Source organism: Wolffia australiana, chromosome 5, assembly GCF_029677425.1.
Source record: "Wolffia australiana isolate 7733 chromosome 5, ASM2967742v1".
In the NCBI taxonomy this organism is placed as follows: Eukaryota; Viridiplantae; Streptophyta; class Magnoliopsida; order Alismatales; family Araceae; genus Wolffia; species Wolffia australiana.
The window spans coordinates 10,054,391-10,126,479 of record NC_135839.1 but is presented as its reverse complement, the minus strand read 5'-3'; the positions used below and the strand labels follow the sequence as shown (position 1 = coordinate 10,126,479).

The 72,089-nt window shown below is 40.1% G+C and overlaps 3 protein-coding genes and 1 long non-coding RNA gene across 7 annotated transcripts; all 4 read left to right on the top strand.

The window, feature by feature from the left end:
- The first annotated feature begins 13,485 nt into the window (after window positions 1-13,485).
- LOC144703046 (floral homeotic protein AGAMOUS-like) lies at window positions 13,486-20,541 on the top strand. 2 transcript variants are annotated; one of them, XM_078575123.1, is made up of 9 exons: window positions 13,486-13,632; window positions 13,833-14,122; window positions 17,184-17,256; window positions 17,973-18,034; window positions 18,121-18,220; window positions 18,295-18,336; window positions 18,418-18,468; window positions 18,590-18,735; window positions 20,297-20,541. In XM_078575123.1, exons 2-9 carry the CDS (start codon window positions 13,941-13,943, stop codon window positions 20,310-20,312), a joined length of 672 nt encoding a protein of 223 aa, XP_078431249.1. In that variant the 5' UTR covers window positions 13,486-13,632; window positions 13,833-13,940; the 3' UTR covers window positions 20,313-20,541. The 2 variants fall into 2 exon arrangements, with proteins under 2 accessions (XP_078431249.1, XP_078431251.1); XM_078575125.1 differs by lacking the exons at window positions 13,486-13,632; window positions 13,833-14,122 and adding an exon at window positions 15,486-15,946.
- Window positions 20,542-20,724: 183 nt separating this feature from the next.
- TPS1 (trehalose-6-phosphate synthase) lies at window positions 20,725-39,554 on the top strand. 2 transcript variants are annotated; one of them, XM_078575122.1, is made up of 18 exons: window positions 20,725-20,968; window positions 21,091-21,476; window positions 21,558-21,652; window positions 21,738-22,126; window positions 22,214-22,328; window positions 22,542-22,623; window positions 23,068-23,217; window positions 36,603-36,691; window positions 37,001-37,049; window positions 37,249-37,349; window positions 37,484-37,671; window positions 37,753-37,870; window positions 37,956-38,135; window positions 38,212-38,334; window positions 38,435-38,522; window positions 38,605-38,735; window positions 38,836-38,934; window positions 39,000-39,554. In XM_078575122.1, the coding sequence occupies exons 2-18, from the start codon at window positions 21,119-21,121 to the stop codon at window positions 39,390-39,392; spliced, it is 2,748 nt and encodes a 915-aa protein (XP_078431248.1). In that variant the 5' UTR covers window positions 20,725-20,968; window positions 21,091-21,118; the 3' UTR covers window positions 39,393-39,554. The 2 variants fall into 2 exon arrangements, with proteins under 2 accessions (XP_078431248.1, XP_078431247.1); XM_078575121.1 differs by having other exon boundaries at window positions 20,726-20,968; window positions 22,542-22,643; window positions 23,067-23,217.
- Window positions 23,227-28,729, top strand: LOC144703047 (uncharacterized). The gene is made up of 2 exons (XR_013581467.1): window positions 23,227-24,067; window positions 24,130-28,729. It is a non-coding gene; the product is annotated as an uncharacterized LOC144703047 (long non-coding RNA).
- A 15,462-nt stretch (window positions 39,555-55,016) lies between the features above and the next one.
- Window positions 55,017-59,418, top strand: LOC144703043 (subtilase family protein). 2 transcript variants are annotated; one of them, XM_078575119.1, is made up of 10 exons: window positions 55,017-55,289; window positions 55,357-55,451; window positions 55,550-55,647; window positions 55,741-55,914; window positions 56,056-56,167; window positions 56,789-57,353; window positions 57,464-57,561; window positions 58,007-58,367; window positions 58,516-58,729; window positions 58,799-59,418. In XM_078575119.1, exons 1-10 carry the CDS (start codon window positions 55,200-55,202, stop codon window positions 59,326-59,328), a joined length of 2,337 nt encoding a protein of 778 aa, XP_078431245.1. In that variant the 5' UTR covers window positions 55,017-55,199; the 3' UTR covers window positions 59,329-59,418. The 2 variants fall into 2 exon arrangements, with proteins under 2 accessions (XP_078431245.1, XP_078431246.1); XM_078575120.1 differs by lacking the exon at window positions 55,017-55,289 and having other exon boundaries at window positions 55,363-55,469.
- The last annotated feature ends 12,671 nt before the right edge of the window (window positions 59,419-72,089 follow it).

The following is a 72,089-nucleotide window of genomic DNA, read 5'->3' as shown; positions in this document are numbered from 1 at the left end:
GTTGGCATGGAATTCTGTATTTAAGCTTTTATCCAATAATATTCTGACACTTAAGATGTCACTTTTAAAAGAATGATTGCATTTAGTGTAATTTAAATAGTCAAGTTTTACCGCTTGATAAAATGCATTTTTAGTACCTTATATGATTGCAATTACATGTTTGCCTGCATTAATTTACTCGTATTTGCATGTAATCAAGCTTAAAATGATTATATCTATTTTTAGAATGAATTTCTCAATTTTCTGAATTTGTTTGGGATTTTTCTAACCACATATTCTAAATGAATATAATTTTTGAGACAGAATATGATTTTTCTGGAATTTTTTGACATATTAAAGTTGGAAAGATATGATTTTTATGAGTCGAAATATATATTCATATGTATTTTTTGGGCATTTATTTTAATTAATATGAATTTTGAAATATGTTTAAAGCTCTTTAATATTGCGCCGCCACGTGCTGCTGTTTGATTCGTCGAACGACGACAAATTAGAAATAATTTAAATGATTGGCAACAGCCAGTAATTAACTGAGTTAAAGATTGGCGTCAACCAATCATTTTATGACGCAATCATCGCTTCGTGATTTGCAAAGCGATGGTTACAATTATTGCTAACAAATGAGATTTTGAATTTTTGACGTAGGACACGACGTGGACGAATGAAAAAAAGGACAGATTTTTTGGTAATAAATGTTGCAAAGACCGAGGCAAATAGGACAAAGTTTATTTTTTACCCTCTCTCTCCTCTGATTCTGATGGAGGCCATGCTGTACGCGCGCTTCCACCGAATATTAAGAAAACAAGCCATATCCCGCTGATGCACCGCCACATCAACCTCAAATCTTCTCTTTTTTATTTGTTTTTCTTTTGTCTTTTTCTTTCTTTTGTATATTCTTTCTCCTAGGTGCACGTGGCACAGAGAATGACAAGCGCCACATGGAATATGAAAAGCAAAGAATTTGGAGCGCTTTGAGTTCTTAACATGCACGGAAAACTACTACGATGATGAGGAGAGAAAAAATTTCAAGGGCTAAGATTTCTTTAACTTCAAACGGCCATAACTTTTGATCTACAACACCGATTGAGCTGAAATCTTCAGCTTTGCTTCATCTTCTCTTCCTCTAGCTATCCATACCCTCTGATCTATAACTAGTATCATGGATCATTTTACAATTCATCTTGAACTTGCTTCCTACTTGTGTAGGCTGATTGAAAGATAGTGAATTTTGAGATCCATCAAGAGTGTTCTTGGTATCCTGGGTGTGTGGGGAGAAGCATTGTAGAAGAGGGGGAGCTTACCGGCACCTGTAAATCACTGCGATCCTGGCAGAACGTAAGGATCTAAGCTAAGTGTCTTCACCATATGTTGTCTCTTTCTCGACACCGTAGTTAACATAATTAAGGTTTATCATCGTATCTTCACTCACATTTTATTCTATTCTATTGTCTTTCTATTCTCGCCATCATACCACTCCACATCAAACCACTATCCTCGATCATACCGTTCTTCATCATTGTGTCCATCACATTCACTTACTCTTTTCTTTAAGTTAAAATAACATATAACTTACGTATTTCATAATCAATATCACGAGCTCGCATCCTGAAATCTTGTCTTGATCTATCCCCTCGTTGATCATCACTAGCATAAGAAATTAATTCCTTAATTATCATTCCCTGTGGAGATGATCCATACTCATCACTAACTAATCAGTCTTATGTACGGTTAAATATATTTTTATTGAATAATCTCAATTATCAATGACAAATATAAACCCCTAAAATTGACATTATCACCCATCTGCCACGTCCTGGACACATATCATTGCATTATTTCTGACATTAATTGTTGATTTTAATCCTTTCTTTACGTGTACCAACATGGAAAAGAAGAGAAAAAGTAGGCACGATAGGTGCATTATGATACCCAAAACTGTAATGCCAAATATGACATCATTTTGTGGTGATTACTTAGTTAATCACTGGTTGCAACACCTGATTGGCCATCATCATACTGAATCAGAATGTGACCCACGGATAAACTGAAAAAAAAAGAATAAAATGAAATTTATGCCATGAAATATGTGGATAAATCCAATAAAATATAATAAACCTTTCATTTTTTTCTTGACTTAAAAATTCATTTTTTTAGTTCAAAAATACAAAAACTTCCTATTCTGATGCTAAGAATAAAACTATTTATTCTAACCATTGATAATATGGATATATCATCATTATTCCAATGATAAACATGCAATATCCATGATCTAACTATAATAAGTAGCATGTTATTTGAGATTGTCAAAATTGAATCATCCCTAGAATATATGTTGGTAATAATGGTGAATTAATGATATGTGATTGAAATATCTTTACATTCCTCTACATTTCAATTTACATAGATACTAAAATGTAGCACTTGATCATGGTTGAATCATCATTCAGTTTTGTTAGAAGAGTCATTGGGAAGAAAACCCAAGCAGAGGGTAATGCCCCAAGATTCTCCAATTATTGGTGTGAATTTGTCTCTTTTATTCCCAATCAATGGCTCCGCTTTTGCCACATGCACTCGCAAGATTAAAAAATATGTATGATAATAAATTAGATAACCATGGGACGTGTGACATGGTGAAACATCATTGTGGGTCGCATTACATGTTGATATGTGTAGCCCAATAACAAAATGTGGCCTGGGCATGAAAATAAAGCAACATACAACCAGTGATTAAATCAAATAAAATATCAAGTGAGTAAGGATTGATACATAGATATAACCTATAAAATCAATGAATTCTTGGTGAAATTAAATTATAAATATTGAAAGTTTATTTTATATTTTTTGGGGTCTTTAGATAGCAGCATACTAGTGAAAATAAAGTTTTAAATTAAAGAAGCATTATTTTTTTTATAATGATATCTACTAATTCAATATATTATAAAGCGTCAACTTAACATGTCAACAGGCGTTTCTGTTTTGTCCAAAAATGGTGTTACATGTGTGTACCAAATTTAATTACCTCAACTTCTGAGTTACTAATTTTGATAAGGTGGTAACATAATAATAAAATAAGGTCTTGTGGTCTTTTTATTCTCATTCTCCCCACATTTATTCAACCCATTATTTCATCATGACTAGTAATGCCATAATGTCATTGTTTAAATGATTTGTACAGCCAATCATTGCAGATAACGATGATTGGTAGCCATTTAACAAATGAAATAGTAACACGTAGCAGGGCATGATTTTTAAAACCAGAAAACCTTAATTACTCTATAAAAATGGGATATGATCCAGAAAATATATGAAACATATTTTACTTTGATAAAAATTATTAGAAACTTATTTTGATTAAATTTTTTCCCTTTTAAAATATGATGTTGAAAAATTCATTTTAATACTTATAAATAAATAAAATTCATAAATTATTTACACTATAAATTTTAATAAATTAGACTTCACAATAAGCATAATTGAATCATCTTAATCCAAATCCACATTCAAATGTCGTGATATTAACCTAGTAATTTCCATTTTATCAGATAGCACCAGGTGAAAGGTATAGTGGCAAATGTGTGTAGTGTGCATGACATAAGTAGTGTGAATTATCTTTAAATCCACAAATTATGACATAGATGACTGCGGGTACCCAACATGGAGCAGTTGAATGGAGTGAGTGACATAATCTTTCCACCATCGATAACGACCAGTATTGAGGTGAGTATGCATTGGTAATTGGCAGACTTTTTTATGTTGGCATGAAAAATGGTAAAAAACCTTGGGCATCTTTGACAAAAGTACCTAATGAAAAGTGACAAAGGGATGAGTCTGAAAAGGACTTAATATTTAAGTAACCTTGTCTTTACTTTCCTAATCAATTTGTGATTAATTAGTCTATCAGATAATAAAGGCAATTATTTTTCAAACCCCAAAAAGATTATTGGGTCAGTATGCTTGTTAACTACACTAACACACAAACCTAGAGGGTTACACACAAATGGTCATTTTAGATGTCACAAGGTATATTAAAAGTATAAAGGTTTTTATAAAAGAATACCATAGTATAAATAGGGGAATGCATTGAAAAAAATTCACCTGGGAAATATTTTAGGGCCCTAAAATTGTTCTCCCTTCTTCCCTTGGCTCCTATCCATTCCTTATGCGATCAAAATAGTGCAACAACGATATTGGAATGATTGCGGGGTTTATCAAGATGAAGAAGGAGATTGGGTCTGCCAGGGATAACACAGGTACAATTATATACTAGACACATAAAAAACTCAATCTTTCTTACACGGGGAACTAAAAAATCACAGATCCAATCTGTGCTTAGGTGATTTTATTGTCATTTCAAAAGGATCTTTACAATTCTCTTGCTCCTCTTATGTCATGTGCATTTATTTAGTTTCATCTTAGTCAAGTACGTATAATCCAACACAATGATCTCCATTACGTAGCTGTACTTTGTATAATGAATTAGGGTTTGACGATTACCATACTATAAGTCATTCGGTATTCTCATGCAAACAAATGATTATACATTTACAAATGGTGATCCAAAAGGTTCCAAAAAAGAGTTCACTCACTACTTAAATCTAATATACCACGAGGTACACATTGGCACTCCATTGGATAAAACTCACGCCATCGATTTGGTTAAATAGATCATTTACGAATGAATCTGTATGTTGATATAATTAATAATATGGGTTGAACAATAAGTGTTATTAGTCCATCAAAGTTATTAACCAGACTGATACATGTGCTTAGAGGGTCACACACATAAGATTGATGGATGTAGGTGGATAAACCAGAAGTTAGAAGGAATTTATAGAAATTATCTAAATAAGTCCAGGAAAGCAAGATCTAGATGCCCCGTTTCTTTCATTGTACTCAATTCACTCACGCCATTGAGTAAAACTTAATGGTGATAAGACCAATCAGATCTTAAAAAAGAGTTAAAAAAGAAGAAGAGGAGATACATTGTCACATTGATCGTAAGGATAGGTTTTGAGACTAGACAAGTGAGCGGCTTGAAGAAACTATCCCAAGGAATAAGTCAAAGTAATAATTAGTTTCCATAAGGTAATGTGATTATTTGTTTGGAAAATTTTAATGGCAAATTAATGTACATATTTCCCCCTATTTGAAATTAATTTGACTCAATCACTCAAAGCCACTAGAAGCAAACAATACTTACGTGGCAATTTTTCATAAATATTATGGGCTGTCTAAATGAAAATGGGATAGAACTCCTAAATATGGACTTATTCACCCATAGGGAGGAGTGTCATGAAATTGAATTTCAATTTTTATACTAAGCAAAAAAAATTATTTTGGACACGAGACTATTCTTTCGAGCTCCTTAGCACAAGGACCCAATATGTCACCTTTGTCGTTCATTCCTCCTCGATGCCTTATACACTCACAGTAGCCTATGCCTCGCATAGATACCTTGAGAGGGAGGCCTTATGGGAGGAACTTGTCTAGCATATATACACCCATTCGCGTCTTGTTGATCTCTTGTAGTTTATAGCTAGGGATTTCAACTTCATACGAGCAGCCAATAAACGCCAAGGAGGACGAGTGCCCAGGTCGAGATACATGCAAGTGTTCAATGACGTTCTTCATCAGGCTTCACTAGTGGAACCCTCCACTATAGGCGAGAAATGGACGTGGTGCAATGAGTGTCAAGCAGACGTGCGTACGTATGAGCGACTCAATCGTTGCTTTACTAATGGTACTACACTAGTGCACTACACTATCAAGATTGAGCTCTTACTGGGAAATTACTAAGACCACTCACCGATCTTCATTCTCCCAGACACGAACACTCGAGTCCGTCGTCCCATATTCGAATTCCAAGCTATGTGGTTAGGGCATAAAGACTTTCATAGTTTTGTGCAGAGCTAGTGGCATAGAATGATCTCCGCATCGCCTATGAAGAATTTCAGTTATAGACTACGGAACCTTAAGTTTCACCTGAAATGGTAGAATCGACATGTATTCGCAGACGTATGTGCACTACTTGAAGCACTCAAAATGGAGCTAGCTGCTATTGAGAGACAACTACAAAATGGTTGGACTAACAAAGTGAGGGAGCGATAGCTTAGGCCATGTGAGAAGCTTGAGGATGCGATCTGACGACATGAGATTTTCTACCTCCAGAAATCGCATATCCAATGGCTGTGAAAAGGTGATAGAAACACATGTTTCTTCCGCACTTTGATTTGCCACAGAGTCCATCCTAATTATACGACCCTGTTACTGATGTATAGTCAGGACCCCGCCCAACTAGCGGCTGCTGGCGTTGAATATTATAGCTCTCTCCTTGCCTCACAGCCGACTGACATGAGTGAGGATTTTTCACCACCATCCCTCACTTGGTGACCAACTAGGAAAACACATTATCACAGCCCTTCCTACAAAAACATAGATCAGGGAGGTAGCCTTTTCCTTGTGTAGGAACAAGGAGAATTTTATAGTGCATGTTAGGATATCGTAGGCACAGAGTTGATGCTTGGTATCAAGGAGATCTTTACGCGTAAAGTCCTACCTAGATGTTGGAAATCCACTTTCTTTGCACTTATTCCAAAAGTAGACACTCCAGCTTCTTTCTAAGACCTTGCCCTATCAGTCTTTGTAATGAATGTTATAAAGTTGCATCCAAGATCATCACAAATCGATTAGGGACATTCCTTGATAGATTTATTTCGCCTGAACAGTGCGGTTTTGTCAAAGGTCGACAGATCCAAGATTAGGTCATGCCCGTTCATGAGTTAGCCCAATCATGAGACAATCATATTTGGGGCTCAAATGTCATCATCAAACTGGTTATGGAGAAGGCTTTTGATCGAGTCGAGTGGACTTTCCTTACCAAAGTGCTATGTCGCTTTGGGTTCACTAATGCATTCATTGCTCTTGTGGATGCCTGCATTAGAGAGAATCATTTCTCTCTTTGGTAGACGGAAACTCCATAGGTTTTTTCACGGCCACAAGAGGTCTACGACAAGGTTATCCCATCTCACCACCCTTTTTTATTGATGGAGGTCTTTAGCCGATCGCTCACACGAGCAATCACCCGCGGCCTCATCCAAACATGTTTTACAAAAAGGGGATGCCCAATCCTCTCACACTCTCTATTTGCATATGATGCCATCCTTTTCCTCAATGGATTAAAAAAATCCATTAAGGAACTTATGAGTGTCCTCATTGCGTACAAGCAGGCTTCTGGCTAGCTCATCAATGCCTCGAAGAGCAGCTTTATGGTCGGTCCATCCACCACTGTAAAGCGCTCTCAGATTATCCAACACTGTATTCGGTACCAATGAGGATACCTCCCTTTTGACTATCTTGGATGCCCCATCTTTTCGAACGTGCAAGGCATCATTATTTTGATGCCTTGTTGGCCAAATTGAGAAAGAAATTAGAGGGATGGAAATTTCATTTTCTATCCCAGGGAAGACACATTTAACTTATTTGACACATCCTCATGAGTATTCTGCTACATAGCCTTGCGGTCCATTCATTATCTCTAATAGTCCTCCGCTCTATGGAGCGATTGTGTGCACATTTCTTATGGTCCGGTCACCTCGAGGGAGAAAGTCGCCACCATTAGGTTTCTTGTGAGAAAGCTTGTCCACCAATGGACGAGGGGGTCTAGGGATTAGACGTCTTTCCGACGTCCACGACATGCTCCAAAAGAAGCTCGTGTGGCGTATGCGTACCACACACTCACCTATGGAGAGATTCATCTCATCGAAGTATGGCGTGTGGGCGTGTAGTGAGATGGATATCCGGGGCCATCTCAAGTGGCTGACTTGGCAGTGACATTGGATTGAGATAGCCATGGTCACACGTTGGCATCTCGACCGAGGTGAGATTAATACCTGGTATGATACTTGTCTCACTACTGCACCCCTAGCTTGTTACCTTCACTTCGAGCCCCATCGCCTTAGATTGACCGTCAGGCAACTACTCCTAGGCGACACAAACCACATTTGGGAGAAACATGACCTTCCCATCTACTTGTTATCCTAGGCCCCGAGTACTCCCATCGTGCCCACTCAAGATTGTCATATTTGGATACTTACCCTTGATGGGTCATTCTCTTACTGCTCTTCTTGGTAGCATTTCCGGGAGAAATCCCCCCCCTTGCACTAGGGTCGTCGAATCTGGCATTCGACGATCATTACTCGTGTCTCCTTCTTCCTTAGGAAACTTTTTCATCGTGGCCTCCCAACTGATGATTGAGTGACCCGTATTGATCAATCTCTCTATTTGTGTTATCATTGTTGCCCCACATCTCTCTAGGCTGAGACTATAGAGTACCTTTTCTTGCACAATGAGACAACTCTAGATTGTTGGCGCCAAATCATACACCATTGGCATGTACTTCTCGGTACCTACTCTATTCTAACATTGTTAGAGTATTTTGGCAAGATGTATCTCTCGCCAACACGCTCAAAACAAAGCCCCCTCCTACATGTCACCATAGCTTACTTACTATGGGAGATTTGGAAATGATGAAATTCTTCTTATTTTGTAGGAACTACCATGTGCGGCTTGGATATCATATGACAAGTCAAGCAATGGATACAGCGTACACATCACCTTTTACCACCTCGTGCCCGCAACTCACCCTAGCGTAGGACCTCCTTCGATCTTGGAGTATCTCGGTAACCCTCGCCCCAATCCGCATTTGGCTACATATTGTTCGTTAGCACCCACAGTCAATCGGCATCCTCAAGCTAAATGAGGAATGTGCGGCCAAAGAGAACCCAGGGCCAGCAAGGGTAGGTGGTATCCTACAGGATCATACAAGTAGTATTCTTTTTGCTTTTTCCTCTTTTTACGACATACAAACTAATACAATAGCCAAGGCCATGGCGATATGTGATGGTGTACTCCTATGCGAGGAACGAAACCTTCACCATATCGTCGTAGAATCAGACTCACTGGTATTAGTTAACATACTTCGTGCAGGAAAATGCTCCAAATGGTGACTACAACACATATGGCAAGCCATTATGGGGTACCGCCCTCGCACAACTAGTATCCATCACCAAGTGCGCGAGGGAAATCAGACAGCATATGTCTTTGCCAACCATGCGGTACACACACAAACCCCCTTCTCCCTTTTCCTTTCTTGGCAGGCACTTCCTCTGACAGCTTGTGGATGATATTATGTTGAATGCCTTGGCTTCCTGGCCCTTTGTACGCATTGCACACTATCGAAGGAAGGCCCGGGGAGTGGCCGATAGCATGGAGAGCTTGAGGCGGGAGAGCTTACCCTCTCGCATGATAGTTCATCAAGTCGCGCACCTCCGCAATGACATTTGTGAACGGCAGGGCAGACCACGCACTACAAACTTTTGCATCGCGATGAGGGCTCCCCCGACTCCTACTGGCACGAGTGACCATCTCTCGGCCTTCACTAGGTAACACCTATATACCTTTCCCTTCTTACAACATGGACATGGGCGAGTAGGGTCCGTGTGTAATTGGGACATGTACGCTCACTCCATGTCCAAAAATGATAAAAAATACTACATTTTATCAATAAACACCCCTTGGGTGGCATCCAAGGCACGGCTGGATTGGTCTACAGGCACAATTGCAGGGTTGAACATACCCGTCATCTTGATTTTGCTAATAAAAAAAATTTAGGTAGAAGTTGAGAATTAAGTAGGGAAGGAAGAAATTAAGATATTTAAGAATTCTTATTTCAGCTATCAATATTTTGAAGATCTGACAAGATTTATTCGTGGAAAAATGATGATGACAAAGTAAAATATGAATACTATAAAGATGGTCATCAACTCTTTTCTTCTCTTTTAATGTGATTGACATATAGTTAATGATGCTCACACTCAACTCATTCATTCAGGATCCACTATTTTTCTCCAACTACAAGGCATTTTACGGCTCACAAAAAGAAAAAACTCAAAAATAAGAAACACACTGAAAATAAAGTTCTGAACACAATTGATGACCTCAGAGCATTATTTCCTTATGCCCAAGCAATTCTGAAGGTGAATCTCCGAGTTAAGATTTGAGGTATGGGTCTTTTTGGAAATAATGATAGTTCTACCCTCAAATTTTTGGGTCCAAACCTTCAATGTATTGTCACTTAAGGTTCCCGGTTCATAAGAAGTGGACCTATGATTGGGCTTTGAATTCCACATTGGCTCGTCCAATCTAATCAAGCTTTTACACATGGTCTAGCACACAAACAAAGTTTTTCTTAAAAAATTTATCTGCAATCTGAATGATATTTATTATATATGTATATCCACACACACTGCACACACATTTTTGTAGAGAGAGAGAGGGAGAGAGAGACGACATAGAGGAGAGAGCGAGAGAGAGGGAGACAGGGGGAGAGAGGGAGAGAGAGGAAGAGAGAGGGAGAGAGGGGGAGAGAGGGGGAGAGAGGGAGAGAGAGGAAGAGAGAGGAAGAGAGAGGGAGAGAGGGCGAGAGAGGGGGAGAGATGGAGAGAGAGAGGAAGAGAGGGGAAGAGATAGGAAGAGAGAGGGAGAGAGAGTGAGAAAGATAGAGATGGAGAGAGATAGATAGAGAGATAAATGGGTACAGAGAGAGAGAGGGGGGGGAGAGAGTAATGGGAAATGGTTGACCGTTCTTTTTTCTCTCTCTCCTCGCGATTCTTTGACTTTTCTTCCCATCTCTCTCATGTCCTTTTCTCTCTCCTCACTCAACTCCTTTGTTTGACTTTTCTTCCCCGCTCTTTCTCTTTCTTCTATGGGTTCTCTCATCCTTTTTAACTGCCTACAATTATTGACTATTCTATCTTTCTTTTTCTCTCTAATTTTCTCTCTTTCTCTTTTTTCTCATAACTTCCAATTTGACTTTTCTCATAACCTCTCCCCGTCAACTTTCTCCACTACTTTCTCTACGTAGAACCACCCTTCTCTATACCATTTCTATTCAACCACCATTCTGAATTTGACACTTTATTTTCCTTGTAACTGCATGTTTCCTTCCTTTTAAAAGGGCCATGAGCCTGCTTCTATGAACATCTTTTGCTGAAGAATTATTGTGAAGTCATTCTGTGAGAAAAGAGTGATTCTTGGTGATTTCCTTTGGCGATAACGGCAACGGGCAATGGATTGACAACGAAATGAGCTTTTAGCTTGTCTACTTCAACATTGTCAACTCCTCTTGGGTTTCTTCTTCCTCTTTTTCCATACTTCCCTCTCCATAATTTACCTATCCACTTATCCCCACCATTCCCCATCATTGAACACTTTCTTTCAAACTATCCCACCATCTTCACCTAGTTCAACTTGCCATCCTTCTTCTTCGTTTCACCAATTCCCACACAATGTCCCATCCAATTCCTCCAACCTCACACTTCACCTCCACTCCTTGCATCTTACCCATCAATCTTCTCTTGTGTCGATCAAATTACACAATTCCTTTTATCTGTCTTTTCACACCTTCCCCTCTCTCCGTTTTCATCACCCGTGGAGCTGCAGTTCAACGTAATTCGAGTCCATTCAACATCAAGATACTCAAGCTATTGGCTCCCATCTCTCAGGTACCTTGAGACTCCTTAACTTTTGAGATATATATGGTTCATGATAATTATTAACTTGCTCAAGTGAGAGTTGCTTATAATTTCCATGTTAAGCTTTAGACGACCATTTCAAATACTATATTCCCATTAGTTATCACGTTATTGTATTACCAAAGTGCCTTGTAGTGATCCTGCTCCATTTACGTAATCCCTTCCTGGAGGATTAGACCGACTTCGAATCACCCTCCAGGATACATAACTAACAACATATTTCTATTATTTTGTTTAATTCACGAATCTACTTTTGTGTCCCGCATCAGAGAGGAAAGAGAGAGGGAGAGAGAGGGAGAGAGAGAGAGAGAGGGAGAGAGAGAGAGAGAGAGAGAGAGAGAGAGAGAGAGAGAGAGAGAGAGAGAGGTGGGGTGAAGTCATCATTCGGGCAAGCCAAACGGGGTAGTGACAAATACCAACCGTGTTCCCTAAGTTAGGGAGGAGCGCGAGCTTTCGAGAGAGAAGTCGAGCTCAAAAGAAATGGGTTCATTTCCTCCGCGCCCCCTAATAAATGCTCCATTTCATCAAGTCGGAGTGCAACAACTCACATGGAGATCAGCTTTCCTTGTGCTCTATCCGGGTCTCATCATCGAATGAGAGAGAATGATTTACGACCAAGCAAGCAAGAGAGAGAGAGGAAGAGAAAGAGAGGAAGAGAGAGAGAGAGAGAGCTGTTGCCGAAAGATGTGATATGGGGGTCGAAGAGAGCCCTGGGAGACGGTAAAAAAATCGAATAATGGAGAATCATCTTGGGTTTTAGAGAGAGAAACTGCCGCCCCACTAATTTTCTGCGGTATTATGCAGTAGAGCAGAGTACGAGGTGCTATTAACTGCTTCATCATCTCTTTCACCTTTTCTCTCTCTAACGCTGTGCGTACTCTCAAAGAGTGAGACTGCCAAATTCGTGTATACGAGAGAAAGTCCTCTCTGATCAGCCCGAGTGAGGACGGACGGGCAGGAAAAAGTAAGAGATAGAAAGAGAAAGAGAGCCAGACATAGAGAGAGAGAGGTAGAGAAAGAACGAGAGAGAGGTAAAGAAAGAACGAGAGAGAGACTTAGCGAGAGAGGTAGAGAGAGACATAGAGAGAGAGATGGACAAATGCAGAGAGAATGAGAGAGAAGGATCGGGAAAGAGAGAGATAGACAAAGACAGAGAGAATCAGAGAGAGAACGATCCGGAGAGAGAGATTGACAAAGTCCGAGAAGGAGAGAAGAGAGAGAGAAAGATCTGCAGAGAGAGACTTGGAAAAACAAAGACGAGAGAGATAGACAGATAGATTAGGATAGGGAGAGAGAGAGATATAGACAAACACGGAGAGAGAGATAGAGAAAGACAGGGAACGAGACAGAGGACATGGAGAGCGATATAGAAAAACGCAGAGAGAGAGATAGAGAAAATAATGAGAATGAGAGAGATAGAAGGATGGGGAGGGAGAGAGAGAGATTGAAAAATACAGACAAAGAAATAGACAAAGATAGAGAGAATAAGAGGGAGACAGAAAGATAGACAAACACAGAGAGAGATAGATAACGACCGAGAGAACGAAAGAGAGAGAAGGATCGGGAGAGCGAGAGAGAGATAAACAAACACAGAGTGAGAGAGAGAGATAGACAAAGGCATAGATAATGAGAGAGAGAAAATGATAAGGAAAGAGGGGGATAAACAAACATAGAGAGAGAGAGATACACAAATACATAGATAATGCGAGAGAGAAGGATACATAGAGAGAGAGATAAACATACAGAGGAAGATAGACAAAGACAGAGAGAGAAGGATAGGGAGAGAGACAGAGAAGGAAAGGATGGAGATAGAAAGGTAGATAGAGAGAGTGTAGAGAGAGAGAGATGTTTGTAACTTGTAAGAAGGGGTAGAGAGGGACGAGTGTATTAGAGGCTATAAAAGGAGAGCTATCCCTTGCAGGAACCCGCTTCGGTTTTCTCTCACACCGAAGAGGAAGGAAATCCTTCTCCTCGTTCTTTTTCCTCCTCTGAGATTTTTGCGTGCCATTCTCCGTTTCCTGCTCGTTTCTTCTCTGCCGAGGTAAGCGGAGGAGACAGCAACCTCTCTCCATCTCTCTTTCTCTCTCTCTCTCTCTCACTCTCTCTCTCTCTCTAGATCCCAATTAGGGCTCTTCCTCCTTTCCTGTTGCAGACCTATCATGATGAAGCTGCCATTCTCGTTCTTTTAATTTCCCTTTCTCGATTTGTTTCTCGTTTTTGCTTGTCTTTCCCCGTTTCCAGCCCCGGAGAGAGAAAGGTGAAAGAGAGACGGCGAGAGAAAGCGAAGAGAAAAGGAAAGAGCGAGCGGAAGAGGAGACAGATCGAAGCAGAAGAGGTAAGAGTCTGAAAATGGGAAGGGGGAAGATTGAGATAAAGAGGATAGAGAACACCACCAACAGGCAGGTGACCTTCTGCAAGCGCCGCAACGGCCTGTTCAAGAAGGCCTATGAATTGTCCGTACTCTGCGACGCCGAGGTCGCTCTCATCGTCTTCTCCGCTCGCGGCAAGCTCTACGAATACGCCAACCGCAGGTACAGCGTTTTTCATCCTATGATCTCTCTTTGTTTTTTGAGAAATTCGCGAACAATTTCGGAATATTAAAATGTAGATTTCTTTGCGTATGATCTCTGTTTTCTTCCCGCTCCCACATCTGATCATCCTCCGATAATCACGAAGATTCAGGGCGAATATTCCTCGTGTTTTGATTTTTCCTCGGTTATAATCACGAAGTATTCATGCTGATGATCTGCAAATCAAAAGCAGAAAGTAAAAATAACGTTTTTCTTGCGATAATTTCTCAGAGTATGATCTTTTAGTTTCTTCGTCTCGTGCATCAGATCATCCTCTGGTATTCCTGTGAAAAAAAAATTCCGGTTATGATCACAAAACATCAGTTCCTCGTGTTTTGATTTTTCCTCGGTTACAATCTCCGAGTATTACAACATCGAATCTCGTGCATCAAATACTCTGCGTCATCATCACACTTTTCTTCCGCCCCGATGCATCAGATCGTTCCCGTTTTTATTATCCTCAAGGAAAAAGAAGATCAAAACAGATCGATTGTTTAATAATATGCACCTGCCGCTGCTCATCTTGCTGTTCTTCCCCGTGTTCCTTGCACCTTCCCAATTTAGGTTATCTCCCGCTTCTCCGTTGCACTTGGAGAATAGATTGTTAAATCTGGAGAAAAGATTAGCGGAGAAGAGCAGTCTAGGTTGAAGATAGATAGTCACGCGGATCTGCAAAAAAAAAAAGAAGATCCAATGAAGCGTTCAGGCTTGGATCTCATCTTTGCCATTTCCTCTCTCGCTAGCGCCTTCTTTAATCCTCTCTGCAACCCCTTTCCTACCTCCATCTCTCCACCACTCTCTTCCTCCTATTTAGGGTTGTTTCTTTCACTCTCTTTCGCGGTTACCTGCTGCGTTTCACGTCACCCCCCACGATAATGGCAATCCTTTCATCTGAAACAAAGCTGCAATGCTGAGATCGTCCATGGCGATTTCCAGCCCATCGCTAGGGTTTCGACACACGTCAGCAGGGATGGGCTTTTTGGAAACTGCTTTTTAGGGTTCACCTGCTCCACTTCCGTCAACTTTCCTATCAACCTTGTCCTTCTATCTGACCGACGAATTTTCGAGTTCGTCTTCCTCGCCCTTGCCGAGGATCTTCGAGTTTATCTTCCTCGCCTTCTCTCTGGAACCCTAATTTCGACCAGATTCTGGAATCATCTCGATCGATCTGATGGAGGAATCTTCAAGTTTTCCTTCCTCATTTCGAGGAGAATCTGAAATCTTTCAATTCTTCTTCCGCGCCTTAGCCGGAACCCTAACCCTTGCTCAAACCCTAACCCTAGTTTTGCCTGGAATCTGGGAATTCCTTGATCGGCCGATGAAAGAGACACGTCGGGGGCTCTCTTAAATTTGCACCTATGGCGGCGATGCCGCAGGCCTAGTGACGGCGAAACCGTACTGGGAAGAAGAGAAAACGGCAGCGATTGCACGGGGGACAAAGCGAGGAGCGGATCATGCCGTAGGATCTCGCGCCTGGGCCGCTCGAGGAAACTAAGGAGGGATAAGGAGAAGTGACAGGATTTGATTGATGGGTTGAAGAAGAGGAAGAAGAAGATTAGATTATTAGAAGAAGAATAAGACTTTCTGACTTGTGGATCGGTTGGCGGGTCTCGTCCCTCGGAAATCGACGTGCAGAAGAAGAGATGGAAGAAGGAACATTAAATGGGTCGCCATGTTTGTGACCTCTGGGGAACTTCGCCCTCTTCCGGAAATGCTGGGAGATTGTTGGAGAAACTCGGCTCTCGGATTTCGAGATGGATGGAGAGGCCAAGGGGCGTCTGCATGGTCAAAACCTCCCAATTAAGCCATTACACAACACACGCTCACACGATACTCTCATCCCCTTTTGTTCTTTCCATTCGTTTACTCTCTCCGCACTCTTTTTTCTATCTATTAATCTCGTCGCATGTTAATTCCTGATTTTATATTTCACTCTCGTCGTTTTTTTTCTCTCTCTTCCGACGTTGTTCTTTCCTCGTTCTGTCTGTCAGCATCTTGTGCTGTTGTCAGCTCAATCTCTCTCTCTCTCTCTCTCTATTTATCTTTTAAAATTTATTCTTTATCCACTTCTCTTATACTCTTATCTCCTTTTGTTCTTTCCATTCATTCACTCTCTCTCTGCCAATCTCGTCCCATTCTGTCCTTTCCAGATTTTGAATATCACTATTTTCTTTCTGTTCTCTCTATTTCAATGTTGTTCTTTCCTCTTTCTCTCTGTCAATATCTTCCATTGTTATTCATCCCAATTTCTCTCTCTCTCTCTTTCTCTCTCTTCCCTTTCATTCTATTCCAACATGTCGGCTCCTCTCTCTCTCCCGCTTTTTCTCTTCTCTGTAGTCTCTTCCCATGGTGTTCTTTATATCTCTCTCTTGGCATTCTATTATATGTCGATCTTTTCCAATGTTGTTCGTTTCTCTCTCTCCCCTCCATCTCAGATCGTTCTGTGACAAATCCTTTGTTAATTTTGATTCCCCTCGCGATCCCTTCTCTCTCTGATTACCTCTTCCCTTATTGTTCTCTCCTCCCTAACTCTCTCTGGTTCTCTTCCCTCTTCTCTAGATCTTCTCTCCATACCAATTTCTTCCTATGCTCTTTCCTCCTCACTCTACTCTTCCTTTTAATTTTCTCACCCAAATCTCTCATTGTTCTTTCCTCTCTCTCTCTCTACCTATCTCTTTTTTTTCTTGCCTCTCTCTCTCTCTATCTCGATCTCAGTGTCTTTATTACAATCGCTCTTGCTCTCATCCTTTCCGCACTGCTCATCCTGTTAAAGAGCGGATCTTAGCATTAATTCTCATATAATAGCTTTCGCTTCGTTTTCGACATGAAAGTTTGCTCGCTTTCAACGCCACTATATGCGCGAAGTATTACCACCTCCTGAATTTCAGCCGGCATTGATTTTTTGTTCCCATCTTCGACGTTGTACATTTTATCACTCGATATTTGGTGTACTTGCTGATTCCTAAAAAGTTCAAGTTGACGGTGTAAGCAACTTAACGATAAATATTCATTGCCGAGACAGTGTAAAGGCGACGATAGACAGGTACAAGAAAGCATGCTCAACCTCTGGACCAGTCGTCGAAGTCAATGCCGAGGTATTTCTTTCCTCTTCTTCCTTTCCCAGTCCATGGACATTCTTGGGCATGTCCTTTGGAATCGATCGTTACCGGGTCTTTATCAAATTTTCATATATCGAAGTTGTTTAAAGTATTATTTAATCCGACTAGCCTTGGAACTCACGATAGCGATTTTATGCTTTTCGGGAAGGAGATCTCATTCCTGGATTTTTTGGGGACCATGTTTAATTTTCGTATATCTGATGCCGAAATGGGAATGAATGTAGCCATTGTAATTTAATCTCTTTTCAAGCAGTTAGACGTTTTGTGAATGACCAAATTGTTTTGATATTTTGTTTCGAATGACAACAGTCTAAATTTAGATCTATCAGCTTTGGCTTTCATCACAGTGGCAACCGCTCACTTTTAACACTTTTATTAACCTCAAATTATTCCCTATCGAGTTTATTCATGGATGGAGGTTGACTGATGACGTGATGGAGGGGGAAGCAGAGATAAACAAGTATTGCGATTTATAAGATCTGGCAGTTCTTAATTCGATTATTATTGATCGTTAGTAAAGTAGGAAAGAGCGACATACGGATAGACATAAACATGGGTGGATAGATTATTAATATATATGTAGGTAGACATAACAGTCCGTTAATTAAAAAGGTTAATGAATGGAGACTCCTATACATAGTTATTGATTTATTCGTAAGAGTCACGAAGAATTAATCATCATGTAACTGCAGTTCTACCAGAAGGAAGCAGACAGCCTCCGCCGTCAGATTGCAAACCTCCAAGGGAAGATCAGGTGATCAACATCGGCCTTGTCTAAACAGATGACGTTTCTTCGAAGGAACTTTTTAATGGCCGCTAACATAAAAGAGTCGCATGTAGGAACTGCCTGGGCGAGGACGTCAACCTGGTGGAATCCAAGAAATTAAAGAATCTCGAGAAGAGCCTTGAGGAAGGAATCAAGAAGATCAGAGCCCGGAAGGTACGAGTTTACCCTTATTTTATTTTATTATTATATTTATTTATTCAGGAGATCAGACTGACGGTGAGGTACAGAACGAGCTGCTGAGGGCTGAGATCGAGTACATGCAGAGGAGGGTAAGCCGCTCCCGCCGCCGCTTCTGTTGCTTTTCAATTGATCAGTTCAAGTTTGTACCACTGACCGTGCGGGCGGCGCAGGAAGTCGAGTTGCAGAATGACAATAAGTGCTTAAGGGCTCGAGTTTCTAAGGTGGGGTTCCTGAATAAATTTTCTATGAAATTATGTTGGGAATTTTGTAACGGAATTATTTTTTGGGAATTAATTTTCTGTTGGATTCTTGGTTTTTCATTTCGATGGTTTATCCCTGCAGATTATTGAAACCGAGCGGGGGTCGCAGCTGCTGCCGGGAACTTATGATGGGTTTCCTCCGATGGACTCTCGCACTCTCCTCTCCGGTTCTGTCATGGAACAGGCTCACCACTATCCTCCCCAGCACGAGACATCTCTCCACCTCGGGTTCTCTCTAATTCTCTGCCCGCATAAATTTTACTCGCCCTCTCTCTCTCATTCTCTCTCACTCTCTCTCTCTCTCTCTCTCTCTCTCTCTCTGTGTTGGAGTCTATCTTTCAAACTAAATATCTATCTATCTCAGTGTCTATCAATCTATCTATCTCAATATCTATGTGTCTATGTATCTATCTATCTATCAATCTATCTATCTTGATAACTATGCATCTATCTGTCTATCTTGATGACTATGTATCTATTTGTCTATCTATCCTTATAACTATGTAACTATCCATCTATCTGTCTATCTATCTTAATAACTATGTAACTGTCTATCTATCTTTCTATCTTAATAACTATAAATGTATCTAGATATCTATCTTAGTAACTATGTGTGTGTCTATCTATCTATCTATCTATCTGTCTATCTTTCTTAATAACTACGTAACTGTCTATCTATCTTTCTATCTTAATAAATATAAATGTATCTAGATATCTATCTTAGTAACTATGTGTCTATCTATCTATCTTAATAACCATATATCTGTCTATATTAATAAGTATGTATGTATCTATCTTAATAAGTGTGTACCTCTCTATCTTAATATCCGTATATATCTATGTTTATGTTTTTGTATATATCTTTGTTTATGTCTATGTATATATATATTTTTACGTCTATGTATGTATCTATGTTTATGTCTATATATATATCTATGTTTACGTCTATGTATATATTTATGTATATATCTATATTTACATCTATGTATATATCTATGTTTACATCTATGTATATATCTATGTATATATCTATATATATCTATGTTTATGTCTATGCATATATCTATGTTTATGTCTATCTTAATATCTATGTTTATGTCGATGTATATATCTGTGTTTATGTCGATGTATATATGCGTGTTTATGTCTATCTTAATATCTATGTATATATCTACCTATCGATCATCTATCTGTATCTTTCTTTCTAACTGGCAGCCAGCCAGGCAGCTGGCCAGCCATCCATTCATATATCCATCCATCCTTTCTTTCTGCATTAGTATGACATTCACTGTGGTGGAATGTAGGGATCGGGATTTGGACATATCGTTCGAATGTTCGATCAGATCAGACATTCGAATGATCAAATCTGAACACCAATCTGCCCAGTTCAGATCTGATCCAAACCCGCTTCGGGTTCGGATCAGATTGTTCGAACAAGATGACTGTTCAGATCGAATCTAAGGTTCGAATCCAAACTCGGTGTTCATTCCCCTAAGCTGCCGACTCATCTGGACTACAGTGGATAAAAGAGGAGCATGGAGAAAGAGAGAGAGTCTTCAAGCTCCTTCATCTTCTTCTTCTAGCTTCTCCTTCCTCTTCTCCTTTCTCTTCTTCTTCTTCTAGCTCCTTTATTCGAGCACAAACAAAGGGTTTGTTCGATCCAAAGATTCGAACAGATCGGTTAGAATCCGCATTTGTTCGTTTGAATCTTTTGATCAAGATTCGAACGATCCCCGATCCCTAGTGGAATGTACGCGAGGACTAACACTTTTCTTGAACGCTGATGCAGAATGGTCCTGGAATGAGACACGTGGCATTCAGGAGTGACGCGCGAATATGGGGGTGGTGGACTCCAGGAGATAGTCGACGTGTTTAAAAACCATATTCGGGGCCTGTTCAGAGGTCGGCGGGCCCACCCTGAAACAGATCCATCCTTGTCAGCCCACTCGGGCTCATAATTTCCGTAGCGGTCAGCTCTGTGTCGTTCACTAAACTCAATTGGCCATTAACGCCAAACCTTCAAAAAAGTTTAAACCTCGTCCCGTCCCTTCTTCCCGTCTCCGGTGAGGCGAATATTCCCCTCGCACGTGCCCCAGCCGTCCGCTACCCGCACTGACGTTCCGTTGACTCCTTCGACGGCGACGGTAGCTTTGCCCGCACGTGCGAGCGTCTGTTACGACCTCTTCCTCGCTGTTTGTAGTGGCGACGGGCCCTCCGCCCATCCAATCGCCGCTTTCTTTTCGCTTTTGCAGAGAGGAACAGCTCGCGAGCGCGATTCTCTTCTAGTGCTTGCAGAGATTTGAGACCTCGAGATTTTTCTCCGATTCCTCGCCTCTGATGGCGTGGATGGGGACAATCATGGGAACAGGAATCGGTTTTAATGGAGACGCGCGGTTATATAAAGGCGGAGGGAGGAGCTGTCTCGCTTCGGAGTCTCAGAGATCTTCGTGTTCTCGCGGAGGTATTTGATTTGTTGTTCGTTGATTTGTTTGTGCAAGGATTGGTAGCGGATTTGTTCAAGGAAATCCGCTTGTTTTCTGTTTTTTCTCGTGTTCTAACGCCTGATCTGTGGTTCGAATGCAGGGAAACGAGGGTCCGGCGCGTGGAATCGATGAATCTGGCGCAGAAGAAGCAGCAGAGTGCGTCGGGGAACAATTACGCTTCCAGGAGCCCGGCTTCGTCCAGGGTTGAGCGGTTGCTCAGGGAGAGAGAGCTGAGGAGGATAAACAGGGTTCACCTTGACGATGAGGGAACAGAGGAGAAGGAGCAGAACGCCGACGACGACGACGGCCAGTCCTCGGAGAACACGAGCTTGCCGGCGGCGGTTCCAGTGCACGCCATTGAAGCTGGAGCTCGGAAGCAGCGTCTGCTTGTGGTGGCGAATCGACTCCCTGTCTCTGCTGCCAGACGAGGCGAGGATTCATGGTCTCTGGACGTCAGCGCCGGTGGCCTCGTCAGCGCTCTTCTTGGTGATCAAAACAACATCCATCTCTGAATTTCTTGAATCCTCTTTGCTTCGTTTTTGAAAATTTCTCTCGCGATTTCTTCAGGCGTCGACTTTGAAGCGAAATGGATTGGATGGGCAGGGGTGAATGTCCCCGACGAAAGGGGCCAGAGAGCATTGACCAAGGCCTTGGCCGAGAAGGTTTTCTCTTTCGTTTTTCAGAATTCTGTCGTTTTGATGATGAAAGAAAGTTTCATTTTAAGAATTTGTAATTCTTTTCGAACAGAGGTGCATCCCTGTTTTTCTTGATGAAGAAATAGTTCACCAGTACTACAATGGTTACTCCAACAACATCCTCTGGCCTTTGTTTCACTATCTTGGGCTCCCACAAGAAGACCGGCTGGCCACCACCCGCAGTTTCCAGTCACAGTTTGATGCTTACAAGAGGGCCAACAAGATGTTTGCGGACGTGGTGTGCCAGTACTATGAAGAGGGGGACATAGTTTGGTGCCATGACTACCATCTCATGTATCTCCCCAAGTATCTCAAGGAATTCGATAGCCGGATGAAGGTCGGATGGTTCCTCCATACTCCCTTTCCCTCATCAGAAATCCACCGGACGCTTCCCTCGCGATCTGAACTTCTGAGATCTGTTCTTGCTGCTGATCTGGCCGGGTGATAATGATTCTAACTGATTAAGGTCACTTTCCGAGATGCTTTCTAGCATTGCGTTTTTTGACTTCTGGGTTGATAATTTTCCAGATTTCACACGTATGACTATGCAAGACACTTTGTCAGCGCGTGTACAAGGATTCTCGGGCTGGAAGGGACTCCAGAGGGAGTAGAAGATCAAGGAAAGATAACACGCGTTGCTGCTGTGAGTTTTACTCTGGAGTAGTTTTTGTCGTTCATTTATTAGTTTTTTTGATGTCTTGATCATTGTAGATGACATTTATTATCATGTTCGTATGTTTCTTTCTCCACTACATCTCAATATTTTTATTTTGATCCATTTTTCTCTACACGGTTTTATAATGCATCGTTCTTTTTTTTTTTTGAACAATAATGCATCGTTCTTATGATGTCACAGTTTCCTATCGGGATAGACTCTGGTCGATTCACTCGAGCACTCAAGCTTCCTCAAGTTCAGAATCATATTAAGGATTTGAAGGAAAGGTTTTCTGGTCGGAAGGTTTGCAGACAAATTAATTTCACGGATATTCATCAAAGTTATGAGGCATTTTTACGTCTCACAAATTGGAGGTTTTTCTGCTTGGCAAGTTAATCTGTTAAATCACAGGACATTAAAACGAATTTTAATCATATTTTGAGACGATCAAACCTCAGAAACTGGCTTGGGTTGAATCTATGAGGTCAATATGTGGTTATTTACAGTAGACAACATACTCTTTGGACAGTCTATTCGTGGTTAATGGAGACAGTTAATGTTCCATCACTAAAGCTTTTACTTTGTTGCCACAGAAAGGGTGATGATCTTTGAATAGATATATTTTTGATATAACATTTTTTCTTTTGGCAACAAGGAGCTAATGAATTATAGTCAAATGTACCAATTTATGTTTTTGTTCATTTGTTCCATTTCCATTTAAAACAGGTGATGTTGGGTGTGGATAGATTGGACATGATCAAAGGTATACCTCAGAAAATCTTGGCCTTTGAGAAGTTCCTTGAGGAGAACCCCACTTGGAGAGATAAAGTAGTGCTTCTGCAAATAGCCGTGCCCACTAGAACAGACGTTCCGGAGTGTACTCATCCTGACCCTTTTCTTCTTTTTTTAAGCCTTTTTTACTAACTTGAAGGTTTTTTTTTTATAGAGTGGATGATTGCCTAATAATTATGGCTACTGTGGCCTAGAGTTTTTTGAAATACTGTTTCTCTTTAAACTCTATTGGTGTTGAAAATTTCCTCTTCCGAATCAGTTGTAGTTCTTGCCACATTTTCTTTCCGAATCATATTATATCATTTTGCAAGTACACTGAATTTGCAGTCAGTTTACCATAAACATTTTTGAATTATATTTCTCATGGAATATAGTGACGTAGGATTCAGCCGAAAAATATTATCCCTCTCTGGATTTGCCAGTTTTGCCTTATCATATGGTCACAAAATAAAAAAAAGGAAGCCTTGATTTTGGGACCTCTGCCAAATCCTATTCCTCACTAGGGAAGATTTGGGTATTCGAGTCCTTGAACTGATTCAATAGCCATGAATGTCGCTTGTGGAACTGCAATCTGGTATTTATTTAACTTACAAAGTACTATGAGTTGTTTGGAAGATTTGTGTTAGTCAGCATTGTCCGTTCCTTTTCTCTATCTTTCTTTTATGTTAAGTACCTGAGTTGGCTTAGTAAGACAATGGCTAACTTAGATCCTTTATTTCGCGTGTTACTTGTTCGGTCATGCTAGAACATCCTTGTTTCGTTATGGGCTTTAGCCTACTGCAGAACTTAGGTATTCGAACCCCTCTTAACATGAATATTTTTTGGTCATCTTTTAAAACCTGAAGACCAATGGGGATCCGCTGTCTGGAGGACAGTCCCTGTCTCACTGAAGCTTTGTTGCTTTCTCACGTGGTATCAGAGCCACATTGGCCCTGGTGAGAACCCGGATTTGTCATTTCTTGCTACCCTTCATTTGTTTATGCCCAGAGATTTTCAGTTGGATGCTTGAAGATGGTGGGGTAACATGAAGGGTTCGTTGTACGGTGGCTTTAACGGCAACTGCTACAAGAATGTCTACAGTCTTTCCAGACATTCAAGTGAAGTTTGATAGCATTGAGTGCCCTTGATTACTTGGGCGCTCACTCCTCTTCTTGTAGGAAAGAAGCTCATTTATTTTAGATGGGCCATATATTCCTAATTCAATGCTGATGGTACACTTAAAAGATATAATGATAGACTGGTGGCAAAAAGCTTATACCCAATTTTATGGTTTAATTTACTTTGATACCTTCGCCCCAGTAGTAAAGCTCAGTATTATGAGGATCAAAATTGCCTTGTCTGCAAAACTCGCATGCGATGCTTTCTTACATTGAGATCTGGAGGAGGATATATGCATGATCATTCCCCTTGGATATCATTATACAGATAATCCAAATGTTGTCTGCATGTTGATGAAAGCTTTGTATGATTTGAAGCAATCGTCAATAGCATGGTTTATCAGGTTTTCTCATGTTGTGAAGAATTTTGGATACAGCCCGAGCAGTATACTCTTTTTATCTAGCACTGCCCTACTGGGTTATCTGTCTTAACAGTAAATGTCATTGACATTAGCTGTAAAGCACTGTGAGTGTGGTGTGCTGGGGAATTTGAAGCTGTTTAAGCATAAGGAGATCCTGTACTAGGATAATTTATCTGCCACTGCGATTGACACCTATCTGTTCCTCCATTGTACTTGGATGTAGAAGTTGATCGGCGTTTTATGCATGAAAAGATTGAGGGATGAGTTATTCTGCCAAAATTTGTGGGCTGTGCAGTGCATGCAGCAGAGATCTTCAGACAGGTTTTATTGGGCCTGCATTTTGAGAAGCTGACCTTGGAGCTTGTTGTGAAGAGCTTGGTATGTGCATTAGAAGCAATAGCAATTGCTGACTGATTGCCACTATATAGCTTTATACCTTTCTGTGTAAATGCCTTAATATCTTCCTGGACTTCTTGAATTCACACTGCTTCACAAATACCTTTTACAAATGACTTTAATTCAGCTTCTGCACTTGCAAGAGCAACACATTTTTGCTTCTTACTTCTCCGTGTAACCAAACTGCCTCCAATGTACATACATTTTCCATAAGTAGACTTCTTATCCATGTCAGAACTGCAATAATCAGCATCTATAAAGACCTCCATTAAAAGCTAACCATCTCACGTATACATGAGGCCTTATCCAACCATGTTGTTCAAATAGGATATGAGTTGGTATGCCCTCTGAAGATTCCTCATAGGGATCACTTATGAATTGACTCAGCATACTCGCATCATAGGAGATGTCTGGGTGTGTCATTAATATAAAGTAGCCATTCAGTACTCTTAAAAAAAAAAGTAGCCATCCAGTAAGCCTCTAGAAGAGACTTTGTTCCCTGGCCACTGCCTGGCCCTCTTTTTAGCTTTACATTGACATCATCTGGTGTAGTAACCAGTTTACAAACCACCATATCAGTTTTATGGAGCAATTCAGTAGTATACTGATGCTGAGAGATGAAAGTGCCTTCCTCAGAGTATGCAACTTCAATGCCCAGAAAATACTTTTGCCGGCCCAGTGTCCTCATGTCAAATTGCTGTGACAGTTTGACTCAACCGCAATATCTCCAGCTCATCATTTCGTGCAACAAGGATATCATCCACATAGACAATAAGAACAGCCAAACCCCCAGCCTGTCTATGCTTGTTGTATAAAGTATGGTCTGCAGAACTCTGCTTGTAGCCGAAGCTTTTCATAGCATTTGTGAATTTCGCAAACCAGAAACTTGGGGTATGCATGAGACCATACAATGCCATTTTTGGCTTACATCCATGAAGGACTGGATCTTTGATTCATACCAAAGGAGAAGGTATATGTATCTCCCTCCAAATCTCCATGAAAGAAAGTGTTCTTGACATCAAACTGTAAGTTATGCCATCCACATTTAGCCGCAAGAGCAATCAAAAGTTTCTCTGTAGTCAACGCCGTAGGACTGTGTGTATCCATTAGCAACCAATCTAGCTTTGTACCTCTCCAAAGGCTCATCACAATGAAATTTTGGGGTGTACATCCATCGGGATCCAACCACTGTCTTCCCTTCAGGAAGGATTACCAACTCTCACATCTGATTTTGCACCAGTGCCTCCATCTTCTCATCCATTGCCTGTTTCCATTCCTTGCTGTCTAAAGCGTCTTCCATATTTTGTGGGCAGAGGTGTCCCTGAGCAGTATAAAACTCCTATACTTAGGAATCAGTCTCTAATAGGAGACATAATTATTAATGTGATGCTATGGCTCCTCATTGCTGTGTGCAATGCAAATTGGTCACCACAAATCATCAGTCCCCTCGCCAACTGCACCTCCACCATTTTGTGCTAACTCTTAGTTGAGAGTATTGTTCTGATCTAACCTATTTTCTTCTGTTACCATCTCCAATGAAGGTCGATATTGAAGTAGAGATTCAGCTGGAAGTTGATAAGGCACTACCTCGGACGTATGAAAGCAAAAGGAGGAAGGTTGACAGGTCACGTGACAGCCTGGAGCTGAGAAGCTCAAACGAATGAAGACGTTACGGGAAAAGTTGAATAAAGGGAAGTTTTGACCAAGGAGGGGAGGGGTCGAACGTCTTCTGAAGCAGTCACGTGAGATGCTCTCGAGGAGGAGAAGTTGCTGATCCGGCTCGTCTCCGATCGTCAAGGGGTCGATACGACCTTGTAGGCAAATATCCTGGTCCTTTTTGTTATTTCTTCTTGTTGGAACACTCAAGGTGAAGTTTTCGTTTCTTGTACGACCCAGTTTGTCCAAGAATCTAGTCAACGTAATCACATTGGTTTCCTTCCCCAGGTCAGGAGGTTTCGAGCCATTGCTGGCTTATATTTCTTCAGTCCGTGTTAACGTAAATCTCTAACCCAAAGGGGCGCTATCATTTGATATCAGAGCCATCGATCCTTCGTGGGAACATGGCAGACCTGGAAAACAAACTTGAAGCACTAGCAGGCAAAGTTGACGACAATCAAGCTCGAGTAACTAATGTATTGGAGCACTTAATGCAAGAAGTAGAGTCCATTAGCGCTAATCTGAAGGGCAAAGGTCCGGCCATTCCTATTTCTACAACTGATACGAATCAGATGGCAGTACAGGAAAGGCGTGCGGAGTTTGATTATAGGTTCAAGAGGGGGACCTACCGATTTTTAGCGGCTACCAACATGAAGCCTGGCTGAAAAGCATCGAGAGGTTTTTCTGATTGCATCCAATGTCGGATTCAGATAAGCTACATCTGGTGGCGTTACATTTGGATGATGCCGCTCTCACGTGGTTTATACACAGAAGAAAAATTCGGTACGGTTTCATGGGTTGATTTCAAGATCTTTTTTGAAGGACGATATGCATTATCTCCCCATGTCTTGCATCAACAATTATTCGAGATTCAACAAGTTAACTCCGTCCAAGAGTATCGCACTGAGTTTGAAGCAATTATTATCCAATTACCTGTGATAGCTCCAGAAATCAAGGAAAGTGCATATCTCCGATGATTAAGAGCGGAAATCCACACGGAGGTGCCGCGCTATAGACCTTATGGATTAAGAGAAATCATGGATCTGTTGCTCCATGCTGAGGCTGATTTGGGTATTTTATACAAAGCATGGCAGACGCCTCCTCCATACGCCTCTATTGAAACCAGTGCCGGAGCAGGTCAGAGATTTAGACCGAGACAGATGGTACGCCCAGCTCAGATCAGCTCAGGTTACCCTGGTGCCATCCCTTCGCTTAAGACCAACAACAACTCAGCAGTTTAAAACCAATACAGTGTGCCATCTTATGAAAGAAACAACAAGCGACAGAACCTAAGGATTACAGATTTGGAATATCAACAGAGAAGGAGCAAGGGGCTATGCTATTATTGTAACGACAAATTTACTCCTGGACACAGATGCCGCAAGAACTTGAATCTCATACTAGTACAAGATGGGGATAACCAACCAATCTCGACAGAAGAATCCGAAGAAGACCTTATGCGAACTGACGAGGGGCCTATTTCACTAGGATCATTATTCCTGGCTAGAGTAAACTTAAGACCGTCTCAGAGCCTCCAAGCAGCAGGTTCACTCAAGATGTGGGGAGCTATTAACGGGATGAGAGTAGTGGTGCTGATTGATGGGGGGGGACACCCACAATTTCATCAATTCAGCAATTCTTTCACACTTAAATATACCCCTTTCTACTGGTCTGAAATTTGATGTTATGATGGGAGATGGCTATCTCAGCCAATCTCAGGGAGTGTGCCTAAATGTTAATCTACACTTACAGAGTCTAGATATCATTCAAGACTTCTTACCACTACGTATCGGCAAATATCATATTATGCTGGGAATACATTGGTTAAGAACGCTTGACTGGTTTTATTCAAACTACAAGCTGCTTACCCTTAAGATTCTGTGGCAAGACAGGCTGTATGTTCTTCATGTTGATCCAGAGTTTAAACCCAGAGAGGAAGTAGGACCTCAATCTTCCCAAGACATCCTCAGAAGCAAACGACAATTCAGAAGACTACACAAGAACAGTAATCCAGATTTTCCAACGGTACTTTCTCTTGAACTTACTCCAACAATTGACAAACTCAGAATTATTTATCCATCAGTAGTCAGTTCATGTATGAATTTACCTCCCAAAAAGGAAATTGATCATTGCATTCATTTATTACCGGGATTTCATCCATTCAATATTAGACCCTACAGATACTCCTACCTCCACAAACAAAATCACAGTTCCAGATCGTTTTCCAATACCTATCGTGGATGAGTTGTTCGAAGAATTAAATGGTGCCACTATTTTTTCCAAGCTGGATCTAAAATCAGGGTATTATCAAATTCGATTGCATGAAGATGGTATAACAAAAACAGCCTTCAAAACTCATCAAGGGCATTTTGAATTTTTGGTGATGCCCTTTGGATTATCGACGGCTCTTGCAACCTTTCAAAGGTTAATGAATACTGTCTTCCAGTCTTACCTCAGACGCTTTGTGCTAGTATTTTTTGACGACATTTTAATTTATAGTAAGAGTCAGACTGAAAATGAAGAACATATCCGATTGATCTTGAATAAACTTTTGGATAACCAACTGTCCATTATTTTCAAGAAATGCAGATTCCATCAAGACAAGGTAGAATTTTTGGGGCATTGGGTATCATTGAAAGGAGTTTCTACTGATGCAGGAAAAATAGAAGCAATACAACAGTGGCCTACTCCGATCAACATCAAACAACTGAGAGGATTTCTGGGTCTGACTAACTATTACAGAATGTTCGTTCAACAATATGCAATCAAGGCCCAACCACTCACATTACTGCTGAAAAAGAATGCGCTTAGATGGACTCCAGAGGCAGAGGCAGCGTTCCAAAACTTGAAACTAGCTATGGCCACTACTCCTGTACTTCAACTTCCGGATTTTTCTAAACCCTTCTTGGTTGAAACTGACGCGTCTGGTTTTGGTGTAGGAGCTGTGCTTAAATAGGACTCACACCCCATTGCCTTCTTTAGTAAATCGTTGTCCAAGACTGCTCAAGGGAAATCTACATACGAAAGGGAGCTAATCGCAGTGGTATGGTCGGTACAGAAATGGAAACACTATCTGCTATTTCAAAAGTTTTATATCTTGACAGATCAATGCACCTTCAGGTTCCTCAACGATCAAAAGGAAATCCCTGGACAATATCATAAATGGATCTCCAAATTGAGGGGATACGACTTTGAAATCAGATATAAGGCAGGGAAGAACAATGCGGTGGCAGACGCCCTTTCACGCTCCATGCAAGATCTTTTGCTCAACAGTATATCTGTAACTCATTGGTTAGACAAAACCCGATTGACGAAGGAGGTTAATGCAGACAGACAGTTATCTGAAACTCTTACATCCGTCAACAATGGCCTGGGAAGGTATCCACATTACTCTATTCGCCAGGCCTTTTATACTACTAGGGAAGATTGGTCATTCCAAGTGCATCCATTCTAATACATACTATTATGAAAGAATTACATGATGCAAAGGTGGGTAGACATGGAGGATTCCTCAAGACATATAAGAGAATACAACAGCAATTTTACTGGCAGGGTGTGAAGAAGCAAATAAAATCATATGTATCCGCTTGCCATATTTGTCAAACTCATAAATCTTCTACACTGAGTCCAGCCGGCCTTCTTCAACCTCTGTCCGTACCAGATCAAATATGGGAAGATATAGCCTTGGATTTTATTGAGGGGCTACCATCATCAAACGGTTACCACTCCATCTTGGTAGTCATCGACAGGTTGAGTAAATATGCCCATTTTATAGCACCCATTCTCTTCACAAGATATTGCTCACATTTTCGTCAAGGAGATTGTAAGGTTGCATGAGATACCCTGTTCTATAATATCGGACAAAGGCAGCGTATTTATGAGTTCGTTTTGGAAGGAGCTTCATAAATTACAAGGGACTACATTACACCTAAGTTCCTCATACCATCCAGAAACCGATGGACAAACAGAGGTTACTAACAGAGGGCTTGAGTGTTATTTGCGATGTTTCTGTTCAGATCATCCAAGAAAGTGGTACAATTGGATTGCATGGGCAGAATACAGTTATAACAGTTCCTTCCATTCAATGATTATAATGTCTCCCTTCAAGGCTGTTTACGGTCATGATCCCTCAACCCTCTTGCATTATGGTTCACCTGCGTCGCCTTTAGATTCACTGGACAAGCTATTAATAGAAAGAGATCAAGTTCTAACTGAAATCAAAACCCACATGGCAAAGGGCAAATCATACATGAAGGATCAGGCCGACAAAAATCGGATAGAGGTGCACTTTGAGGAAGGAGACCGTGTATACCTAAAGATCCGACCCTATCGTATGAGATCCTTGTCCACGCATCCATCAGAAAAATTATCACCAAAATACTTCGGACCATATGAAATACTTAAGAAAATCGGACCAGTGGCCTATAAGTTACAACTACCGGAGGGAGCCAAAATACATCCAGTTTTCCATGTCTCTAAGCTTCGTCGTGCTATTGGCAATAACCAACAAGCTACGGATATTCCTACTAACTTATCTGATGACTTGGAATGGCAGGTGTTCCCAGAATGTGTTCTTTCCTATTGATTTACAAGGAACATGATGCAAGTTCTGATCAAATGGAGAAATTTGCCAAATGAAGAAGCTACGTGGGATGATGTGGATGTTATCAAGCGTCAATTTCCCAGCTTCCCACATGTGGACCAAGTGGTCTTCGGGGTGGTAGGAAGCAGCTGGAGAGCTTCAGGGCAGAGAGCAGCTGGAGAGGAGAGAGGGCCGATGCAAGTTTGACAGATCTATTTCTCTCCAATTAGCCTTCCACTTGCAGGCGAAAGCCATTACAGACTGTTCTCCTTGTCTAGTTTGAATGGCTTGGGCATTCAACAAATACATACGCTAATCATTCTGTTGATCTTCACAAGTTTGGGTAATCTCTTTCCATGTGTCCCTCACAAAGCACACCTGGAGGAAGTTATCAACTATCTCTGGATCCATTGTCCCAAGGACCCATTGCCAAATGGGTGATTCCTCAGACTTCAAAGTATTGTAGTAAGTATCCATTGAAGAGAGAAGCTCCTCAAGATGATAAATGAAGCCCATGGCACCTAGAGACAGTTCCACCAACCTGCACCATTGATAGTGGTTGGCCTCATCAAACTTTATCTCTAACCCGGCAAAGACAATGGTGACCTCCTCTTGGTTCTTCATGTCTCGATTGTCAGACGAGTCCCCTTGATTCTTCAAAACGTGGTTCAAGGGTCGACCTTTACACTTCTCAGAAAAAGCTTCCGCCAAAAAGATGGACAGATTGATGTTGTACGACTAGAAGCAGGAGAGAATGCACTTATTTGAGTGTATCAGGTGTCTCAATGCAATCTTGCTCTAATACCATGTAAAAAATACCAATACAGGTAATGAGAAGTCTTCTCCTGCAGCCATCAATCACTATGGATGAATCAGCATTTTGGAGAACCAACATAACTATTTAGTTAGGATGAACCAGTTAAATACTGGTTCTTTACCCATTGTTGGGCTAAGGCCCAGTTACAATACTCATCGCTCATTCTCTCACGTGGACAGTAGGAAACAAGTCATGTGAGTCTTTAATCATGAAACAGAACAGAACGGGACAGGAAGGCACTTATCGAATGTGGCTTACTTCCAACATTTTATGTAAAGAAAAAACTAAGATTAACTAACCATCTTGCATAAACTGTAAAAACTGAAGAGGAAACATATCTGGCAGACAACCATTTGAATCAGGTGTGCATAACTCTTTGAAGATCAGGATTGTGAGGAGGAATCAATAGAAGAGTACTCAGCTTTAACCAATTGGTAGTGGGGGATCCTCAAGTTCTATTCTGGGTTTGTGGCAGGTGCTCAACATCTTGCCTCTATATCTCTTATACTCCTCTTTCACTCCATCTTTTTACCTTAAACCTTCCTGGATTTCATTCAACAACTGGAGTGTTGATTTGGGTTTTCATCTGCGAGCATTCTTTTATGACTTCCTCTGCCTATGGTCAGATAGTCTGCAACTAACTTCCTCTGCCTATGGTCAGATAGTCTGCAACTAACTTCCTCTGACTATGGTCATTAGTCCAAGTTTTGATGGCCAGCCACTTACCTTGTATATAAACTTAGGTTCTTTGAGGGGCCTGCTTAAACCGCTTGAATCTAAAAATCCATCTATAGTTGAGCAACACAGACCCCTTACCTTGCAAGGATTGAGGGACAAATGCACACTCAGACCTCACTTGTTGGTGTCAGTGCGGTGGAGTAGATTTTAAGCAAAAAATACATCATGTTCTTTTTATTGCCTATGTACAAATACATTGATAGCAATGGGAAATAGTGCAACAGCCATATCTCTACAAACTCCTTGGACAAGTGATGTACACGTATTGGTTCCATTATCAGTTGGCAGCAGTGAAACATGCCAGACAATCAGGATTTCCTAGCAAGAGACTTGTCTTCATGTTCATCTGCTAGCCTGGGAACTGGGACAATGGCAGTGCTCTCAAGGTCGTTCACAGCCAGGGCCGTAGGGCCCCTTTATTAACTCTTATACCTGTCAAACACAGAATATGAGACCTGGAAGGGAATAAAATGATACAGTATTGTCAATGGATATCTTTGGAATTGTAATAATGTGCAAGTCCCAGACATACCATTTGAACTGGACATGTGTTGACATCACAGTCATTGTTGCATGGCCTGAGCCAAATGGGTTACACACTGATAGGGTCCCAACATGGATCTACCATAAGGGGAAAATAAGAGGATGCCAATTGTCTCATGCGTTATAATCTGTGCATGCATTGAAGTCTTCATGTCTCTCTTCAAGATCAGAATAGCAGGAACCATTTCAATAAACATGATAAGTTTCCCCAGGCCGCATCCGGGGCATTCTCATCTTGTTTCCCTTTATGTTCCTTTAAATAGCACAGCCCTCCTTCTGGGGAGGGCAGACTGAATGTTTGGTTCTTAAGTGATAGTTGGTTTTCCTTCCCTTCTCGTCTCTCCTATATCCACGCTCCGTCTCCCTCCACCATCCCCGTCCTCGTGATCATCTCTGCTTCACCGCGTCTCCAGGCGGCTCGTCCCCGGCCGGATATCAGTACCTCCCCTACTAGGCTTTCTCTCCTACCCTTTCCGTTTCACCTTTCCACCCCATGAATTTCCTACCTCACCTTGTCTTCTACTCCTTCCGATATGCACCTAGATCAATGTTCCTACCGCAGGAACCATTTAAATAAACATGAATGGCCATTTGGCAGGGCATGAATTCATTTTCTTTCCCAGAGGACGAGAGGGGTCTCGGCGAGAGCTAGCGATTGTCCAGCTCTAGGAGAAGTGACTTATTTGGACAGATTCTCTCTCAGACATTCTCTATTTGAATTTTTTTTTTTTTTGAAACCATATAGAAGATCACCCAGCTTGGTGATCCTCAGTACACATGGACAGGAGGGATCTAGGCCAAAAAATAAGATGGCCCATCATGGCACCCCCCTACCCCCCACCTCATCCAGGGCCAAACCAACAATACACAAGCCTCTCCACCTCATTTATAGCCCTGTCCACCGACATTGCTGTCCCCTTGAAAAGGACCTCGTTTCTGAGGGACCATATGACCCAAAGCATAGCGAATCTCAGCCCCTGCTCTCTGTCAAACCCACGTTGAGGTCGCGGCAGTGTGGCCCATAAGACCGTGCTCGACGTTAACTCTGCAAGCCCCTGGCTAGCCCATAGTGCATGAGCGATCCGACATTGGAAAAAAAGATGCTCGCACTCCTCTTCCTCCTCCGCACACAGAATGCACAATGACGATTCAGCCGGAAAAAACCTTCTACGTCTCACGCGGGTCATTGTCCGCTTCCTGGCAAGCATCCAGGCAAACACCCTAACCTTTAGAGGTATCTTTTGCCTCCAAATTGAGCGACATGCCCTTGAGATGATTGGGTCCTCAATGCGGTGTGTCCTCAGCCTCTGGTATACTCCTCGACTGGGGAACGGACCCAATGCCCATATTCACCCATCTGTCATCCCCTCCAATGGCCTCCAGTTGCTCAGTGTTTGCTGAAGGCTTAGGAATTCCTCTACCTGCTGATCGGATAAACTAGCCACAAAAGTTGGACACCACACCCCCTCCCAACACTCTTCCACCAACGCTTGCCGATGACAGACTATGGCATATAGGCGAGGGAATAGGTCTTGAAATCTTCCATGTGGCGTCCAATTATCCGTCCAAAACCTAAAACCGGTGCCATTCCCCAGTTGAGCCTGGAAGAATTCCCTGACCATGGGAAACACCTTCCTCAACCCTCTCCAAAAGGCTGACTCCCCCCTCACCTTGTCCATCAGATTCTCCCAACCCAAGTTGGAGCCATATCTGTCCCTCAGTACATCCTTAATCAAGTCATCCTCCGGTCCTACGAACCGTCTAACCCATTTCGTCAACAGAGCCACATTCAGTGTACCTAGGTGAGGAACTCGAAGTCCACCCTGTTTGGTTGGCGTGCATATATCATTCCATGAAACCAGCGCCATACCACATCCCTCCCCTGCATTTGCCCCTTTCCAAAAGAATCTCCGCATGATCCCACTTAGGCATTTCTCAACCCCCATCGGAATTTTACAAACAGAGAGATAAAAGGTTGGTATAGCTGATAAAACATTCTCTATTTGAATTCTTGTGTGGATTGCTATCTTTCTTGATTTGCGTACAAAGGGAAATTTTGATTTCTTTGATGCAGTTTTTCTCTCAATTATCCCACTCATGCACACATCCCTACATTCAACTTGCTGCACCAGCCCCACCAAACCCCACACATGACCTCAGTGTGGTGCGGGGTAAGCCACTGATTGGTCTGCTGTTCCCTATGTATACCCTGCTTCCTCACACACTGACGCCACCAATCCACTGCATCAAGACTTGGACCAGGAGCTTAACCTCATCATTTCCCACTTTCTGAGCCACAAACATAAATGAAATCTAAGGCAGTTCAACAAAACCATGACATTCACTAATCTGAGGGGACATAATCTTCCTCAAAATACAAACCCTACAGGATGAAGTCGCTGGCCAAGCAACCCAACCAGGAATTTGACACTTGCTTCTTTTAGACATAAAAAATCCTCCGGGGCATCAAATCATAGCCTATAAACTGGAGTTTCCACAAGACTCTGCTCTGCATTGTCTTCTATATGTCCCAACTGTGAATAGGGGTGGGTGGGGTTGACTGCCTTAACCTTTACCCTATCTTTTCTTTAAGAGCTTGAATGGATGGCCTATCCCTATATTCTTCTGTGATCTCTTCCTTCTGCTAATGGTTTGTATGTCCAAATCAAATGGCAGTCTCTAGCCTACTGTGAACCTTTCTGAAACTCTGCTGTCTATTAGGCACATACTCCCCCTGACTTCCACTTGAAGGACAAGGTGGTAGAAAACAACATACCCCTTCACAGGTGTTGGAGGTGTGTGGAATGCTTTGGAGACCAAGTTGGGAGGGAGGAATCAAGAGAGGAATCAGCGAGAGCGAATTTGTTTGTGAGAGATCTTCCTCTCTTTGTCTCTCTATATCGTTTTCTCCTTATCTTTGTTCACTGGATTCTTTGGGAATGGTTTTCATAGATCAAGTTTTGCCTCTTTTAGTGCTGTATGGAGGAGCTTATCAGTTCACTGTTTCCGCTCCTGGTGATATATCTTCCACTCTCCTTTGAGTTATTCAGCATCGCTCTGCAGTCCATGCCCACTATTTATCAAATTTTCCATTTCTCGAAGATGAATTTGTTGCTTAAATAAACAAGTCTGACATAAGCTATAAACCTCGTCACTATAATGCTGTTTTGATCGGTGAGGAAAATAACCCATTATTCTATATATACTCTTGTTTTACAGATCAAAAGCTCACCAGCCAGGTCCATGAAATTGTTGGGCGTATAAATGGTCGTTTTGGTACACTCTCGGCAGTTCCAATACATCATCTGGTCCGACTCTGAAACTTTGCCCTCATGTCCTTTCCCTCTCTTCTATTTAAAATAGCTCATGTAGTGGGTATGATTATTTTGTACGGTATCTTCCTTGCTCTTTTTAATTTTAGGGTGATTGAAAGAGATAGTGGAAGGTTCCTGACACAATTACTAAAATTGAACCTGAAGAGTATCCTCTATCATTGGAATCTTAAATCTGAAATGAGAGAAATTCCTTTTTAATACTTTTATGTAAATTATTCGACATGTTATTCCATACTCCATAGTTTTCCTTGTGTATTTATCTCGCACTATTTTTTTTTGCAGGACCGTTCTCTGGATTTCCATGCTTTATGTGCACTGTATGCAATCACTGGTGATTCCTTGAATTTATCAGGACATGTGAATCATCTTCATCGCATGGTTTAAATTCAGTTTGTTTTTTCATCATTTAGTTTTTTCACTCCTTGAATAATTCTTAAAATCTAGCTTTACTTTGTTATCATATCCATTATTTAATGTCTTTATTTTGCACCATTATTTAATTTTCCTTTTTGTTCTGTGTGATTCTGAAGATGTGGCCATTGTGACCTCATTACGAGATGGAATGAACCTTGTGAGCTATGAGTTCGTCGCATGCCAGGAAGAGAAAAAAGGAGTTCTTATTCTCAGTGAAGTGAGACTATTATTTTTGATTCATTCCTTACATATCTATCCTCCTTCAAATAACCCCCTAATCTTGTTGTATTATTGTTTTACTTGTTATATTATCTAAAATTTGAAATTTAGATGTTCATTTGTTTTCCTTAGTTTGCGGGAGCAGCTCAGTCACTCGGAGCTGGAGCACTTTTGGTGAATCCATGGAATATTACTGAAGTTGCAAACTCTATCGCTCACGCGTTAAATATGCCGGCCGACGAGAGAGAAAAGAGGCACCGACATAATTTTGCTCATGTCACTACCCACACTGCCCAAGATTGGGCGGAGACATTTATATGGTGCATTTCTCAGAGTTACTAGACATTATTGAACTCATATCTATTGTTTTCAGACTCTCAATAACCACACGTTGTCTGCAGCGAGCTTAATGATACGATTGTTGAAGCTCAACTAAGGACAAGACAAGTCCCACCTTTACTCCCAACGAAAATCGCCGTAGAACATTACTTGCAGTCGAGCAATAGATTGCTTATCTTGGTATCGTAGACACCAAAATTACAATTAAATTTACAGTTTTTTTTCAAAATGGCACACTTTCACCAGTTCCTTTTGCTTGATCCAGGGGTTCAATGCGACTTTGACAGAACCAGCAGAGATTCCTGGGCGACGGGGCGGGGATCAGATAAAGGAGATGGAGTTGAAGCTACACCCTGAGCTTAAGCAGCCGTTGAGTGCTCTCTGCAGTGACCCAAAGACCACTGTTGTTGTCGTCAGTGGGAGTGAAAGAAGCGTTCTTGATGACGTAGGGAGACGGAGCCAAAGCTTCATCTGATCCTGTACAGGAACCCGAGTTCTGACCCATTCTTCTGTCCTCGCAGAACTTTGGAGAGTTTAACATGTGGCTGGCCGCTGAGAATGGAATGTTCCTCCGCTCCACCCGAGGCGAGTGGATGACGACCATGCCAGAGCACCTGAACATGGACTGGGTCGACAGTGTCAAGGTTCCAATAATATTAATTAAAAAACCCCCATCAGAAACAGTGTGATTGCCTATTAAAATAAGTTTTGAATTAGGAATTCTTCTTCCTTCTTGGGTTGCAGCACGTGTTCGAGTACTTCACAGAGCGGACGCCACGGTCGCATTTCGAACAGCGGGACACCTCACTTGTCTGGAACTACAAGTACGCTGGTGTGTTTCCAGAAACTTAACTTTTTTTCTCTAGACCAAGAAGAAGAAACTGGTGAACATGGTTTTCTGTTTTATTACATAGATGTGGAGTTTGGGAGGTTGCAGGCGAGGGACATGTTACAGCACCTGTGGACTGGGCCTATCTCTAATTCTGCTGTAGACGTTGTTCAGGGCTGCCGCTCCGTTGAAGTTCGCGCTGTTGGTGTCACCAAGGTTCGAAACACCCAAAAATTAAAAGAAATATGATTTCGATGATAATTTCCTCCCTATTCTCCATGCTGCACCTCAGATTTAATTAGTCATTGTCCTACAGGGTGCAGCCATTGACCGGATCCTTGGTGAGATTGTCCACAGCAAGTGCATGGAGACCCCGATAGACTACGTCCTTTGTTTGGGGCATTTCCTTGGCAAGGTGAAGAGACAAAACTAGGGTTTAAGGTTTAGGGTTTAAGGTTAACAGTTTTAGAGTTGTGGCAGGATGAAGATTTATACGAGTTTTTTGAGCCGGAGCTACCAGCAGAGGTTACGACGACATCTGGGAGGACAAAGGCGGGGGAGATGGGAAAGATGGCTAGGCTGTGGAATGTGAGAAATAACAGCCTGAAGACAGGGTACATGAGGGCTCAGAAGGTGTCAGTGGGATTGGAGAGGAAAACGACGATGAATTATGCCTTTGCCGGGGCTCGTCCTTCTCGGGAGATGGCGTGGAGTGAGAGCTCATCAGTCCTGGACCTCAATGGAGAGAACTACTTCTCTTGTGCGGTGGCCCGGAAGCGGTCCAAGGCGAGGTACCTGCTTGACTCAGCTGATGATGTTGTCGCCTTCATCCACAAGCTGGCAGCTTCTCCATCCTCAGCTTCTTCCTTTTGACCTATTTCCATGCTTACCTGGTAGTATATCTCTCCTCTCTAACTTTATCTAGGTATCTATCTCATGTCCAATGATTTTCTTAGAAGTATGCTTTTGGTTGTAAAAGTTGACATTCTTGGATGGATAGTTTTCCCTCTCAATCTGTATCAGTTTTTAGCTATTTATCCATCTTGTCTACAGCTCATGACTGCTGACCAAGCCAGCTGCTAATAATAATCTCTCTCTCATTTTTACCTTATATATTTTCAAACCATATGATCACCATGAAATGTGTTAGAGTTATGCTTCTGGCTGTAGAAATTGTCATGACTGTGGGTCATTTTTCATCCTCTATACACTTGTCTTTGTAACTCAGTCTCCATTTGCTCATCTTGTGACTCTTGAGTTTGCTTCAAGTATGCCTTTGTATATAACATGAGACCAAGTATGACTTTTGTGTTTAGTTATGGTCATCAGTCGGATATAAACTTCGCTTCTCAATGTATAGTATTGCACTAATTCATAGATAAAATAACAGAAAGATAAGAAAACATTTAAAATCCATTTTGAATAAGAGATGGAGAGAAACATGGAGAAACAGAGAAAATAAGGTAACATGGAAGGAATGGCTCTGTCAACCGATTAAATAAAAGATTAAATTGGAGTAATTTACTCAGTGAAATTGTAGGCCAATTACTTGAGTTGAATCTCCTCTATATGCATAAGTCAGTTAATGCAAAATGAATGATTCTCCATTTCTGTCTCGTGGCACTCGAAAAAGCAGTAGAAATACAAATATTTGAGAAGCTCAACAAAATACGTTTGAAAGTTTGTTAAGATGAGAATTTTGGCTTTTTCTAGCCAATGAAAGTATCCGATTAGTGTGGTGGATGACTTTGAATCGTTGAATATTTATCTGCCATTTTAACTTATTATTTGACAGATAATTTGAACGAATCCCTAATTCGAGTTTAGTGGGTCAAACGGGTCTCCAAGCATGCTTAATCAGCTACTTTGCCCTACAAGCTCAAGAACATGGAAAATATGGGCTACCAAATTCTAATTCAGTAGGTAGATTTGCTCAAATAATATATATCTGACCCTTTTCTTATCTGGAACGGAGAAAAATTCAAAATCGTGAGGACCTTGTGAAAACCCAACGCAATGCCAGTGCGTCTATTTATGTTGATTGGAAAGCCGAGATACAAAACTTTCATATAAATGTCGTTGGATGTGAATTGGGGCCTTTGAGAAGGGGTCGAATTATGCTTTATGCAATGGATTCCCTGCAGAGAAGATTTAACGAGAAATTGAGATCCAACATTAATCCATCAGGTTTTGAGAGGTATCCATGTTATCGTTTGATTGATAACTTCCTCGCCATTGTTATTTATAATAATCGTTTACCAGAAACTATTTGGTTTTGTGTTTGATTTTGTTTTATTTGTGAACTTTCTTTGATCCAACATGTCAAGTTTTAGCCATTGAAAAACCTCAATCGCAAGTTTTCATTGAATTTACAGTTCGCTTCTCTTTCCCAATCATTCTTGATCAATTCCCTCAAAATATATTACAAAACAATAACAGAATATTGATCAAAATCCTTGGGGAGCAACCTAAACGCTCCATGCGGAAAATTTGGGTTTTTGGAGCAGTTATACATTACACGGTATTATACACCTATTATTTATCAGTGCCCAAATTCACTAATTTTGACAAAGTTTATCCTCATGTAAACCAGACTTTCTCTTTTAATCGAGGATTTACCCACGAATCATGTCAACATCATCCTTAGAATGCCCCACCTCATTCAGCATATCTGTGATATCAATCAACAACTGAATTGACCGTGTTCTCATCCAACTCGACAGAACGAAGCCCATAAATGGGGAATCTTAAGTAAACTTCCTTTGTGTCTCCATCACACAGAGTATGTCTCTTCATTACAACAGTGTATTGAGCTTGGGAAATCAAAAAATTGCTTACACTAAGACACTCTCAGTACGTGCAGTATCAATCCTCAGCATGCAAATTATTACTGAATTAGAATATATATTTTTTAAGCAAAGTATCAATCCCTCAACCCCTCTCTTTCTCTCCTCTCCCTCTGGCTCTCTTTATTACTCTCTCACTCTTTCTCTTTCTCTCACTCTCCCTCTCTTTGTCTCTCTCTCTCTAGCGCTCTCTCTCTCCCTCTTGCTCTCTCTCTGTCTGGTGGTGATGACGTCACCGCATTGACACCGTATGCGCCACCAACGTCATCCGACACGCCAGGCACGCAGAATCGTCAACAACATCAACCAAATAACCGCCAGACTTCGGACGTGCCACCACCGCCTCTCGAGACGTCCCACGTCATGACACGTTGCCAACGACAGATCCAGAACTGCCCATTGACGTGACATGATTACACATCTCCCACGTTTGATTTTTACGTCATTTCCCATATTTTCTCTTTCCTCCAAAGCCTATATGAAGGCCAAAGCTGTAAGAAACCTTTAGGCAAGTCATAATTCAAGAATTGAGTTCCTTTACTCTTCTTGAAGGACTTGCCCTAGCCTTCTCCCTCCCTATCGCAGATCGTCGCCGCTGTCGTCGTCTTCACCGTCACGCGTCATCGGCCGTCGTTCCCTCCGTTCTTCCTCTCTCTCTCTCTCTCTCTCTCTCTCTCTTCCTCTCTCTCTTTCTCCCGCCCTTCCTTCTCCACGGTCTGCTCACCCCAGTGTTCAGCGCCAGGGCTGCCCGCACCCGGTGCCTTAGCGGGTCGTCCGCACCAGTACCACCCGCGCAGGCGACAGCGCCGTCCGCGCAGGCAGCCACCGCAGGCAGCCACCAGGTCGCCCCGCAGGCTGCCAGCCCGGCCGCCCGCGCAGGCAGCCACCCAGCCGCCTTCGCTTGCGCCTATCCTTAAGTCACATGATACTCAGAGTTTGATTTTTTTTCTATAATTTTGTCATGGTTTTTTTTCTTTGTTAATGATAATATTCCATCTTAATGATTGGGCGAGAAGGTTAAATCTTTGGCTGTAATGGCCACAGTTGAAACAGTTCTATTTATCTAATTTAAAATTTGAGTTTAAACAGATTTCATTTTTTTCTTCAATTACCCTTTTTTCTGTTTCTTTGCTGCCGTGATTGAGGACCTTAAAGAATAAATAATTGATGTAAGGATATTGGCTGTTTTTCGTGTTTTGATCCAAGAAATTAATGCGGAGTTAAGTGACTCAAAAATGACTGCAATACAGAGGGATATTGAGGCAGGCCCAAACACCTTTCCGGGGTCAACATCTTCATCTTGTTGGAATAAAATGAAGGGAATAAAAATAAAAAAAACAAATATAGAGTTTGGACTCAATGCCGACGGAAGAAGATGCATCACAAAATCTGCAACCTGATTCATCCGGATTCATGGATTCTTCACGGATTCATCCGGCATTGCGAGAATGTGGCGTTCAACACAGCAAGATCCACAGGCCCAGGAAGAGTAAGAGAGCTGAGAGACAGAGAAAAGGAGAGATGCGACGATCAGCGAGGGGGGGAGAGATGCTTCGGGCGGGAGAGAGAAAAGGGACAGACGGAGAGAGGGAGAGGGGCGAGATACGGAGAGGGGGAGAGAGTGTCCAGTTAAAGAGGGAGCAAGGCGACATTGGCAAAGGGGAAGAGAGAACTGAGAGCAGCGACAGACCCGGGGGGGGGGGGGTGGGGTCGGAGAAGAGGTGGGGGAAGAGCGCTGAAGGGTTCAGAGAAGAGAGGGGTGGGAGACTGAAGGGCGTCGTAGGGTTTTGAGAAGGGGTTCGTTAATAACAGGGGGGTGTTTTCATTTTTCATTACCGAAACATCTGTTCCGTTCCGCTTACGTCAATAGACGAATGACGGAAACCTGCAGATGACGGAACAGTGACGAATGACGAAAATGACAAAAACTTTCCTGATAAAAGGATATCCGAACGGAATTCTGCTCCGATACATTCCATCTGTTCAGTTTCATTGTTCGTTTCTGTCCTCCAGCTCTACGGCTGGTAGGAACCTTAAATAAGATTATAGTAGTAATAAATGAGTTTATATAATTATACTCGTTAGGGATTAGAATGTTAGGATGTCATATAACATCAATCATAGATAGGATTAAACATAGATAGGGTTAAACGTAGATAGATAGAGTATCCGTTATAACAATTATAACGGCTACGATTATAACAGGAAAGTTTAGATAACAGACTTAAAGTGAACGTCTGAGATTAAATCAAGAGTAGTCGTTATTACAATTATAACAGCTATGATTATAACGGAAAATATACGTTACTACTTAATAGTATAAAATCACCAACCTTGTTGTCAATTTTCTTATGGAAATACACCGATCTTAAGATTACCCCTGTGTTCTTCTTCTTCTCCTCCCTTCTCTCTTCACGCTTCTGTTTCTTCTTCTTGAGGTGAGATCGAAACTTTTCATGGTATCAGAATGCGAATCAGGGATCAAGATGGCAAGGGAGAATTCTACCACCGTCACACCTGTCGGATCCACCGCAGAAATCAACGCCGCAACTGCAGGACGAGTCCTAGTTGCCATTCCTCCAGGAATTACAATCCGACTAAGATTGAGCACCGACAACTATCAGATGTGGAAGGCATCCATCATCCCAATTTTTCACGGGTATGATCTAATGAAGTTTGTTGAAGGATTTTCACCTCCAATTTCAATTGCAGATGCACATGGGAACATAATTGAGAATCCTGAGTTCAAGAAATGGTGGAGAGTAGACCGGCATGCCAGACTTGGACATCCTCAACTTCAAACTTTAGTTTCTACAATAAATAAATTTGGATTACCTGTTTCTCAAATGAACAGAAATTTTATATGTGAGTCTTGCAATTTAGCTAAATTGCATAAGTTGCCCTTCAGTCCCACTTCTCATACATCTACTCAGTTTCTAGAAGTGATACATTCTGATTTGTGGGGGCCTTCACCAGTTTTATCAAAGCCTGGCTACTCTTATTATATTGTTTTTATAGATTATTTCAGTAAATACATATGGCCGTATCCTCTTAAAAAGAAAAGTGATTTACTTTGCACATTCGAGGAATTTTCTAATAGAGTTGAAAAATAGTTTAACTATAACATTAAATATCTACAGTTGGATTGGGGAGGTGAATTCCAATGACTCAATTCGTTTCTCAAACAACATGGAATTATTCATTGAGTTTCCTGTCCTTATACTCCTGAACAGAATGGTACAGCAGAAAGAAAGCATCGTCATATAATAGAAACGTCTCTTGCATTGTTAAAACAATCTCATATGCCTAAATATTTTTGGGACGAAGCAGTAGCTAGTTCTGTGATTCTTATTTAATAGAATGATTACACAAGTTCTACAAAATAAATCTCCATATGAAGTTCTTTTAAAAAATAAGCCTGACTATAATTTTCTGAGAACTTTTGGATGTCTCTGTTATCCATATTTACGACCTTATACTAACAACAAGCTTGAAGATAGATCAGAAAATTGCATCTTCGTGGGGTATAGCTCAATGCATGTGGGCTACAGATGCTTTTCTCTTCTCCAAACAGGTAAACTTTATATTTCACGACATGTTGTGTTTTATGAGAATTCTTTTCCTTTCCATAAACAAAATTCAGCAACAGGAATTTTGGGGGCCTCTCCACATTCCAAAACTATCTCAAGTGTTCCCTTGTTCTCCATTTCAGAATCCGTTCAAGATGATACCACCGTTGTTCCTGATTCACAATACAGTTATGATCATATTCATGATCATGGTTGTTCTGAATCAACCAACCTGTCATCATCTCCAGTAAAAGATGATTCACAATATTATCCTGATATTATTACCGAATTTCCTGAAATTATGTCCACGTTTGATCAAACTCCTGATCCTAATGGTAGATTAAAAATAAAGCCTCTTCGAGACATTTATCAATAAGAAACAAATATTGATTCACAATCAGATTCTATTCCTCTTAAAGAATCATTTTCTTGTTCGATTAGATATCCAATTCCATATTGTTTGAATGTTTCCAAAAACATTATTTTTGAGCCAACTTCCTTTACCACTGCCTCAAAAAATGAAAATTGGATGCAGGCAATGACATCTGAGTACAATGCTCTCATTCAAAATAATACTTGGGATCTAGTTCAACGAGATCCTTATCTTCATGTAATCAGTTGCAAGTGGGTTTATAAATTAAAATATAAACCCACTGGTGATATAGATAAATACAATGCTAAATTGGTTGCGAAAGGCTACAATCAACAAGAGGGTTTCGACTTTATTGAAACCTTTAGCCCTGTTATTAAACATACAACTATTCATTTAAAGCTTTCTTTATCGGCTAATAATAAATGGTTTATACATCAACTTGATGTGTCGACTTGATGTGTCGACTGCATTTATTCATGGGGATTTACATGAAACAATATTCATGGAACAACCACCTGGTTTTAAGGATAAACAATTTCCTAACCATGTATGTCGTTTAAAAAAATATTTGTATGGTCTAAAACAATCACCACGTGCTTGGCTTACAAAACTTTCATCTAAATAACATAGTCTTGGTTTTGTAGGATCCAAGACAGATACCTGTTTGTTTTATAATCTGAACCCAGAACCTCATATTATTTTAATATATGTTGATGATATTCTTATTATGGGGCCGAATGAAAATAATATTTCTAATAATGTTCAAATTTTACATTTGGATTTTTGCTATAAAGATCTTGGACCTGCTCATTATTTTTTAGGAATTGAGTTTATTTTTTAACTCAATCAAATTACATCATTTCTCTTCTTGAAAAATCCAATATGGAAAATTTCAAACCTGCAACCCCTCCTTATCTTTATTCTGCATCAACAGACTCAAATGATTCATTAGTTGATGGCACTATTTACTGATAGATTGTAGGAGCACTTCAATATTTAACATTAACTCAACCTGACATTGCTTTTGCGCTACTCGTGCTTGTCAAAAGATGCATTCTCCAAATTCTAGTGATTGGAAGTTTCTTAATCATTTATTAATATATTTGAAAGGCACAATTCTGCAAGGAATGTTCGAATACAATGAATCATGTTTCACTTTGAATGCGTTTAGTGATGCCGACTAGGCTGGCGACTAAATTGATCGCTGATCCACAAGCGCATTTCTTGTGTACATAGGTAAAAATCTCATCTTCTGGAGTTCTAAAAAGCAACCAACTGTTGCCAGATCCAGTATCGAGGCTGAGTACAAGGCTTTCATTAATTGTGCCTCAGTTATCCTTTGAATTCAATCTCTTCTTAAATAGATTAACATTGAACAGAATCATGCCCCGATTCTCTGGTGTGACAATATTGGGGCAACTTATTTTGCGGCCAATCCGATTTTTGATGCTCAAACTAAACATATAGAGATAGATTTTCATTTTGTTCGTGAGCAGGTCTCTTCCAAGAACATCTCTGTAAAATTTATCAATGGAGAAGCTCAACTTGTTAACGCCCTGAAAGGTTTTGTAATAGCCATTTATTGAATTAAAAAACTCAAAACTGAAATAATTTTAGTAATTTTAAAATAAATAAATGAGAGAGAATATACACTTATAAAATTTGTGTAATATTAATCTTAAGAAATATCCTGAATATCTTCCGGAATGTCCAGGGGTGGGGTCACCTAGAATTGTTGAACTGCCTTTGGATCTGAGATTTAGACGGCTCCATAAAAAGAAAAAAATTACAATGATGAATGCACCGTCCCATCGGCTTCTCATTTTTCCCACAAGTAATCTTAGTGATAAATTTCTTATTTTCATAAAGTATATTTCTACTGAGATTTCTATCACAAAAATATCTTTTTAGCTATATAAATCACGTAATTTTCATTCCTCAACTCCTGTAGTTGTAATTTCATCATTCAAGGAAATATTCAATTTATTTATTCCCAGAAAATTAAAAGTTTGAGTTGCTCGTCTCTGTGGGGTTCGCGCCACTTCACCATGGAGAAGTCATCTATAAGCCACCGGCACGACGTCGCCTCGCCCCGTTGGGCAGCCCTCAACCGTCGCCCTCCCCCGCCACCGTTCTCGACGGCTAGGTCGCCCACGGCTGCCCGTTGGGCAGCCTGTCGGCGCCATCAACCGACGCTGTCTTCAGCCGCTAGGTTTCCTGCAGCCACCCCGTCGGCGTCCTCGTCCGCCCCTTCTAAGGCCTCCCCCATCGGCAGCCTCGTCGACGCCCATGCTCGCCACCATTGGCGACCATTTGGTCAGCCCGTTGGCACTCCAACCCGTCGCCGTCCGTGACCAATTGGTCACCCCCCGACCACTCCCGAAGCTCAGCCCGACCATGCTCTAGGTTGCTGCCGCCAGCGTCGTCGCTGCCAGTCTTGGCGGGGACGCTGCCGCTGACGACCGCCCTCAGCCGACCAACTATAGCTGAGTGCAGCCGGTGCCGCAACCCCGTTCGGCGCCCCACGACCAGCCGACCATAATCAGAGTTGCTGTCGCGACCGCCACCACCTCTGCCGTGATAATCGTCGAAGATCGGCGATTCTCGCCCCCAGCCCAGGCCTTCCCGGCTGGTTCTCTTTCATATCATTTTCAGTATTATTACCCTCGTTACTGTCGTCCTCGCATGCTCTGCTGCCAAACTTGTGTTAGGTAGTTTTACTCTCGATGTCTGATTTGTGTCACTCTTGGCCTTCAAGCTGAATATTCTGGTCATTGGGAGCATGCTGCTACCTTAGACCCCTCGTGTCGTTACCCTGCTCTTACACTCCTAGATCCGCGGCTTGTGCCATTTATATTTTAATTGATTTTACTACTCTTGCATCACGTCCTGCATCGCTGCATATCCGATTGACGCCCCCTCCTTGTGGTGTAACACGAGCTGTTCGATCTCAGCACACTGTATTAATCAATAGCGGTTTACCAGTTGACCATTGATAAGTCTAAATTTAGGGGTTTTACATACTTCTTCTAATTCAGACCTAACCAATAATATTTATGAAAATTTATACCTAAATACTCTATAATTAATATAGGGCAAGGGATCGATCCACATAGAGGCACAAATTAATTTTAGAATTTTTTCAAGCTTGGAATGAAGGAAATGAGTTTAAAAGTGAGAAATATAATTTCTGGGACTTTTCTGGATTTTTAGTTAATTTATATAATTTTATACTATCTAAATTGAAGCATAAATATAAAGGAAAACCCTACAATAATATTAGGCTAATTTTCATAATTTTAATTAACACTAGGAATAGAAAATAAATTATTTTTAGAAATTTCAGTAATTTAATTAACACCATAAACCACTAGAAGTATTAAATATGAGAGTTAGAATTTTGAAGAATTCTTTCAGAAATTAAGATAACTAGAAGTTGGTTATATAAATTTTAGGGATGTTTCTTTTGGAAATTTTAATTGCAGAAAATAAATTTTCTGAATTTTTCCTATTTTTTTGGAATTTTTAAATGCTAACAAATATAAATTTTTACCTTTTTCGGCACTCATTGGCGGCAACAACAGCGGAGCAGTGGCAGCAGAGCGGGTTGGGCCTTTCGGTCCGGCTGGCCTGGTGTGGCACGTAAAGGGAGCCTCTTGGGTCAGCCCAATTAAGGCTTGACTAAGTCGCGCATACTGCGCTTTTTGTGCCCTAAATGATGAAATTCAAATATGAATTTTTTTGGAATTTGGAACGAAGAGTGAAAGATTATCTAGAGAGAGATATGAATGGATTTTAGAGAGAGAAATAAATGGGTTTAGAGAGAGAAAATGACTGAAATGAAGAGATAGAGAGCAAATAAGGAGAGGGTGTAGAAGAAGTTTAAGATGGAATTTGAAGGTGAAAATGAAGGAGATTATTTATCAAATTTTGAGAGAATGAATTTGGGATATGGATGAATGTTTAGAGAGAGAAATAGTCGATTCTATAAAGAGAAAATAGGCAAAAATGAGTGTTTAGAGTGAAAAAGTGATGGTTTTAAAGGGTAAATGGATGGATAATGATGGTGAAAATGCAAATCTAGGATCCTAAAACCTCAATGCAAGTTTGGTGAGCCCTAAATTCTTCCTCTCAAGTTTGGATCCTTACAGTTTTCAAGGATCAGGCATTTCTCAATGCAATTAAGAGACGCAATTGAATGGAAACTTCAACAAACTTACATTAAGCAGGTTGAAAAACCTGGATTATGAAATATGCCTAGTCATTCTAGCCAGCCACTTACTAGAGAACTTCCAGAATGAGGGGAAATGAGGGATAAAAATAGAATTTATACATTTTAATAATTATTAAAATATCCCTTTGGGTATTTTCTATTTTTTTTCTTGCCATTTTTGTCTATTTTTCTCCATGGGTTAATAGCTTTCCCTTGGAATATTCCTTTTTTTTTGTTGGAAGGCTTTTGAGAGCCCAACGGGCAGGTCAGGCAGTGGCCCATCTTCCTCAGATTTCTCTTTTGAAGGTCCACAACTCCACTTGATCCTTTCAAGCCCCTTTATAGAACCATTAAGCTCCCAAAAATTATCCAATTCCCGTAGAATTGTATCTTCTAATTCCTGTAAATTTCTGCACATTTGGAACTATAATATACTCAACAATAATTAAACTACTTGGCTTCGGAGAAGTCAATAAATTTAGTGAAAAATAACCATAATGTGCAAAATTGGATTTTTTAGCGAAATGTATAAATATTTGGTGAATTCAAATAAAAATATGATAAATACCAAAAACATCTAAAATGTATGAAATACGCATGCATTCATCATGTTACAAACATGTCTTGAGTCATCATAGGAGCATCAAGCAAATCATGGATTTTATGTGCACAATAACCAAATGAGATTCCATGGGTTAGTTCATTGAATCTTATAGGACATAAGGTGTAGATTGGCATCTCATGAACTAGAAACTCAATCTATTGATTGAGATTGCTTGATTTGGGATTGATTATTATATCTGATGAAATAGATAATTGATTTGTAAGACTAGTGTAGGTTATTGGTCCATTGTACTGGTTAACTAGACTGATACATGGGCCTAGAGGGTCACACAAATAGTCTTTCAAATGTCATAAGAAATACTCAAATTCTTAGTGTTTTCTGAAAAATTACTTTTATGTTTAAGTAGAGGAAGGAAATGAATAAAACTACTCTGGCCATAACTTTTTAGGTGCCCACCATTCTTCTCCCTTCTCCCCTAGGATCTTCTCTACTCCCAATGTGATTTCAATGACATAACAACGAATGGAGGAGTGAAGTTGGGTCATTCTGAATCATGATGCCATAATGACGTTACTACTGATGATTGATCTGACCCAACATTAACCAAAACAATGCAAAGATATGATGTCATATGATGACACACCATTAAATTTTGACATAGGAAGTTGATCCCACAAAAATATGATCTAAATCTTGGAAAACATATTTGGAATACTAAGGTTAATGTCGTTAAGAATTATTCATCAAAACATTATGAATATGTAAACAAATATCTACAAAATAATAAATGCCTGGAATATTTTTCAAAAATATTTTTTTATTGCGAAAACCATAGTCTTCATAAAATACAATAATGAATATATTTATGCCAATTTATGTAGCCAAGAATATCATTATGACTTCCATTCCATCTGCCTGACATGCAAGTCTCAATTCCCCTTGTAATTTTTGTAGAAGTCTTGTTCATGATTTAAGGCATTTTATGGAATGATATGATCTTTGGAATGTTAAAATGGAAACTATATTTTTTGTTAAATAAACTATCCTAAGATTCTAAATATATTATTCGCGAATATCACATGGTCTTATAGAATAGTCAAAATATGGTTTAGGTCTTTATGTTATTTAATTTTTTGAAGTTATGTGGCTCTAATATATTGTAGGTTCTGAAAATGTGATGAAATAGATATTTTAAAATATCATAGACTGATGAATGTAAGGAAGGGAAGATGATAAGGTGATAATTAATAAATAAATATTACATAAATGTTTTGAAGTGGTGGGTGGAAAGATTGAGGTACGTTGATACAAAAGGCACGATAATAAGTTTCTAAAGATAAGGATGTAAGAGTAATGAAGAAAGGAAAAGGTTGATAAATAGAGATTAATAGATCTCAATGTATAAATATATAATGTCGGTTTTTAGATTATGGCATGATAGAATAATGATTGATGGTATGATGGAAGGGTTTATGTTGTCACTGATGTGGATGGAATAGTTTTTTTATATGAATAATATGATGATGTAAACTAAAAGGGTTTTCAGAAGACAATGATGATGTGCATAGTAATGACCCACTTCGTATCATCACCTTTTGTGAGAACCAGTGAGGTCACTCCTAAAAGATAAACTAATCCACCTCTTTGTCAACTTCAGCTTTTAATCAAGTCAACAATAAAAAGAAACCTTATTTAGCATGACTTAAAATACATTAGCAATTAATTTTTTTTTTCATAGATAAGTAGGCTTATCCATAGATCCAAATATATAGCTACAATGGTAAATATTGAGGAGTTTTGGGCTCATATTTTGAGGGTAAAGATTGAATGGCTTTGAGCATGTTGATTATGTGTCTCTCCTTCATTAATCTGCATGTTTCATTTTTGATGCATCAGCTCAACACTCATACTACTCATATCTTTCACACAGATTACCATGTATAACTACTCATATCTGATGTGTGTCATATCCATGTACTCATATGTTGCGTCAGTTTCCTTGAGAGTTATTGTGCTTTATTTGCATATATAATTATTGCATTAAAACATATCTTATTTCCTATGATTTTGCGTACATTATAAAAGAGAAACATGCCTCAACTACTTTTCACACATTACAGTGTCATGAATGATGATGCCACAATCAAACCCATTTTAAAGACAGGGACATAAATTCATTTCTTAAAACAATGAATTTGATTGCAATATTTGGCAAAGTGAGATTACCCCATGATAAAACACATCCATAAAATTATTAAGTAAATTGTTTAAAATATAGTATAATTTTAACAATTATTTGCAATACAAATACGATGTCATGAAATTCTCAAAATCACTTTAGAATTGAGGAACTAATAATTTCACTCTTAAAATTTTTAATCATATTAAGAAACATATATCCACTGCAAAATTAATTATTAAATCACCGTGGATCTGGGAATGTTTGTTCATGATACTATAAATACATTGTCCTACTTTAACTCTAAAATTTTACAATTTTCATTCAACCAGATAGATCAGATCTACATATTAGTTTACATAAATGATCAGTACAGAAGCCTTAAACCTGAAATAATTTCCAAAGGCTTTAATACGCAAGTGTTTTAATGAAACATGCCTCAACTACTTTTCTGAAATAATATATTATGAAAAAAACACATTTAGACATTTCAATGTAGTTGTGGTAGCTTAAAATTTATATATAAAATAAAAGGTTCTGATTTCATTGTTATTAAAAATTTAAACGAGTTGATATGCTTTTAAGTATAGAAAGGACATTAGTAAATAGTCCTTTGGATTGATCCACGTAAATATAGGGTATTTGTTAATGAGCTTCTTCATTGACGGCATTTTTTCAAAAAAGGAGCAAAATTTCAATGTAAATTATTTATTAAATGATAATAGTATGTCATCTAATTATTTTGATAAATATAATATAAAAATATAAATTGAAACTATATTATACAAAGAAAGTCAAAATTTTTGAATATAATGTACAATGTAAAATTAAAACTAATGATAAAAATGAACCAGAACAGTACAATTTGTAATAAATTTAACAGTTGACTATTTAATCAAATCATTTTGGCACGTCCAAAATGATATGATTAAATAGAATGAATTTTATTTGTCTAATTCATTCCAATATTGATGTCAGAAACATTGTGAATTTGCAATTTCTTACTTTAATTATGCGAATTTAGAAACAAATTTATTAGGTAATAAATCTTTTTTACTATTCATTTAATTTATACATGTATGATATTCTTTTTTAGTAACTGGATATTGATATATTTCAATTCTAAATTTACGAATTCAATTAGAACTCTAAAATTTTTTCCCTTAGAAATAGTGATGCTGGGAGTTAACTTGATATTATGTATTCTGACTTATACCATAGGATACATATAGGATTAGGTTTTTGGTACTTCAAGTGTACTTCTTTATTACTCGTGGTTCACTTTTCTATTTCAAGTATTCAGAAGATATTATTAGAAAATTAAAATTTATTCTAAAAATTGAATTTTCCCCATAAATGGTAGGTTGGTTATACTTTCATTGTCATTAATGTTACATCATCACTGTTGTCGTCAATAATTTTTCCATGGCAAACGTTCATCAGTATGGTATACTATTTCTTTGAATGATACATCTTCCGGTTACCAATACCGTTAATTTTTTTGGTAGTAGTTTCATTTTTCTAGTCGACGGGTTCTGTGAATGACAGCATCAGATATGACAACAGGTACGAATAATCAATCCCCACCATGCAGGAGCTACTTTTTATATTCACCAGTTTTTCTTCCTCTCTGGCTCACTACCTCTGTGTTTCGCTCTCCATCCCATGCCGACTGACTACGCTAGACGTGGACTTCAGTTGTACAATTTGTCATCGGATACCCTTTTCCCTCTTCCATATCTCGACCTTTGTCTTTGTAGCAAACCAGATCATCCCTTTCATTCTCCAGATCAAGATCTACGACAGAAAGTGCGATATTTGCTGGGTCAACTTGCTCGACCAGGAAGATCTTGCCTATCTTGTGCTTGAGTTACTCGAAAACTCACTGTTGAAACAAAGTTCGGCATGCTCAATAGGACCAGGGCTTTAACTTCTTGAGAGGGTCGGTCAACGATTACCAGATTCACCCCACTACGATTTAATTAAGGGCGGTGACCCTGGCAACGGGGTTCAAGCACTTCCGACTCTTTCGGATAAGGGAAATGACACTGACAAAGGAAATTCAGACTACCACTGAGTAGGGGCTCACCAAATCAATATGGGTGGGTTCGCCGTCGCCTTTATTTCCTCTCTTTGGAATCAGAAATCAATAGTTTTGAATTTTTTATGAATTCGTCCCACCAAACAATGTCCGCAAGTGAATTATATCTTTTCAACCATGTATCCTGCTCTGTCTACCTACCTCTATTTCTTTTTCGATCTCTCTCCATCTCTCTCCTCCTGCTCGCCATTCCTCTCTTCTCCCACCCAACACGCCCTAAGCCCCTTCAGTCTTTCTCTTCCTAATTTCTCTTACAATCTATGCTGTCAAGCCTCCCACTCTCTCTCTGCTTCTCAATCTAAATGATGAGGGTAAATACAGAGAGAAAAAGAGGGTTAATACAAAAATTGTATTAAATACCCTGTGTTAACCCTTACTTTCATCACTCTCTCTCTCTCTCTCTCTCTCTCTCTCTCTCTCTCTGTTACAACTCGGCTTTTTTCACCACGTGAACTTCGCAACTTTGTTCACCAAGAAAGCGCGACAGGACAAACTCTTCGCTCCCCAAGGCCAGCGTCAGGCGCAGTCCGTCACCTATCTTCGTGATATCATTGCTTTCTGCTCCAACTTGTCGCACCAGACGAGAGCAAAGAAAAAAATTCTCTCCACTCTAACAACGATAAAACCAGCACCCCTCTCTCTATATCTCCATATCCATCGCTGGTCTAAAGCGTCAGCCTCGCCGAGTCCATTCCCTTTCTTTTTCCTGCCGTTCATGTCACGACTTCTTTTTCTCCCTCCCTGTAACTAGGCCACGTAATAATACATTTAATGCTCCTCTTGCGCCTTATAAATTCGAAATAGCTACCTCATTCTCAGCCCTGAGGATTGAACATGGGTAGATCGCGAAGCTACCCTTCCCTTTCATCTCTTCTGTTCTTGTCACTTCTCTTCATCTCTTCTTCCAGAGTCGACTCTCGCAAGGTACAGTACTTTTCTCCATCCAATCTCTACCCGTTTAGCCATTTCGTAATCTTTTCCTACTGCGCAGGTCTATGTCGTGTACTTGGGGGGGCACGCTGGGACAAGGACGCCGGAGGAGATACATGGAGACCATCATTCTTACCTGCTCTCCTTGAAAGACAAGTAACCCAAAGAAATAACGCATGATTCATCGCACTTTTCTATCTTCTTCCCTCTCGTGCTCACAGGCGTAAGAATTCATTATTTCGTTCGTTGAACAGCGAAGTAGAGGCTCGCGAGTCCTTGCTCTACAGCTTCAAGAACAGCATCAATGGCTTTGCTGCATTGCTATCGGAAGACGAAGCCTCAAGGCTGTCTGGTTGTCAGAGAACCTGCATTCTCCTTCGTTATGTGCTTACTTGGTTAAATTATCCTCAATTTGTCTTATCTTTTTCCGGTTTATTCATCGCAGGGATGGAAACAGTCGTCGCTTGCATCCCCAGCGAGCCGAGAAGATGGTCATTGCACACTACTAGGTCCTGGGAATTCATCGGCCGTGAGGAACAGATAATGGGCGACGACGTCGAGAAGACAACCCGGCGTGCTGGTTATGGCAGGGACGCCATCGTTGGGCTTCTTGACTCCGGTAGGCAGTCAGTCGATGAGGAGAAAAAACCGATCGTTTTTTATCTTTCTTTCGTGCCGTTTAAAGAAACAATTAGCCAGAATAATTGAAGAACATTTAGATAACATAGAACACTTAAAAAAATTATCTCGCATACGCCAGGAATTTGGCCAGAGTCTGAGAGTTTCCGAGATGAGGGGCTCGGCCCAGTTCCTAGTCACTGGAGAGGAGCCTGTCAGGATGGAGACTCCTTCAATGCTTCCCACTGCAACAGGTAACCCTAAACCCTAACTAGCTATTTTCCCTCCTTTCCGCTCTTAGCTCGTCCAAGGAAAGAAAGAAAATTTTCTCACCAGTTAAGACAAAACCCGGCAAGTTGTTCACGAGGGTCGAGCCCATGATGCCCAGAGGCCACTGTTGGATGTGAGAGCTGTTCTTGGACTGTATGAACCCTAAAGTCTAAACCGTCACAGCTCTTGGATGTGAGCAACGCATGCGCCGCACCCTCAGGCCGCCGGCTTGGATTTTAGGGCTTCGGTGGAAACAATGCTGTCGTCACCCGCCAGGCCGTCACTGAAGACAAGTGATCCGTGTCCATTCCACTGCTTGCCTTCATCGTTGGTGCTAGTGATCTGCAGCTAGAACGTCCCGTGACTGATTTCTTCTCCTCCAAGCTTAAGCGAGGAGTTTCCGCTTCGTGGATCAGCGTTTTTGGCTTGGCTTTCCGACTTTTGGTCTCTATGAATCTTACTTAATCAGAACGAACCATAGCAAAATTTCCGAGTTTTGAATGCGGCGGTCATGAAAATGATGAAACAACGGCAATGCTTTCCAAGAGAAGGAAGAATCTTTCTCTTCATACATCTGACGCGCCGTAATTCTCCGAACCTTCCAGGAAACTGATTGGAGCTCGGTACTACCTAAAGGGCTACGAGGCGTACTACGGCCCGCTAAACACCTCTTACGCGTACCGATCTCCCCGCGATGGCGACGGCCATGGAACCCACACGGCCTCCACCGTCGGCGGCCGCGCAGTCGCCGGTATCTCCGCCTTCGGCGGTTTCGCGAACGGCACCGCCTCCGGCGGAGCGCCTCTTGTGCGGCTCGCTGTGTACAAGGTCTGCTGGCCGATCCCCGGGCCAAATCCTAACATAGAAAATACGTGTTTCGACGCCGACATGTTAGCGGCAATTGACGACGCCATTGGCGACGGCGTCGACGTAATCAGCATCTCCATTGGCGTCAGCGGTTCAGCTCCGCCGTTCGCCGAGGACTCCTTGGCCATTGGGTCTCTCTACGCGCTCAAATCTAACGTCGTGGTGGCGTTAAGTGGCGGCAACTCGGGCCCGGCCTCCGGCACCGTCTCTAATCTTGCTCCTTGGATGATCACTGTCGGCGCGAGCAGCATCGACCGCTCCTTCCCCTCTCCCGTCGTGCTTGGTGACGGTTCCATATTAGAGGTATCCAACTTTGTTAATATTCTGGCCCTTACCGCTTTGCTGAAATCTCAGTTGGTTTTCAGCTATGGAAATGATACGATTACTGTTGGTTTATCCCGTTTCTGTCTTAGGGGCAAACCGTGACGCCGTACAAGTTGAAGAAGAGAGAGCATAACTTGATCTACGCCGCGGACGCGGAGCTCCCGGATACGCCAGTAAACGCCACGGGGTATGTCCTCTATCCGTTGTAAGAGTCGTCGATGGATGAAGAATAGAACGGAACGAGCCCAATTATCATCCGTCCTGACCTCATACCGTCATGTATCGTCATCAAACTCGTCCGCATCCGGAATGACGAGGATGAAATCCCGACGATGACGATGACTTCTTTATCGTCCACGTTGTCTGAAACAGCAAAATAGAGAAAGTGACGAGACAACGATGACGAATTGTCATCTTCATCCGTCAAAAACAACGCTTCGTCCTCGTCCCAGCGACAGCAAATACTAGTCGTCCCTCCACCCGTTTTGTCCAACTCCTACGACAGGAACGGGACGAAACTACAAATCTTTTTCCGGGTACCGGAACGGAAGACTCGTGGAGTGCAGTTCTTCGTCGAGTTGGGCGAGAAGAACAGAAAACACGAAGTTAACTTCGTTACCGATAACGTACAGGCAGTGTCTGGCGGGGTCTCTATCGTCAGCAAAGGTGAAAGGAAAGATCGTTCTCTGCCTGAGAGGTCAGGGGATGAGGGTTGGAAAGGGCATGGAGGTCAAGCGCGCTGGCGGCGCCGCCTTCATCCTCGGAAACTCCGCCGCTAATGGAAACGAGATTCCCGTTGACGCGCACGTCCTTCCCGCAACCGCTGTCTCCTTCAACGGCGCAAGGAAAATCCTGAAGTACATTCGAAAGTCGAAGAGCAACGCCACCGCCTCTCTCGTCCCAGCCAGAACCGTCCTCGGTGTCGACCCGGCCCCTGTCATGGCCGCTTTCTCTTCTCGCGGCCCCAATCGCATCGCCCCCCAAATCCTAAAGGTATGCACCGCCATTATCGTATTCAGTCGATACTTCAATTTTCTTCTTTCCAGCCTACAACGACAAACTCTACAACGACAATGTATGAGCAATTATTCTTTCCATAAAACGAAAGAAGCTGTGAACAGACGTTTGTCTAACGATGCAGCCCGACGTGACTGCGCCGGGGTTGAATATCCTTGCGGCGTGGAGCGAGTCCTCCGCTCCGACGAAGCTTGATGGCGACGAGCGGCGAGTCAAGTACAACCTCATGTCCGGAACGTCCATGTCGTGCCCGCACGTTGCCGCCACCGCGGCGCTTTTACGAACGATCCACCCCGGTTGGAGCTCAGCCGCAGTCAGATCCGCTATCATGACAACGGGTATGAATCAAAATGACCCCGTTCCGTCTGTTCCTGAAACTTATGAAGAATTCTTGGTTCCTTTCTCAGCAACGACGAGGGATTCTGCGGGACATCCGCTGAGAAACGCCGACGGAAAGGTCGCCGGCCCGTTCGAGCTTGGCGCCGGCCATTTTCGACCTTCTCACGCCTCCAATCCGGGCCTCGTCTACGACGCCGGCTACGGTGACTATCTCCTCTTTGTCTGCGCCAGCGCCGGCGTGCAGCTGGACCCGGCCGTGCCGTGCCCGAAGAGCACTCCGTCGCCGACCGACCTCAACCATCCGTCCGTCGTCTTTACCAATCTCACCGGGACTGCTGTCACCAGGCGGACCGTCACCAACGTTGGGCGACCAATGGCTCAGTATCGCGTCGTCGTTAACGAGCCGATTGGCGTCGAAGTGTCCATCGCTCCAGAGATCCTTTCGTTTCGCCGCCAAGGAGAGAAGAAGAGCTTCACCGTCACTGTCACGGCTCGTTCGAAGGGCGCTGCACTCGCTGGCAAGTATAAGCATGGGTCTTTTACTTGGATCGACGGCGTCCACGAGGTGAACAGCCCGCTCATCGTGGGGTTCGCATAAGTAGAGAAAGGCAGTAGTATACGCTTTTGGCTGCCTCCCTGTCGAACTGATTTATAAAGAAGGGACTGCTCCGGTCATGTTGTATTCGAAGTGAAAAGTCAACGTCATGGTGTTGAACAAAAACTAAAACCTATAAGTTAATAAGTATAAAATATTTTTTGAGAAATTCATCAATATGTCAAATAAACATTTGATATTAAATGAAGTGTATCAGCTGTTAAGTCAAGCTCTACTAGGAATTTGTCTAAATGAACGTTCCTTAATACTGATGACATTCGTAAGTTCATTTTATCTTCGTCATTTGATCTAAATGTACAAGTAAATGTGTGAAAGTATGTACCAAATAATATTTCATGGAAGACATCAATAAGTCCTATAAATTTTTGACATCAAATAAATATTGAACATAAAATGAAGTGTATCAACTGTTAAGTCAAAGTCTACCAGGAATTTATCTAAATGAATGTTCCATATTACTAACGGCATTATTAAGTTCTTTTTTATCCACATCATTTAATCTGAATGTACCTGTAAATGTGTTAAAGTATGTATCAAATATTACTTCTAGGCATACATCAATAAGTCAAATAAACTTAAGACATCAAATAAAGTGTATCAACTGTTAAGTCCATGTCTTTTAGTAATATATCTAAATGAATTTCCCATACTACTGACAGTATTTTTATTTTCATTTTTATCCTCATCATTTGATTTAAATGTACCTGGAAATGTGTCAAAGTATGTAAACTGAAATATATATAGAAATCCTTTAAGCCGCATGGTACAGGAAAATTGGGAACATGGGCTTCACATTGTGCATAATATTGGTTGGTAAACTCAAGCAGAATTCCCTTAAACATATTTCCACAATCTCTACTATTGTTTTTCTACACTTAGTATTATGTATTATGAAATCAAACACATATGGAATAGCGAGACAACATTAATTTTGTTTCATATTAAGGCAGAAGGACCTATAAATCATTACTGTCCTTTTGAGTGAGATTATTATCAGTAAACACTGAGTTCAATACCTTCACCATGAATAGGCCATGATTATATCTAATTGATTTCCTAATAGAGAGAACTTGGTTATGAAGCCATTGTGCACCATTAATCTGGTGCAAAATAACCCTATTTATAAAATATTATATATCTACTGCATTTTCAATATGAATGAGCAATTTTTTCGTCCTCGACTTTCCTTTACAAAATTTTGAATTGTGGGTCTTCGTTTTGTCCTTGTCATTGGAATATCTATGATAATTGTGCCACACATTCACACAATTTGAGAAACTTAGGGTCTTCAATAATTGAGGAAGGCATATCTATACTCAAAATCAGATCTAACAAATATTTTTTATTTATTCTGGAGTTTGGCCTGTAAATTTGGACCCCTTGGGAAAAGAACTTGTAAAATTTTTACATTAGTAAAATACTATACGTCCCTTACTACCTTGATATGAGAACTTTCCAAGTAGTTCACCAACTTCATTATTCTGCTAGTCATGTCACATTTCACTCTTCCATGAACTCGTTCATAGTACCGGAACAACTTACACACATGGGCCAATAAGTGACAAATGGTGAGTCATTAAACTCTGTGAAAAAATTGTCCTAAAAACTTCTGGTACAACTCAAGCCAATTTTCCTAAAGTTTGGGCACATACTTTAGTGAGTTTTCCAGTGCTAAATCCTCTTTTTGAATGCAATTACTGCACTGATAACATACCTTGGTTCTTGCCACCAAACATTTTATTTCACTGTTTAATGATGGGTTCAAAGGCCTCAATCTAAATGAAAAAATTTAGATTCATACATCATAAGACTTTGAATGGAGGGATCAAAAAAACATTGATGAAACAAAAGACCAAATCATCTGGGCATATAATGCATCCATGATTTCTTGGATCCTTGAGTGAGACATGTTAAGCTGCTCAAGTGTACAACATCTGCATGTATCCACACAAACCTTAGCACATCAAATATCCTCCTTCATCCAGACAATATATATTCATGCTCCATCATCGTGGTTATACCACCTTGATTGTATCGAGAATGGAGATGAGCTATGAAGAAAAAGGAGAAGATGATAAAGAGCCATGCACGACTCTGGCCTAGCGGAATCTATTCTGGGGCCTTCCCCTATTTGTACCAAGATGAAAAACCCCCATACTGAAAGTATATCTTCTGATGTGCAAAAGACCATTTGTGTGTGGCCCTCTAGGCTCATGTATCATTTTAGTTAACGACTCTAATGTCACAATAAACTTTATTGGCCTTCCAAATAAATTAACAATATTATCATATACATTAATTAATGATGTATCAATTAATTCAATCAATAGGTCTAGTCTTCAGGCCGTCGGGTACTAAGTTATAGCTCACCCTCTAGAAGATACAAAGGATAGTGTATTGACTCTTTCGTTCCACCTTTATTTTATCGACTACTATACAAGCATAGTTTTTCATCTGCCAACTTGAAGCTCTTAGGAGAACTTAGGCCATAACACAGCCTATTCAGTCATTTGAGGTAGTACGGATGGATTCAAAAACAATGGAGAACTCTTCTCTAATATTCCATTGCATTGTCCAAGGACTTCATCGTGCCGTCTTTACTTGACTTGACAATCCTGTGTTAAACACTCAATCATCTTCATGGAGTTCTTTCTCCGCACAAAGTTAGAATGCAAGTGCAGCCATTTATCCACGAGTCATCTTTGGTGTATCAGGTATAACGAATACTTACACAACTGTGATGTGGATCAATTTGGTTAACAGATTCATACAAAATCATTTGAGATTCATATGAGTCACTTCAATGAACTCTATCCACACAAGAAAAACCACTATTTATCCTGAGTGCTTTTACACTAATGGCTATGGAACCAACAATACTACTCATATGAGTAAGACCAGATAATACTATTATATTTGGATACTTTGATGTCCTTCTCGAGTATCATTTGAATTGGAATATTTTGAATACATGCTTAAAGACTAGTCCTCTTAGGAATCTAATCTCATAATAATTCTCTAAGTTAGATCATGTATTCATGAAATTCATTATAAGCATCACACATGCACTATAATGAATAAATCATATTAATGAACATGGAGGAAGATATGGAATGTGTGATTGGCTTGCTGGCCACATAAATTTCCATTATGTAAGCCTATTAAATAAGCATCCAACTAGATGACGCTGAACCACCATCAGATGACTTGAAGTAGCAACATCATAAATATAAATTCTCTCTATTTTTATGGTCACAATATATATTGTCGGGTCATGTCAGTGACACACATGTAGCTATAAAACATGGTTGTTATAATATTTATTTGATCATGGTTCATTTTTGTGTTCACAAGAAGATATAGTAGAATCTAGTTAATATTAATAAGGGATTCGTCAATGAGTTTAACTCATCAACCTTTCTCACTGTCGATCATATGCCCCAGATTCCCTGTTAGTGGCCCAGCCAAGAAGGGCGACACTAGTATAGATTTATATTGAATCAATACACTAGGATCAAAATCCCAGATTTAGATCTCAAATGCCAGCTAACTTCCAAATGGTGACATCATGGCTTTCACAGATCATAGACCTTTTATATTATCACTCTACGGATTGAACCGGCCCCTTAAAACACATAGGGAAAAATATACAAAAAATCCAGTAATATTATTAATAATAATTTCAATCACCAGCATGCTTTGAAGCTCAAACTAAAACTAGACTAGATTTTTTGTCCTCCCTTAAAATGTGAACATAGGACCTTAATTTGGTCCATTGTGACCAAAACTTCTATTAGAAGGTGACATTCATTCTAGGTGACAGCCTGTCATCATGCTTGTGACTACAGCCTATATGTGAATCAAATATTTAACATCAGATATCATATAAATACACATTTAAGCATATAATATTTAATCTACAAAGTGATAAATAGATATTAAAAATATTATTAAATGCCATATGAATATTATATCACTCATATTTTGGAGATTTTTTGTTAAGCCTGCTTGACTACTATATCAAATAGTTTCATTAATGATGAATTTTGTACAGTTATGTGTACATAGTTTTAAAGTATTTTTTGTGAGGTGTTTATCAAAAGGTTAGATTATTCTTTTGGTTTTTAAACCTATTTATTTGGATATTGGGACAGATTGCAGCATTTGGATTTTGGGCTTCAAAGGAGAAATTGAGGGGGTTGGACAATATTCTGAATCCCTTTAGGAGTCCTTTTAACATCCCTCCAATAGGGTAGCACACATTCAAATGATTGAGCCCACAATAAATGATAAAAGAGGAAGTCACATATAAATAAACAAGAAGATGATAAACATGCATTTTTGTATTCATTCTCAAGCAATGTCTAGCCACTATCCCAAATAGCTGTTCAACCTGGTGTTAAGAGAAATTCAAGTGGTCACCACCTCAGCTCAGAGATGAATAATGGGTTTCGGTTCAAAATACATCCAACCAGGAATCAAACAAATTCCCCAGACTAAGCTGTCAGTAAACAGTTATGATTTAGTGCACAAAACCTGACAGTTAGCCTTAATCTAGTCAATACAATGGCTATAAAAACTTTATAAAAACTAAAGTGATGCACCAAATTGAAACCACAAAAATACAATTGACCAAAAGTCTCATTGCTTGTGCCTTATCTCTCTTACATCTCCTTTCTCCATTCTTTCATCTCTTCTAGCTCTTCCTTTTCCTTTTCTTAGCTTAATCCTTCATGTAACTTATTTTTATCATGTCTTCCTTCAAGATATTGGAGTCCTTTTCATGTTATTGGAGCTAGCAATGTCCACTAAAATTACATTGTGACAAGCTCTATGAATCTTGCTGCTATTGGAGTGCAGGGAAAGCTTGCAGCAATCATTCCTTCTCAGAATATTACGTCTATCGAGATCAACAATGAAAACTATCAAACATGGAAAGCTGCATCATTCATCCTCTTAATGTATATGATTTAATTCAGTTGATTCAAGAAATATCAGCTCCAATCTCTATTGCTGATCAAGATGGAAACATAATTTCAAATATGAATTATAAGACCTGGTGGAGGTTAGATCATATACTATTCTACTATGCATTAGTAAGGCTACATCAACTAAAGAAGCCTAGGAGAAACTTCATAATGCTTTTTCCATCTGAAATTTATCCATAGTTATGAATCTTCATTGAAATTCCATTACATGAATAAATGCATTTTGAACCCAGATGAGGAAATATTTTTTTTTCGGGTTGAGAGTTGACAAATCATTAGTCATATTAAAATTCTTTTGTGGCCTTGGTTATATTTATGCCCAATTCATCATGAACATCAATCCCAACATATAGCAGTTAAAGTTTTAGGACAGAGTACTTAACCTAAAAGCACGTGATGCATACTTATGGTATCAATAAAATTCTTAATTTTTGTGTTTTTTACCCTATGGCTAATATCATACAAGGTCAGGGATCTCATATAAACACACATCACAATATTTTTCATACACAGTATAACATTTCCAAATGTGATGGGTGCCATATTCAAAGTTAACGTCTTAACTGAGAATGAGGACAGGCCAGGTTCAACAGAAACTTTCAACCAAGATGGCAGATCTGCTCCTAATTTGGCTATATATCATGAGAATGAAATAAACATTATGCAAATATAGCCATGTATAGAAGCCATCTGTTCAAAAAAATTCACACGTCTTCAAGCACACTTCCAAAAATCCATATTGTGAATTTCATCACCATGCTCATGAAACTACCTGGTATTTTGACACTGGGCTATGCACCATTTGACATCTGATAAATACCTTCTCAATCATCATATCAACTGCCAAGGCAACAATCATCTACACCTTGGAGATGGCACATGTTTGAAAATTTTCTCCATTGGAAAATCAAAAATATCTACTTCTAGTCATCATCTAGATCTCAAAGATATCTTAGATGTTCCATATATTACCAGAACATTGTTATTTATTCATCGCTTGACTTTTGACGATAATGTTTTAGTTGAGTTTGACCCCTCTTTGTGCCTTAAGAAGGATAAGATCAGCAACATAATCCTTCTCCACAAATCGATTAATGGTGACTCTATTATCTTCACTCATCTCACTCTTCTCCTGCTGCGTTGCTTGGGGAAGGAGCATCGGTGGGAAGCTTGCACTCCTGCCTTGGCCACAATCACTTAAAGATTCTTCAAAAAATATTAACCATTTTGGACTCCTTGCTGCTTGTTTTAATAAACCTTTCATGTGTGATTCTGGTCGTATTTCTAAGTATCATAGAATTTTTTTTTCTTACCGTCCCATATCACAACTGTCAGAACTTGTGGGGGCCATCCCTTCTTCTGTCTCATTCTTTTTCTTTTACTATGTTTTTTCGTAGATGATAATATCAGATAAACTTGGTTTTATTCCGTTAAGAGGAGTGATCTTTTACATGTTTTCATCGCACTTGAAAAATGCGTGGAAAATTAGTTCGACTCTAAAACATTATTTTCCAATCAGACTAGTAATGTTGGGATCACAATCTTCAATTGTTTTAAAAAACTCAAGGCATCATTCATCGAGTCTCTTCACCCCCTAAATATATGAGATTTCTGAAAGGGAAAATATGGATATCGTTGAAACTACTTTCAAAAAAATACATTAATCTAACATGCAAAAAAATTTGGGATGAATTGATGTCTACTATCCTATTTTTCAAAAATACGATGCCTACCTGAGTTCTTAAAAAAACTATCTCCTTTTTCCTTCCTTTTTAAGAACTCCCCCAACTATACCTTATTAAAAGTTTTTGGTTGCTTATGCTAATCCTCTCCAGGCCCCTTCTCTTCCCTCTTTCCCCTACTCATCCTTCTCCGTACTGGCTCTCTTCATCTTGGATACCACTGCTTGTCTCTTCATGCATGTGTGTTATTTATTTGTCTTCACATTTTTTCATGAACATATATTTCCTTATACATCCACCTCGCATATCACTGTCTAATGTGTCTTACTTGGGCTCAACCCACTGATCTCACATTTTCCTCCTTTCCCAACATTGTCATCTTTACGATATTTTCCTCCCACATCCTAATGCCTACGGGGTGTCTTTAACATCTTCATTGAACATTGTGGTGTGCCTCACGTTTTCATTGGCCTACCTTCAACTCCCCTACTTGAGAATACTCATTTTGTTGATCCCACAAACAACCCCCTTCCCTCCCTTCCATTCGCTAGTCACCCCTATCTACCTCACCCAGAACTTCTCACCACAGTCGACCTGTAGTTATTAAAGGCAAATTACGGTGTTATTTTTTATTTCATTATAAAATATTTTTACTTAGTACATAGGAAATTAGAGGTAAGGGATTTATCAGATAATATATTAATTATATTACTTTGAGAATTAAGCTTTTTATAGATATTAGAGACATTGAATAAGTGGAGAAGGAAAATTATTTATATTATTATAGTGAAGGGAGATATTAAGCTTCTTAGTGGAGAGTTTTAGTTATATTTTTAATGAATATATTAGCAAAATAAGAATATGCAATATTAGTAAGGATAGTATGACTACTGAGTTATATTCCTAGTATATTTGGTGATTTTAGATGATACTTGGACATATGTAAGATTGAAAATAATAATATCAGCTAGTGATGATGAGTAAAAGTAATTAGAAATTAATGATACCTGTTAATATATATTTAGGGAATATCATATTGTTGCATAGTGAAGTTTACATAGTTTATATATTTCATAGGCACTCTTATAGGATAAAATAGGTAGGATATGAGAAATTTGTGTAAAATACTCGATCCCCAGAAAGTGTTTGTAATATTGCCTCAAGTAGGCCAAACTACAATGTGAGATTCAAATCCAACTCCATGCTTGATTGGAAATGAATTCATGACTCTAAACTCAGCTGAATCAGGATGATTCAGGCGGCTGGAGTGTGAGGCCATTGTTAACGTCCCCCTAGCTTTGATGTGTGGCTCTGCCTGCCATCTTTCATGCTAGCATGAATCCAATATGATTGGAGTTTACATAGTTGACAACTGTAGACCCCTCTTAGTTATGGTGCACCCATGAGCCACATAAGCCACCTTAGCATCAGCTTTTTCATCCCTTTTCTCCTTTCTTATTCTCTTGTTCAAAGGCCCCCATCCTCATCAACCACCTAGGCCAATGAGAGGTCTAGAAAAAATCAGATAGTAAAGGAGTCAGATATTACTCAGACTGTCCAATTTCCTTATAAAGATTAGAAGACTTCGATTAAAACATCACTTATGATTCTGCCCATTATGACACGGGCATTGGGCTGGGTCGGTTGAAAGCTGGTTATTGTTTCTTTGTTATTTTTGTAAAAAGGCGTGGCCCTTGAGCCACGAACCTTCTACTCATTTGTCTCTCCCCCTTCACAGCCTGAATCGGAAAGACATACTACTTTGGCCATCTCATCTTGGAAACATCAGAAATAAATGTCGCTATGTAAATGAATTCAAGTATTCAATTTCAAATACCATTTATCTCACATACGAAGTGCTACTGGCTCGCAACTTCTGAAATGGGCCTACTGTTTGGGACCTCTATCGCCAATGTACGTCCATGTTGTGCACTGTTATGCTTAGTTCAAGTGCTGGTGATGCCTAAACTATGATTTATTTTAAATTTATGTAATTTAATACAACAATGAAAAATATAGAATAAATATTAGAGAGAAGAACTGAACCCATTAAAAGTAATACTACTAAAACATATTATCAATTACAAGTAATGGGCCCATAAATTATGTAAAAGTTATAATATAAATTACTTGTTTAACCAAATATCCCATTTAATCCATGAAAAAAAAATTAATATCAAAAGGATTTCTAAAATAGCCTTAAAACATGTGGTATTTTGTGCATCAGTTTGGATTCATTAGTCACCTGAACACTATAACGGCGAAACCTGCTATTGATGTATATCTTCAAGATGATCCATGTTCTAATGACCATCAGCACCCATCATCCCCCCCTATCTCACTGTATTATTCTGGTCTACCTCATTGCCTTACTTTTGTGTCCCAGCTCATTGAACCTGCTTCCCTCATTGTTGCATCCAAATACCATAAGTGGGTCCAAGATATGAACACTGAATTTGAAGCCCTACTGAAAAACACAACATGTAGTTTACTTTTCCCACATCAAAAATATCATGCTGTTGTTGCAAGTGGTGATGGAAATATATGTGGCCAGAAAGCCAATCACACATTCCACATCTCGTTCCATGTGCATTAATAGAACATATTCATTATAGTGCATGTGTGATACCTAGAAAAAAGTCCATGAATACATGATCAGACTTACTGAATTATGATGAGATCGTAATGCGGAGATTACTAGTCTTTAAGCATGTGCTTTAAACATTCCTATTCAAAGGATACACAAGAAGGGCATCAAAGTATCCAGATAGAATAGCACTATTTAGCCTCACTCATATGATGAGTATGGTTGGTCCCCTAGCCATTAGTGTGGAGACACGCATAATAGATAGTGGGTTCTCTTTAGTGGAATGAGTTCATTGAATTGATCCGTACGAATCCCTGAATGGTATTATACCGAACTATCAATCAGGATGATTTACGTCATGGTTGTGTAAGTGGTCCTTAGACCTGAGACACCAAAGACGTCTTGTGGACGAATGGTTGTACTTTAATTATGGTTAACGAGTCTCTAATCATGGGATTCCAAATTGTTTTAGTTCGGGTAGATTTAGATGTTCACAAAGACGATTTAGTTGTCTAGATGGGATTGTCCACCCTTGATATAAGAGGTGATAACTCAACAAAGATGATGCGATGAAGTCCTTAGCCAAGGTAGTGAAATATCGGAGAAGAGTTCTCCGATGATCTCTGAATGCACCAGTACTAACTCGGATGGCCGATTAGGGTTTGACACTAGACCATACCCTAAGTCATCCAAGAAGCGTCAAGTGGATGAGGGATTATATGTACACGGTAACAGATGATGAATAGGTTTGACGAGTGAGTCGATACACACTCCTTTGTATCCTCTAGAAATGAGGTGTAGCTTGGCACCCTACGTGTTGGAGACTCGACCTATCGATTGGGGTATATCAATCTAACATTAATTAATATATATGATGATATAATTAATTAATTTTAAAGGTCAATGAAGGTTATTGGGCTTTTGGAGTCGTTAACTAGATTGATACATGGGCCAAGAGGTCACAAGCAGATGGTCTTTTGGTCATCGGAAGATATACTTAAGTTTTGGAGGTTTTTATGAAAAATACCCACTTAGTATAAATAGGGGAAGGCCCTGAACGAAATTCACCCAGGCCAGAATTATTTAGGGGGGCTTCCCCATCTTCTCCCTTATCCCCACAAATTCCCTCCATGCCTGATGTGATCAGGATGGTGTAACGACGATGATGTAGGTACAACGGGGCTCGTCAATGAGAAGGAGGAGTTATGACGTGCCGAGGATCGCGTGAATGCATCTAGAGGCTGTACATTTGAGTAGATTGACTAGGCTCGCTAAGGATCCAAGAAATCATAGATGCAATCTGTGCAAAGGTACTTCATTTCATGGTTTTGTCAATGTCGTTCGATTCCGTTTAAGTCTTCCACTACACAGTGTTTTCATTTTTTCATTCATATCAAGGCCTCTAGAACCCAACAGGTGGGTCGACAAGCTCAAATACAAACCCACTTGTGAGGTTGAGGGCTGCAAAGCTTGCTTTGTGGCCAAATGTTACACTCAACAAGGTAGGTTGGATTTCATAGAAACCGTTAGCCCCATCATAAAACTCACTACCATTACACTCTATCTTGCCAATTCATTGCAGGAAATACATCAACTAGATATCTTAAATACAATTTTACTTGTGGATCTCACTAAAAATATATATATGGAATAGCCCTCTTGCATCAAAGATCCAATTTTCTCTACTCATGTTTTTTTATTAACAAAAACCACTCTATGGTTTGAAATAGGCACATGTGATATGGCTTCATATACTCACCACTTATATTTAAAACCTTAGTTTTCATGGCTCCAAACCTAATTATTCCTTGATTGATGACATTGTAGTCATCTCTCCCACCTAAATAACATTATTTGATCCATATTATGTGGCCATCAAGCCAATGCCACCATCATTTTTTCATTTAATTTTATTTAATGAAATGTTTGTTCAGTATTATTTCCATGTGATGTTTATAATTATGAAGAATGGCATGCATTGTCCCCTCCTATGTGGTAACCCATCACTAGTCATATAGAGCATTGTGCCTGCGATCACACATGTTGAAATTGAGGGAGAGAGGGAGGATGCCACTTGAGTTTGAGACACTAGTGACGAGGCTAACAAGGGTGTTGAGTTTTGGTCTTTGATCGAGGCGTAGAAAATACCTTTCTATGAAATGGAAGCAATAATAGATTCCAAATAAATCTCTAAAACATTAGACACTTTGCATACCCTGTGGAGAACTTGATCTAAACTTGGTGTGCCCCTTTGGAGATTTTTCTAAAACCACTCACATGTTCTTCATCTAGAATTATCCATACAATCAAGTTTCTCCTCAATCTCATCCTCCTCTTCGTGTCCAAATCTTCTTGAAGTTCTTGTAGATATTCTCACCAATGAAGAATCTCCTCTTGGATGGGTTTGACAAGTCCAAATTTAGGGGTTTTATGTTGTTGTTTTATTTTAGAATTAACCAACAATTTTTATGAAATGTTTCCAGTTAAATACTCTGTAACTAATATAGGGCAAGGGGTTGATCCACATAGAGGGAAAACCTTAATTTTAGCATTTTTCTGAAGCCTGGAATAAAGGAAATTATTTTAAAAATGAAAAATATAATTTTTGGGATTTTCCAGATTTTTTGGTTAATTTCTATAAGTTCCTATGATTTAAATTGAAGCACAAGTACAAACAAAACACTAAAATATTTTAAACTGATTTTCCTAATTTTATTTACACCAGAAATAAAAATAAATGTTTCAATGATTTTCTGAAATTTAATTTACACCTAAAACCAATAAAAATATTAAAAATAACAGTTAGACATTTTTGGAATTTTTTTAGATTTTAAAATCTCTAGAAATTGGTTATACTGATTTTACAGATTTTTCCTAATTTTAAATTTTTTAAATGCAGAAAAAAAATCCTAATTTTCCCTATTTTTTCTTGATTTCATTTGTGTTTTTTTGTAATTTTTAAATGCTAAAAAAATGAGAAATTACTTGCTACGACTATCACCGGTAGCAGAGCAGCAAGGGCGGAGTGGCGGGGGTTGAGTGGCAGAGAGTCAGTGGGATTTTCTGTATTTTATGATTTTTTGATCATCAAAATTTTTTTTATTATTTTTACTTTTTGTTTTTTATAAGGCCAGTTTGACCCAGTCAGATTGGTTCGAACCTGTAAACCTCTTTTGGACAGCCAATCTGAGGCAAAGTCCTTAGGAGGGCACAACTGTGCCTAAAAAAACAGCCACATCATGCGCACATGAGCAGCGGGCAAGTGTGCTCGCAGGTGCACACATGTTGGCATGCAGCAAACACCATCGCACAAGGGCGGCTGAAATTAAGGAAATTTCTGTGTGAAAGGTTCAAAAATGAATTTTTAAAACAATTTTTTCTAGAGACGAGCTGGAAAGATGAAGCAGAGTCTAGAGAGTAATATAAATAGATTTATATAGAGAAAGAAATGGTTTTTGAGAGAGAAAAGGTTGAAATGAGGCGATA

What these genes read in the sequence shown, in the direction of transcription:
- LOC144703043 (XM_078575119.1), top strand. Translation starts at nt 55,200, where the DNA reads ATGGGTAGATCGCGAAGCTACCCTTCCCTTTCATCTCTTCTGTTCTTG. An exon ending in CCAGAGTCGACTCTCGCAAG is followed by an intron (nt 55,290 to 55,356) that starts GTACAGTACTTT and finishes CCTACTGCGCAG; the next exon opens with GTCTATGTCGTGTACTTGGG. An exon ending in TCGCCCCCCAAATCCTAAAG is followed by an intron (nt 58,368 to 58,515) that starts GTATGCACCGCC and finishes CTAACGATGCAG; the next exon opens with CCCGACGTGACTGCGCCGGG.
- LOC144703046 (XM_078575123.1), top strand. Translation starts at nt 13,941, where the DNA reads ATGGGAAGGGGGAAGATTGAGATAAAGAGGATAGAGAACACCACCAAC. An exon ending in AACCTCCAAGGGAAGATCAG is followed by an intron (nt 18,035 to 18,120) that starts GTGATCAACATC and finishes AGTCGCATGTAG; the next exon opens with GAACTGCCTGGGCGAGGACG. An exon ending in TAAGGGCTCGAGTTTCTAAG is followed by an intron (nt 18,469 to 18,589) that starts GTGGGGTTCCTG and finishes TTATCCCTGCAG; the next exon opens with ATTATTGAAACCGAGCGGGG.
- TPS1 (XM_078575121.1), top strand. Translation starts at nt 21,119, where the DNA reads ATGAATCTGGCGCAGAAGAAGCAGCAGAGTGCGTCGGGGAACAATTAC. An exon ending in GCAATAGATTGCTTATCTTG is followed by an intron (nt 37,871 to 37,955) that starts GTATCGTAGACA and finishes TGCTTGATCCAG; the next exon opens with GGGTTCAATGCGACTTTGAC. An exon ending in ACTGGGTCGACAGTGTCAAG is followed by an intron (nt 38,335 to 38,434) that starts GTTCCAATAATA and finishes CTTGGGTTGCAG; the next exon opens with CACGTGTTCGAGTACTTCAC.